Source organism: Dermacentor variabilis, chromosome 2 (assembly GCF_050947875.1).
Source record: "Dermacentor variabilis isolate Ectoservices chromosome 2, ASM5094787v1, whole genome shotgun sequence".
NCBI classification, from domain to species: Eukaryota; Metazoa; Arthropoda; class Arachnida; order Ixodida; family Ixodidae; genus Dermacentor; species Dermacentor variabilis.
This window is the reverse complement of record NC_134569.1, coordinates 161,981,924-162,054,012: the sequence shown is the minus strand read 5'-3', so window position 1 is coordinate 162,054,012 and position 72,089 is coordinate 161,981,924. Positions and strand designations below refer to the sequence as shown.

At 45.1% G+C, this 72,089-nt stretch overlaps 1 protein-coding gene and 1 pseudogene across 2 annotated transcripts; both read right to left on the bottom strand.

Moving 5' to 3' along the window:
• Positions 1-2,411: 2,411 nt before the first annotated feature.
• LOC142572896 (uncharacterized) lies at positions 2,412-6,524 on the bottom strand. Of its 2 annotated transcripts, XM_075682338.1 has the most exons (5): positions 6,416-6,505; positions 6,119-6,177; positions 5,042-5,054; positions 4,893-4,933; positions 2,412-2,771 (listed from the first exon to the last, which is right to left on the bottom strand). In XM_075682338.1, the coding sequence occupies exons 2-5, from the start codon at positions 6,165-6,167 to the stop codon at positions 2,521-2,523; spliced, it is 354 nt and encodes a 117-aa protein (XP_075538453.1). In that variant the 5' UTR covers positions 6,168-6,177; positions 6,416-6,505; the 3' UTR covers positions 2,412-2,520. The 2 variants fall into 2 exon arrangements, with proteins under 2 accessions (XP_075538453.1, XP_075538452.1); XM_075682337.1 differs by lacking the exon at positions 5,042-5,054 and having other exon boundaries at positions 6,416-6,524.
• Positions 6,525-39,435: 32,911 nt separating this feature from the next.
• Positions 39,436-40,600, bottom strand: LOC142570517 (uncharacterized; annotated as a pseudogene).
• Between the last annotated feature and the right edge of the window lie 31,489 nt (positions 40,601-72,089).

Here is a 72,089-nt window from a genome sequence, read left to right as displayed (position 1 = left end):
ATGGTTTGTTTTGCTGACGCAAGCCTGTTTTTGCCGATAAAACAGGCTTGCGTCAGCAAATCTAACGTATCTGTGACGACAAAAGAAATAAAAATTTTTCCATAATAAGGTACCATTGCTTATGCGCTTTAGGAATTGATCATGTAGCGCGTGTCTTTTTGCGTATATATTTGTGTCCTCCTCAGAATAAAGCGAGTTGATGTCTAGCGTTCGGTGTGTCTTTTTTTATGTTTCTGTCCGTGTCCTTTCTTACGCGCTAGTGCATTGTGCCCTTATACGATTTATTCACTTTGTTTGAAAGATGGTCGATCGTGAATGTGCTCACTATCTGATATCGCGCATGCTTATGTGAACATGTATTGTTTTTTATGATCTGACTGTACAGATAGTGACTATTGTGATAACCACGCCCTGAGCAAAACCTTGGTTGTCGCGGTTACAACATGCTCCAAATATGCTTACTTTCCATCAGGCTACGCTCCTTGAGTTAATTAAAGTTCTATGCCTGCACAATTATTTCTTTCTCTAATGTTGTGTTGTTCGTTGCCTTGTTTTGTTTTTATGCCCATACATTTCTGTGTCGCTGCAGTTTGTTTTTGACGATGTGCTCAGCCGACCAACCCTTTGGCGCATACATTCCCGCGATCTCATCAGTTAATAAACTACAAGAGCTTCTGGTGACCTCTTCGCGTACGTGCGTGCGCTCATGTGCAAAGAGCAGATTGACTACGCTTTCGGCGCAGCGGGGCGTCAATCCGTGACTCAACCAATTTTTCAGCAGATTTCTAACTTTCGTGCTTTCCACAAGGTGCACCCAGATTGTCTCGCTTGCACTCCATAAGTAGTTTTTAAAGCCATGCTTTTCTTGCCTCTTCGCTCATGCTGGATGTCGGTGGATTCCTGGCCAAGTAAAAAAGCCTGCTCTGAATACAGATTAATGGTAAACTGAACTGATCGCGAAGACGTCGAAATGGAAAAAAAATATAGGCACTGAGTTGACATGTCGTGTCTTACAAAAGTGCCGGACGAGAGGTTTTTGCTCATTTATAAGACGGGCCAATCTAGGATGAAACGCAGTTGTAGGTGCGGGAGGGCATATCTTGTTAGTGCTGTCATGTTACTGTCGCTCAGGTGTAATCTATTGACCTTAGAGCTTCCTTGCATGTTTCATTTTTCTGAGCTTTGCGTCGGTGTCTCTGCAAGTAGACGCAGCGAAGGGTCATTCACAGCATAGAACTTACTACAATAACTGCTAGAAATAACCCTGGCACCGTGAGCGTTGAGCCACCAAGGTTACTAAATAAATTTGTCTGATCTTCGTCCTTGTGCCTTCAGATGTTCTCCTGGCTTCGTTTATTACGCTTTCATCTGCCTACATTGGCCTAAATGTAAACGTAGTCTATACTTTAAGTGCAGAAGGAAATGAAACTTTGGGAATGCGCATAATCGCTGCTGGTTGGTGTGCAGTGGTTGGGCTTGTCCATGCGTCGAGGACCAAATAAATTCGAAATCGGCTGTCCGTGCTCGAGGGCGCGTGATCGAAGCCTGTCGTCGGAGAATTTTATTAGTGCTTATTTAGTTATGTATAACCCAGTACTTTGCTGAAAACGACCAGTGTGCAAAGTGACCGAGCAGTTTTAAGGTCAGAAGTTCGAAGTTTAGGCAAAACTCATGTACTAGCCATCATTCGCACGTTGGCTGAACCACCCTACTTCCAGCTCCCGTAGGCACCAGCGCCGCAATTACCTGCAGTAATAATGTGAAACTCTGTGCTTCACAGAGCTGTCACCCTAGAGTCCGAGAAACGTGGACAGGGACACTTGCGCCGACAAGAGCAGTGCGACGTTCTTCTACTGGGCTCGAATCCCGAACTATTCCGAGTTTGAAACTGTTGTAACGATAGGGTGCTTGGAATGCTTAACTTTTGGTTTGTAGCTTAAGGGACCTTACGGCTTCACCAAATTGGTATGCTAGTAGGCGGCACGGGAGCCTTCTATACATTAGTAGATTACTCTAGGCGCACGGTAAAAAATGCATGTACATGTTTGCTCCCATATCACTGCAACATTGAAAAAAGAGTCTCGTTGAGCTCAAAGAACACGACACAAAGCGTATAAACATGTTCACAAATTTATGAGGAACTAAATGATCAAGCCATGTCTATAGACATATATATGAATAGTTAGCAAAAGCTTTCTGCACACTTTGGGCTAATAATCTACAGTTTATAAACCGAAAATATCATTACGCTTTGCTCTCTCTATATCTCTCTCATACTGCATAGATCAATCTGTATATCGCGAATAACCCGAATACTTCGCAGTACTCGCGTTAGTTTTTTTATCCTGCTTCTAGCGCACCATTATTGTTCTGTACTAACTACTGTTCTTATAAATCATTTTGACTTTCGATGCAGGGAACAACTGGACCGTTTAATCCACAAACGAACATAGAACAGGTTGACAATGTCAGAGAAGCGCCGTGATAAAATTCTGTCTCAACATTTGAAGAAACTATTTATTAGCCCTTCCTGCGCTTCCACCTGTCGATGCCGTGGGCAACAGCGCCCCCGATAACTCCACGCACCACCACTCCCACCCAATACTCGGAGGACTCCTTGTCTAGCGCCGCTTCCCCAGCAGCGAGAGCTTCAAGTGCTTCGGCAACTTCCCGCTGGGCTTCGGCGCTGCTTTCAGACAATTTGCCTTGCATCACGCGTCCGAGAGCTTCGAGTTTCTTGCCCGCTTTCGCAGCGACATCTACATTGTTTTCTGCGAAGAAAAATAGGTTGGAAAATTATCACCACATCTTTGATAAAGACAACTCACATTCTTCCTCGTATTTCTGGCAAGCCTAAGTGTGTAGCATTAGAATTACCGTGAGGTGCACGTTCTTAATACATTAAATTGCTTCATTAGTTTCCTTTGCCTAATGATGTTCACATATACTACAGATATATAGTACAGACTTTTGTTGCTGGAATGCAAAATTTTGTAGATAAGATATTCATTCTCTAAACATAAATTTCCCTATCAACAAAACAAATGTACGCGACTGTGAACAATTATGCTTGCCTTAGGCTAGTTTATTGCCATGATAGTTCACGTTCTAATGAAATGCGTGCCTAATACATATATTTAAATAATGACACTTCGTAGAATGCCATATTACACGGAGAACGCAAGGCGCTGTTACCAAGTTCCTAGTAGTAATTAACAAATAACACTGTGAATGATTTCTTGGGATACGCATTTATTAGTGATTTTCATAGAGTACCTGCTAATGAATCGGCAAGGGCACCGGCGCTTGCACAGTGAGCTATGTTTTAAATATTGACCCCGCTTCCACTAGTGTGAAAAAGGGTGCAAGCGAAGATTGGGATCCGCGGCTCTTCGTTGTCGTATACCCCCTCGATTTCGCGCTCCCTCACGGTGAGGTCGGCACGTTGACGACGAGCCCTTTCTCGAGCGAGTTCCCGGCAGCGTCCATCAAACGGCGCTTGTTGTTCGGCCGAACGCGCGACGCCCGACCCGCTTCGGTTGCCTTTCCTTCAACGCAGCTTGCTCTACGGCAGAACGAACAAAACGCAGCCTCCCCCTCTGACTGCGTTGCCTGGGCTGGCGGGAAGCGGTGAGCGCGAGGCGAGCGAACAAGCGATCACACCCTTTTCCTCTTCCAGAGTGAGGGGACGCCTGTGATTGGCTGGCGCCTTGCGCTGCTTCTACTTCTTTATGCATGTCGAACCCTGCTTTGAAGGTAGCGTATGATGAGTGGATAATGGTTGAATCGGTTAGGTTAGACCTGTCCCAACCCACAGCTCGGTGGTTTGAATTAGCAGCCCAACAAGCAATTTTCATTTTCTCGCGACTTGGGTTTTTTTGTATGGCAACACCGATACCGACACGAGTGACGCAATAGAAGCTTCGCTTGAATATTATATAGTCACGTCTGCCATTAACCGGGGGCCAACCTTCGCATATATATCCAAGATGAAAATTTCCTTGCGTCTGTATGGGGAACACTTTACGCTTAAGAACAATTCAGACAATGTCGTCTTGCCTCTGTCCCTCGTCTCTTTTTGTGCGCTAAAAACCTCAGTTATGGAATACCAACACGCCCTAACCTATGCTTTTTCAAGAACAATTAATTTTGTATGTAAATGCGAGCCCAGGCCTTTGTAGCAGCGGATTCTCAAGAATAATGATATGTCGCAATTTTTTTTGTAATTTAGGTAAACAAGCACCTATGACAAGTCTTCGGACATGGACCATGAAGCCTAAAGTTTTAGAAGAAAGCGGCCATGAAATGAATAATTTTATCTAAAGTTATCAGAATAAGAACGCATATCGGTGCATAGCGTCTTGCTATCATAAGGTTCAATATAGACAACTAAACTGATACAGCTTGTTAGATTCGTCTGTGCCTTAGCAGTCAGTGCTAGATCTCGATTTGAAGAAGTTAGCAGAATTAAAATGTAGAAGTGAAGTTGCCGTATCTATTATACGCTATTACCTACCTTATATTTCTTCTAGGCTGTTAAAATTGTCTCATCTCTGAAGTAAAACAAATATGTGCCAATGCACACACCATAGGATAAAAAAAAACTTCAATACTTGTATATTTAGCGCTGCCGTAATTTCGTATTCGACATTTCTTTTCCTCCCTAAGGGCGGAAAATACTGTTCGCCAAATAATGATTAGCTTGCATTCAAGGAGCACACGCTCGTATTTCTTCAAGTAATATTTCCTGCTCCACAGTATTGAAATGCTTGTACTTTATAATGGTGGCCTTTAGTGCTCCCGTTACGAAATAATAAACTACACCTAATATAAATACATGTGCTGATAGGCGCTTCGGATAAATATTAATAACTGCGTCGCTTTGCACTTGCCTTCAGCCGGCGGTGACACCTTGAATTCACCAGCTGGAACACTGCGTTAAAAACAAATGGTAAAATGTACTGCATAGGTCCCTGTACGGCTATGACATAAGTAATGGTATTATGGAATGCAAACTAGTTGACATATAAACCATACTCACACTGTAGCAGCATCTTCAGGGAACATGAAAGAGAGATAAAATGATAAATTTGATGGCATGCATTCCTGCTATTTATCAATTCAAATATTTTAGCTCCAAGAATTATTGGCCAACCATTATATTCATTCCATACTGAACTCGACAAGCAAGTACAATTGTTGTGTGGTTTTTCTTTGCTCAAGAAGATTAAGACAATATGTAACTAAGCATGAATAAAAAGCCTGGTGCAATCAGCATGCTACATTGTAAATGCTTATGAGCCGATTACAAATGGCAACCTCCCTCTCGAATATATAGCGTATGTCTTCTTTTTACTTGAGTGGTACCGAATTTTCCGAGGCTGCTTTTGCAACTGCATTACTGAGGATTATAGCATGCTTCTTCCGTCATACTGCCTTATGAGGGAACAAACATTACACTTAACATGGCACATGTCACATCATTCTGTATGTGATACCTAATACGCAATGGTCCCGCTTACGTAGCCACGAATAGCCCCATAGGCTAGTGATGGCTACGTTCAACGTCTCGACTTCGTCGGCATTTCAGCGTGTAAGGTACGAATGATGAAATTAGTGCAATGGCTCTCCACTTTCTTAAAAAGCCTCAAGGTTGAATTATTTTATGACAATCGTATTTTTATTCTTGGATATACTGTAGCCTTTCTCTAATTTATTGGCTTTGTACCCATTGCAGCTGCGTTTTAAACATCAATATGGCACCTCTGACCTTACATTCAGTGACTTCCTCTGAGAGGTTATTAATGGTGCTTGCTCTAAGCAAACAAGGTGCCCTCCAGTTCTTCCTCGCTTTTGTGAAACAGCTTCTTCCAAAGCAAGCTTACATATATTTCGTCGCAACTTTTTCCATTACGCCTCAAGCATTAGTCTAAAAAAAACTAATTTTACAATCTAGCACTTTCAACATGTAGTAAGCTTTTATAATACTCGAATTATAACTTAGAAAGTTTGACATGAGAGCCTTAATATAGTTATGCATACAATATAGAGTCATGTCTTATAACCCCTATCTACCGTTGTCTGAATTCAAGTAGACAAGGTGAATGTTTTTACTCACAGGCTACTGTTGTAAGGCCCAGGAACGTAAGCCACAGAGCAGCTTTCATGATCACTTATCTGGAAAGTTATAACATAATAAGGGTGAGCAACTACAGCACGGCCGGACCTTGATGGCTATATGTCACGATTTTATAACATTTATATATAAGTTTCAGGACGTAAATTCTGCAGCAGACCACAACGAATCCACGTTTGGCAGGCGGGTAATGGCAATATACGCGGAAGTACGGGTATTGACCGTAAATAATTGAAGAAAACTAAGACGAAGGGCCAATTCTTATAACTATATGCTTACCTTAGTGTAGGCGATGGCCGTACGTCTTACGGGCGTGCTTTCCTTTCGCTGACTTGAACAGGACAAGGGGCAGTCATTTATATTGGCTGCCATTCAGACTCTTCTCCATAGTGTGGGAAATCCGGGAAAACCCAGTACAATCCGCTGGTATTTCAAAGGCTCTTTATCTCTATGGTGTTTAACCACGCCACACTTGGAATTCCCCTTTGCTGCAGTGTTTACCCACGGCAGAACTCTTGCACGTGTGCCGAGCCAATGTACGAATACAATAGTACCACACATGATAACACCGGATAAACAGTGGTCGCCAATACAGGTCTCCTTGGCCAACCCGTTATCTTAAGGCAACAATGGCACGGGGGTCGGAGCACGCTAGCTGCCCCACTTCAAACCGAGCCTCAGCTCCTTGTATGCAGCATGTGTAGTATCAATGCACATCACATTCACCCACCCCCCGTTGTTCGGCTTCACATTCGCACTGGCCAAAATGAAAACCCTTAGATAGGCGTGTTTCACTGTATGGTTTGTTTATTAGAATTTGATTGGAATATTCAATGATATGGCTTCCAAATAATTAAAAGGTATCTAAGATCACCTAACAAACGTTAAGAATACCCTCACAATATGTCTTGCAGAGTCACCAGAAGCCGCGTGCATGATTCACTTGCCCCATGATAAATTTCGCAAAATATGCGGCGTCAGTTCTTGTTGCCACGGCAGTTCTATGCATAGCTCATAAATGTGTTTTCGTTCACGCCCCCTTTGTGTGCCAAAAGGGACAGAGGAACTTTCCCTCACGGCAGTAAAAATACATGCTCAGCAGCTATGCTTTACGCTGGTGTCAGAAGAGGACTCATCCGCTACAGTCCAAGCTGACCAATTGTGATTTCAAGTGAGTGTGCAAAGTTCTCTTGCCCTGGCTGGGCTTTCCGAAGCTCACCTTTACGTGTTCTTGAAAGCATTGATTAGCTCATTTTTCGGCAGTAATACTGCCCTACCGAATTAATGAGCTTATATGCCGACCTCTGTTTGGACGTTTTATCCATCAATTTCACTCTAGAGTAAAATCAACAGCAAGGAACCCTTAGCAAACGAGGTCCCAAAGTAAATGCAATCAGATAGAAGGCGGAGGGTATCAGGAACTTCCCGTATATTTCTCAAACAAGTTACCTAAACAAAATGCAGAAGATGGCAAACCCGAAGTTAAACGGGACAGCGACTACGCGCATTTGATACAAGATATAGACATGCATTTAGTAGTGCAAAATGTTTTAGTACGTACTATTTAGGGAATTAGGAAATGAAGAAAAATCGCCAAGTGATTGCATGAAGATAGGGAAATTTGGCCATTTAGTTTTATTTGGGCAAGATTAAAAATAAATCATCGACTGATACGTCTCAAACAACAATCGATTAAGACGCACGCAGTACTGGAGACTAAGGGAATAATTATCACCAGCTGGGGCTCTTCAACGTGCGCCTAATGCACAAAACACGAGTGGTTAAATTTGCGTTCTGTCCCCATTGCAATGCAGCCGCCACCACCAGGATCGAACCAACGACCTCGCTCTCAGCAGCGCAATTACATAGCCATTGAGCTGTTATGACTTGTTGGCTTGACTTCTAAGAATTCTTATATTCTTTTACTCAAAATAGAATGCTCGACGAACTGCAAATAAGACAGAATGTTCGCAAATATCTACAAGAACTCCAGGCGAGGTTTCTAGCAAATTTGACGCGAGGCTACGGAAATTGTACGGAATTAAGGCACCATCATGTGAGACACGTGTTGATTTCACTTTCTGTTCTTCGGAATTTTTTACACCTATACAGCCGACGACGATTGGGAGCTTGGGGTAGTTTGTTTCACATCAGATTTTAATAAAGCCGTGTTTAAACAAAACATGTAAGACACATAAGGAACCGGCGTTGGCCCTTAACTTTACTTTAATTAGGTGTAAGCGCGTACAGATATACAGAAATATAAGAAGCCAAACTGTCGAGTTATATTTATGAAGGCGAAACAGAAGACTAAAAAAAATGTGTTCTCGTATAGAAAGATCATTCTACATGAGATAGATGGTCTGCTTACGCGTCTGTCTCCCATAGCAATAAAAAATTCTGCCTTGTATAATCAGCCACATGACTCCTGCCACGTAATATCTGTGCGGTAATTCTGTACTTTGATGTGTTTAGCATATGCAATTTCGGCAGAGAAAAAACACTTTTTCACAGCTCCGTGCCTACCATACAGACGTGTTTGGCCTCCGATTAAGGCAGAACAAGGTTTGGTATACGAAATACCAGTGAGAAGACGGAGGTTTCGCGTAAACAATAATATCAGCGCAGAAAGCACATCAATTGCTCTTTTGTAATATTCGGCGAGTGTCCGCGCATTCGGCTGTACGAATTGCGTTGAAATTTTGGGGAAATCAGCACAGCATTTCTGGGGCCATGAAAAGGATGTCAGCGCCCAACGCGCTATAAAACTTTTATCTAATAGCGAAAAAACTTGTGGCCCATGACAGTGCCACACATCTTGTTTTCGGTGCTTTATTTGCAATTACTTGTTGCTTCCTCTCGTTAGTTTCGTCGTGTAGAAGAGACAACTGCGGATAACATGCTACTTTTAGCGCACTTGCTTACTTCAGAAAGTTGTCCTGCGTTTTGCACAGACCTTTTTTATTTACTGCGTTTTTCGGCAAGCTTAGCTAAGACACAGGAAACAAGTTGGGGACTATTGCTGGTGAATGTGTTAGCTGAGGTGAATTTTCCACCAGCACTCATTCACCGTGACAGCAGTAGGCTCTCGCAGCCGACACGGTTATATTAAATAAAAGAAACAACTCAAGAAAAGGCAAATTAATTTATTTCGAAATATTGTACAGCGTACAAAATAGTATTCTTTTAGGATGCATGCATAATCATCCCTCGCTTGATAGAGTATTGCCTGATCTAGAGACGGCCATCCCTTTCACAGTTAGTGTTAGGCATAACACTAAATGCAGCGTTCACTCTGTTGTACACCGAGTACCTGCAAGAGGCAACCACACTGAAGTATGACTAGCAAATAAATGCTTATTTAGGGTACAGTAAATATATAAAGAAGCCAGCAGGAACACGAAGAGAGACATGAAATATTAAGCCGTTAAAGATCTAACCAATAAAACTTGTTACCTGCTTAGCTAACATGAATTTCTGTCAATTTTCCAAACTTTTAGTCGTTCTAAAAAGCGATCGCCCCTTTAGGTCCCCAAAATCACCACACATAGCTGCACCAAACAAAATACCTGGAAAAAGGTCGTATTTATAGGAAAGCCATTGGAATAATTTGAGCGAGATTTTCTTAGTAAGCAAAAATTTTATTTGGACATACCATACGAAGCAGAACTGTGATTTATGATCTTACATTTTTTTTACATTGCCAAATGCAGATGTTGGTATATTTTAAAAACATTAACGAAGGAAGCTTAAAATGTATTACTCGGCACCAAAAAGAGATATCGCCGCTCTGTGAATTGCATTCCCCATCACAAACAAAGCCGAAAAATTTGCTATATTCAATCTTTTGCTTACGTGAGATAGCAATGATTACGCGAGCTGTGCAAATTTCCTTCTCACGAATTAGTCATATGCTCAAAAGCGGCGTATAATACGTAAGCTTTGTCCAAGTTAAGTGTACAATTATGTGTAATTTCCACAATGACAATATTGTTTTATTTGTTGAGCTACAATTTCCAAGCATAATACATGAATTTTCATTTCAAACTGGGATTCTTCAGAAGGTTATGAAAACGTATTCACGGCTTTAATAAGAAATCTGCCTAATGAGTTCACTAAACTCTAACTTTTTAATTATTGTAAAGAATATTTTTATGTATTTATTGTCCCATGGGCTCCGCGGTTGAGTATTTCTTGAGGAGGTTTAGTAATGGTTAAACATATTAAAGATGAGGAGAAATGAGTGCGTTAATGACATAAAATTTGCCTGTACCAAATGAAATGTTATTCCATTGTAAGCGGTATAAATCACGATTTTCGCTTATACATAGTTAGGCTGCAGAAAATCAACAGCTTTGGAATGTGCATGCACTGCTTACAAACGCGTGTGACTCATAAACAAAATCGGTCTAGAAAATCGTACTAATTTTTATGGGGATTATACTCATACAATTCATGAAGATTAGGTAAAACGATGCTTACTTTATTTCAGAAAGTCATTGACTCGACAGTGTTTCAACTGCAGTCTGGAAGATCATTTGATATAAAATAACTTGTGGCAGGGTGTTCAATTAATCGCCTTTGTTTTACAAACGCGGCGTCGACAACTATGGCGATTCTGAAGATGTTTCTAGGTCTGGTACTGACGCTAGAGGATTAAGGAAGGCGGATGGCTGCTATCAATTATTTAGTGCTGCAAACAAAGTAGTGCGCTAATTCGGCGTGTTTCTAAAAACGGGTGATTGTTCCTTCTAGATGTCAGTGATGCCAGATTGTATGCTGTAGTCTCCGATGATGAAACCTGATGGTGAAACGTTCTGAATTGTTTCAGGGTTTTGGATCCGATTAGTCTGGTTCGCTGACCAAAGACGATCGGCATACTCAAGTTCAGGGCGGCCGAATGTTAGACATGCAAGCGTGTGGGTATACGTAGAAGTGCCGTGAAGCTAACATATGGGATAGCCGAACGTACGAGATGCTTTTCCTGTAATGGCATTGTTGTTGTTCGACCACGGGACAGTGGGCGTGTGATGAACACATGGATACTGATACGAGGATGTGATCGAAAGATAATGGTAGGAGAGCGCAGCTAAGTGAAGAATCGAGGCGCTTACGGCTACAGTTTATTAGCTTGAATATCTTCTGTGTTTAGCGGCATTTGCCAAATGAAACATCAATGCGACATACGGTCAAGGCCTCATTGAAGAGCGATATGGTGAGAGTGTGATCGCACCTTACGTAAACCACACAAAGGCCTGTATACAACCGTAGGCTCGATGAAATTCCAGAAGTGAAGTTGTTTATGAATATAAAGAATAAAAGTGCGCCTTCAACACTCCCTTCAACACTCCAACGACAGTGAGATTAGCTTAGTAGTTCTCAACTGGGAACTGTTTAAGGAGGGATAGAAAGTTTGAAAGTCATGAAATTGTTAGGCAGTGAAGCATAGAACAGGAGAGTTTTGCAATTAGTTGACCGCGCGTGACACCATCGAAGGCCTTCGAAAAATCGATAAATACAGAATAATCTGTGTGTATATATTGATCCGTACTTTTCTGAAGGTCAATGAAGCATTTTAATAGTAAATTCCAATCATCTTTTTTTCACAAGAAAACCCCTCTTAAAGCCATGCTGTATAGGAGATAAATATAATACAATGATGAGTGCGTTTAAAGTAAATTATGCGTTCAAGAAGTTTGCCAGGGACGTTCGATGGCGATGTAGGACGGCATTTATTAACAATGTTTTTGTAACCGGATTTCAACACAGGAATGACCTTACCTTGTTTCGAATTGTATAGGGTCTCACGTGACAATAATGACTGTTGTTGAATGTGGCCTAGTTTTAAGTAAGTATAAATGACAGTGTACATTATAAACTTAGAGAATAGCTTAAGATTCTGCTTCTGTCAGTGAGGCCACATTGGAATGATGTTCCTGTCCAAACATAGTACAAAGTGATTGGTAACAAGGTATGCGCACTCCTTTCAGTTAGGCAGTACGCCCGAACCATGAAACTATGAAATAGGAGCAGAGGCGTCCTTTGGGCAGATAATTTTCCAAAATGTTAGGGGTATATTTAGTACATGATTGCACGTTATGTGAAAACATTTTCTTTTTCGCCTTTCGAACGGCACTACAAGTGCTTATTTAACAAAATTGTGGTTTTGCCATAATGTCAGCCTCCTGATATGTTCAGAAGCTGTAGAAAGGAACTCCATTTAGTTTTTGAGGTTTTTGTTTCTTTAAGAAATCGGTGCAGTGGTTGTCGCGAAAAGCGATTTTTCCGTTCCGTGTATTTGGACAAAAGCCTCGGAGCAAAAGCTTCTCTCTAAGGCACAACTCCATCCTTTTTTGTTTGCCTTAGTCTCTTCTCTCTGCTTGTTCCTGTTGTTTCAATCCGATTGCTAAGAAAAGCATCGTGAGAAACCCTTCATCCCGGCGCATCGCTAGATGAAGCTCAAGGCTGCATGCCGGTGGACGACAGCTGAATTTCTCGATAGCAGATCACAATTTTCGTGCTGCAATACCCCGATGCTCCTGGGTCTTCATGTTGCCGTTCGGCGAAGACTATACCTCTCGGGTCTCCAAACCACCTCGAATAGAGAATCTTCCTATAGTCCACATGGTGCATTCCTGTGGTGGGAGGAGAAGGCTGGCAACAATAACAAGGCTGTCTACCATAAAGAAAAGCGGCGGTCATCAGTCAGCAAGCCGCTTGGAGACTCCCGTATCAAACCTTAAGTAACGTAGGTTGTCTCACAGCTATTTTGGTGGCACTCGGCAACTCAGGACTGCAGGGATTACAGTGCAGGACGAACCAGCAAGTGAGAGATGCAAGCGCAAAAGTAAAGTGTTCCAGTTTCCCCCTATCCGTGCGGGCTCACCTACAATTTAACTAAAATTGCAGCAGGAGCACGTGCCAAGGCTACGTATAGCTTCTATGCCTCAGAAAGTTTTTTGTATTGAAGGAACGTTGTCGGTCTTCCAAACCGCAGAAATTCGCGCGCAAAAGTCGACGCCATGAAAGACGATGAAGCACATTCGCGGCATGCTCTTCTTGTGGTCCGCCATTAAAGAGACAGCGCCTATTTTGCCAGCCTCCTTCTTCAACTACGTTACATATTTCTGGCGGAGGTTCTAGGTACAAGCTACCGCTCCCAGATGAAACCCTGTTTGCAAGCCCAGTACGAAGTTCGGTCGAGGTGACTGCTGTTCGTGTACGCACAAGACGTTGATTTCAATGACTACCATCTGAGCACGAGCCTCTACCCAACCGTGCCAGATAGATGAGTACATCAGTTCCATCTTCCTTAAGTGCACCGTCTGCACCAGCCCCGAAGCCCTAAATTCTAAATTCTTCCATGGGGACACCTTCGAGGATGCTAAAACCTGGTTCCATCAGTTTGAGGGTGTCGCCAAATTCGAGGACTGGACTCCCGAGGGCTAGCTACGCAACGCCTACTTTGCTCTCTAGTACTATGCACGGACTCGGTTTAAGAACCATGAGGCTGCCTTATCATCATGAGACCAATTCCGATGACAGATAATCAGGTAATCAGCACATATACAAGCCTCGATCGCAAGGAGCGAGCCTTATGCGCAATTCAGGCGAGGGCACAGCAGCCACACAAGAGCATTTCAGTGGTTGTGGAAGACATGTGCCGACTTTTGCGACACGTGGATCCCTCCAAGTTACATGATAAGTCAAGGAATTTGATGCGTGGTGTCAAGCAAGATCTATTTGGTGGCCTTCTACGAAATCAACCAAACACCGTTGCAGTTTCTCTTGGACGCCAAATAAATGTAAAGGGCCCTGCAGTATCCAGCGAACAAGGCGGTGTAACCAAGACTTGTCGACCCTATCGCGTGACGCTCTAGCTGTACCCTTTCCGACACCTTGCGGGAGCTTATTGAGCTATTTATTCGAGAAAAGCCTTGAATGCTTCAGGTGACTCCGGCGTCGGTTCCGCAGTTTTATCTGGCTGAGCTATAGTTCGTGAGCATATCAGGCCAGCTGTCCAAGTCCCAGAGCCAAGTGAGACACCACAGCATGAGTTACGGTACCCACCACCTTGCCTGTCGTACGCTGAAGCTGCTCGAGGTTCGTTGTCCCAGATTTTTTAAGGCGTGAGCATCGTCCCGGACTTTCATGGTGGGCGCGCCATTGAGCAAACGACTTGCAACATGAGGTCTCGCAGCTAGTCATTCATGACTGAAGCAGCACTCCCCGCAAGAGTGACCTCTGGCGCACTGCAGACCGGAGGCCCTTATGTAATCATTGCGGTGAAGCCAATCACCTCTACGTGGCATGTCTTCACCGCCGAGCGGCTGCGCCTTGCACGCCCAATGGTGAACGGTCCCTGGAGATCGAACGTATTCTTGTGGAGGCCAGGACCTCGTTTGCTCCATGATTTCGTTAATCTCGGCCTCCATCACTAGCCCGAAACAGGTCTTCAAGCCCCCTTATCAAGCTGACCGTGACCAGGCATCGCTCACACAGCCCTGGAAAACTGATTCCAGTTACACGAGGAGGTGAGGTCAGCGAGTTTGCGAACGTAGAAGATTCTCCGCTATGATGAATGTGAAATGACAAAGTTCAGACGCAGAGAAATCAGTGCAGTTCGGTTTCCGCATCTTATGACTTACCAGAAACCATACATGACTACGAAGTCACCGCCCTAATGTGCACGTGTGCGGACACGTCCGTTATGAGGCACAATCTCGCGCGTATACTGTAGAAAGTTTTGACACAATGGGCTGCAACTCAGAATCGTGCTGCAGGAGTGCACCTCATAGCTCAAGCGAGTCGGTGCACGGCCTGAGTCAAAATTCGGAGCTTCACGTACGTCGGCGCCTTCGTCACTCTTCATGAATGTTCAAACTACCTATATTCGGCATTGATTTGCTGATACATGGCATTGATCGACCTGCAAGAGCCTAGAGTCAGCCACTCTACTACGCATGCCATAACGAAGAGCAATGACAAGAAGCTTCATTGACAACTAGCTTCATTGTCAGAGATTATCACGGCGACTCTAGCGGGACTAGCATTAAAGGGAAGCTGAAACACTTTTCGAAAAAAATGAGTTCTCTGCGGCATTCTACAGTTTTGAGTCCCCTGAACACGAATATCTGGTTCAAAAAGGGCGGAAACAAACGCAAGCGGCTGTTTTTCCAAGAAAACGCGCACCAGCGCCCCAGGGCATCGCGCGAACGCCGCTGTTGCCCGTGATTGGTCGGGGCCGCTGTGACGTCGTTGGCGGTTGTCGCCGGTCGGCGCCGGTCGGCGCCGCCGCATGTCTCCGTTTCAGAGCGTAGCACCATTCGTTTCTCTCTAGTAGCACGCGGTTCTGCTGTTCTGGCTTCATAGCTGAGTTGCAAGATGGAACGTTCTCGCTGTCTCCGACAGCTTGTATTGTCCCCGTACATGTTTGAACCCACAGCCGATACGGAAAACGATGGCGGCAACAGAGTCAACGACGATATTGAGTGTGCCAACAGCGAGAGCGATGTGTGCACCTTCTCGCGCGCTGGAAATCTTAGCTGGTACATATGTTTCTTTTTTTTCATGTAGCTACACGTTGCAATGACGGGAGAAAAAATGCGCTAAAGTGTCACTGGGAACATGCTGCTGGAAGAGTGCCGAAGCACTAACTTTTCATTAGATTTACAAGGGTGCAATTCCGCGATGTCAAGCACCTTGCCGCTGCTTGTCTAAAGTCCCGTGGTTTTTTCAGCGTTGATACACGATCGCGAACATAAGTGCCGCGTTTCAAAGCGCGCACATGCAGTGCTGTGAGCTACAGTCATGGAAGTTGCTTATCGTACACATCCAGAGATGACCAGAGGTATTATATGTGCAATATTCATACTATGGTTCGACGACTTTGCGAGTGTGGCTCGATCAAGAATCGGTATGCGTGCTCCATGCTAGTGTTGACATAAAGATATTAGGCAGTTTTAGCACCGCCGTGTGGTAAACACGATAACTGAACCGTACGTCGAATGTCACTATAGGCAAGCCTACACTCCATTTGATACCTCAGGTGCATCGCTGTGGAACCTACGCTCGAAGTCCGGTCACCAAAATTTGTTACTGCGCGCGTTTCCGTCTATGCTTCGCAGCGTGCCAGCGGCGTTTGCTCGCGCGAGTATGCACGTGAAGCTGCCACGACGGGCTGCAATTAAAAAATACCGAAAAGAAAATTTCTTTAAAAGAACGTGTTAGCAGCCGTATAAGTACACGGATGGTTTCTATGGGTAAATTCTTTTTTTATTTTCATTCCGAACTGAGCTTATATATGGAAAGCTTTCTGAAAAATCGGGTCAAGAAACACCGAACTTTTTCTAAGTGCGAACGCAGCCACTGCAAGAAGTATCTGAAGCCTCCACAGCGTTGCACCTGATGTATGAAACGGAGTATAGCAACGCTAGCAACAACGCGTTTTCGCGCATTTGTCGTAAGGCTATCCGGCTACGCTAAAACTGTGTTACCAGACGTTAATGGCTGCAAATGTTTGTATTTCTCCAGTGCATCAATGTGGGCCTAATCACGCTTTCATTAAACTAGGTGCACCTGCGTGTGGTGCGTTTTGATGGAAGATGAAGAGAACTGCTTGCGCTGCCAGGAGGTGCAAGAGATTAGGAAAAAACAGAAGCGCACGCAGTGCGTAACAAGTTGAAGACAATTCAGGACTGTGTGCCTCAGCAGGGCAGTACTGGAAGTGGCACTTGCCCAGAAAGGAGTCGAACCGGCTGGACAAGGCAAGAAGTTTACACACAGGTGTGAAAATGATATAGCCAATGGAAAAAGAGTGATGCGGAACAACGCGGAACAACGCCGGGCTTCAGTCGCGCCGATTTAATTGGAATACCGATTGCCCGCATTTTTGTCAAGCTCCGATGATAGTCACTGTCGCGGAAATGGTCCGAGCACAGCACAGTTGATTTCGTCGGCACGAACTTATCTCTCCTCACCGCACGTACCCACTGCGCTGCAAGCTTCTTTTCCTTCGGAAATTTGTGAAACACCACATCGTCTCACCCGCCTGTGTTCGCGCAGCCGAATGCTGCACAGAACGAGGGCATGTTGGCCGCCCTTGGCTGTAGGCACTCACGCAGCACAGAAGGAAAGAACAGTTTACGAAAATCGCAAAACAAACGTGAGCGGCGGCGGCAGATCTCTCGTAGCGTCGTTCAGTAAAGCGCAGGACGGAAAGAGGCATGCCAGCACGTCAGCACGCCGGTCCGCAGCTCGGTTGGCTCGGTCTCCGCCCATGACGTCCTCTCGCCGGTTCTCTCCTCTGCCAACGTCCTCACCCGGCGCTCCGGGAAGCGATGGGGGCGTGTCCGCGCGGGTGATTTAGAAAGCGATTTCCGCCCGTTATATTAACAAAATGAAAAAAAAAATTTCGGAACCGTAAATTATTAGGTCTGTTCTTCCCAATCCCAGCAATTCATAGAAATTGAAAACCGTTTCAGCTTCCCTTTAAGTCATCTTTATCTCTCTCATCTTTTGAATCACGAAGAACCATATGATTGCTTTGTCTATTTCACAAGATAATCCATAGCACGCGCCCGCCCACTCTGCCGTTCACTCGTCCATCTCGTACATCTCGGCGTTTGCATAATCATCTCAGTTTCCAGCGTATCTTTGGCCGAACAACTGCTTTCAATTCTTCCGCGTTGCCGCGTGCCATTCAACATTGGAATAAAATACCAAACGACAGAGCTGACATTCTTGACCCAGTATCCTTCAAAGCATGCTTATGCATAATATTTCCATAATTCGTCACAACTAAACCATACTGCGCACCTAAGTAAATACTTGTAGCGAAGTTTTATAGGTTTTTCTTTTTGTTTTGTTTGCATGTTTCTTTTGAATTGCTTTAACACTATTACAGACTTGTTCTTTCACCTTCACCTGCTACCATTTGTATGATTTCTCGATACTCCTTTTTGTTACTTCACACAGTCGTTTGTTTCATTTATCGCGTTATTTATATGGTTAGATATTTGTTCTTTCATGTTTACTCGCTAACAATGTATAATTTCTTTTTACTCCTTTCTTTTTTGCTAATTCCCTGTATCCTCCCCTCATGTAATAGTCCTTCGGGAGCCTGTGAGGTAAATGAATAAATAAACTGTCACATCGCGATTCACGTATGCCGACGATCACATCACGTTGCCACCCAAGGGCAGCGTGCTAGCCCTTGTCAAATGCGAAATGGAGCACTACGCCGATGACGTTGCTTAGTCAAACATTGCCTTGCTTTTTCAAGGCAACACTTGCATAGTGAGATGGCTTCTTCATGTGCGAAAGAAATGTTCAGTTGTTTGGCTGACAAACTTTGGCCACCGCGACTATCGGCATTGACCGCGAGGAATGAAAATCACCTTTCTTCGCGAAATCATTGTTGTCACCTACATTGTCGCCTTGGAAATCACATCGTTTGAGTAATCTGAGTTTCCCAACCTAAAAGAACTTATTCATGTTAACACCACGTGGCAACCCCATCAGAAAGACCATCTAATGATTCTGGTGAATGAACGTCGTCCGAAGTACGACATACATCCACATTATTACGAACGCGTAAGCATTAGTTAGCCAGCATCCTTACAGTGTCTTCAGTGTAAAGGAAAGCAATGAAGCAGCAGGTGAGAGATATGCGCCAAGATGGCATCATACAGCTGTCTAAAAGTTCGTGCCCCTCCCCCCCCCCCATAGTGTTAGTAAGAACGATGGACAACTTCTACAATGTTGTGTACATTACCGAAAATTGACCTGTCTCACGAAACGCGATGTTTGAGTATTGTCACGCAGCGTCTACGGATTGAATCGCCAACAACATGCCAAGTTTTTTCTTTGCACCTGAAATGCGGCCGTAGGCAATTCGAAGTTGATGAACAGAATTCTGAAAAAAAAACAGCGTTTGTGGCTCCTGACAGGCTTTATGAGTTAAAAATTTCCCCCTTCGGTCTATGTTTCACACCTTCCACGTTTCAGGGATGATGGATGCCGACATTGCTGAACTCAATTGGCAAACCTTTCTCGTATATTTGGACGACGTCGTCGCGCTCTCGAGCACATTTGACGAACATGTCGCACGAATCAAGAGCATCCTCGCAGCGGTTAATACAGCCGACTTCATCTTTTCAAGCCTGAAAAGTGTGACTTCGGGTTCCAATAGCTCAAATTTTTTGGTAATGTAGTTTTTCATGAAGGAGTCCGAACACACCCCGACAAGTTAGCAGCCATCGCCGAGTTTTCACCACCCACAGACAAGAAGGCTGTCTAGTGCTTCCTTGGTTTGTGCTCATATCATGCGCGTTTCATAGAGGGATTCTAAAGGATTACTCAGGATCTTATACAGCTTACATGCGGCAATGGGCTTTTCATTTGTTCGGGCATGAAACAACAGTCGATCAATGATTTGCACCAGCTTTTGCAAGCTGCCACAAGACTTGCTCATTTCGACGAATACGTTGACACAGAAATGCATACTGACGCCAACAATGCGGACCTCGGCGCATTTCTTGCAGAGTGAAAAATGGTGTGGAACGCGTCATTGCCTATGCAGGCCGCAGTTTCACCAAGACTGCGAAAAACTACTCAACCACTTAAAAAAATAATGCCTACCGGTTGCTTAGACAATTAGCAAATTCCTACCCTACTTGCATTGCAGACCACTTAAGGCTGTCAGAGATGACCACACATTGTGCTGGTTTGCCAACATCAAGGATCCTTCAAGTAGACTAGCCCGTCGGAGCATGCACTTACAAGAGTATGACATTACCGTTATCTACAAATCTGGAAGAAAGCACAACGACGCTGACTGTTTGCCACGCACACTACTTCCTGCGACTTCATCTGACCCTTACAATGACTTGCCATTTGTCGGCGTTGTCGATGCCATAAAGATGGCTGAACACCTGTGCGCTGACCTTCAGTTGCGGCGTTGATCGAGCACCTTCAAGGATTTGAAACTGTTTTACCTCGCTAGCTTGGTACTTTCTGCAAAAAACTTCCATTACAGGAAAAAGTATGAAAAGCGGTGCAGATATACACCTCCTTGGCGTGCCATTGCCGCTGCGCCAATAAAATTTCACAAGCCTACCATGATGAGCCATGTGCTTGTGATCTGTAGTTTGCTAAACCGGTAAAACAGAAGCTTTACCACAGTGGTTTTCTTCTGAGCAATGGCGCATGAAGACGTACCGCGATTGTCAGCGCTGCAAGAAAGCGCCGGCTAAACCGGCAAGTTTTCTCTACACTGTGTACCCTCCTCAAGCGCTGTTCCAAAAATAGCAATGAATCTACTTGGTTAATTCGCAGTGACCTGTTAGCGCAACAGATGCATAGTCGTCGCTACGGACCACTTAAACCGGTGAGCCGTAACCGAGGCTATTCTGCAAGAAAACTCTTATGAAGTGGGCAAATTCTTTGTCCGCAACATCGTCCTACGACATGGCACACCCTCTGTACTCATCATTGATCGCGGTCTAGCATTCATAGCCGAACTTGTGTAGTACGCTTTGCAGCATACGCACAGCTCTTGCCTCAATAGCGCTGCGTATACCATCCTCAAACAAATGGAGCATAAGACCTGTGACGAGATTTTGCTAGATGTGGCATTCGCCTATAACAGCGCTGGGCAGGAGAGCAGACAGCTTACCCCGATCGAACTTGCGTACGTGCGCCACGACACGTCACCACTTCAAGGCATGCTACATGTGGACGGTAATAGCCCGACCAGCTAACACGTAGAAGAGTTCATACAAAAAGTTGGCAGTGGCTTAGCTCGGCTATGCCAGGATAGACGTAGCGAAAGCTAATGCATAGCATGGTTAGTCTTGGTTAATCTTGATTGCAAGTCTGGGCTAGTCTGGTTGTTTAGCTATGTTACGGCCAGTCGTTCGCCGCGCTGTTCGTCTGTTTTTTGGGCGATTCGTTTCCTCTTCATCTCATTCCGATGTCGATGCCAGGCATCCTACTGCTTATCATAATTGTCGCCTCCATACTGCCGCCTCAACTGTGGTAGCGGCGCACGCGAGCTCTCATTTTCCATCCTCCGACATGTTATCAGGCGTGGGCTGGCGAAGCGAGCGGAGGTGAGCGCAACGACGAGGAACGCGGTGTAGGAACGCGGTGGGACGAGGTATGCGGTGTGACGCCATGTGCCTCCTCGGAGCACGACCACGGTGAAATCTCAAGTTCGCGGCCCGTAAAGCTTTCGCTTTGAAAGCCGAAGAAGCACGCCAGCTTCCTCGGCATCATGCCCGGAGCTAACAGCGTACCAGCACCATTCGATACAATGAGGGTCGGCGTGACGTCTACATTGTATTAGAATCCTGGAGACTTATTACAAGCCTGGACCCCCATCCGTCACCGGTGTTTCTCGGAAAAGTGGCTACGCCGCTATTTCGGTCCCTATGAGGTTACACACCGCCTTATTGAGGTAACCTATGAAGTCGTCCCCTATAGTTATGACCCCGGTTCGCTCTGTCCTGGTTCTCACGCCGAAGTTTTTCATGGGCGCAAGAAGCGGTACTATGCGCGTACGTGAACGTCAAGATTGCAAATCAGGAGCTCCATTTTTTCGCCGCCAACTCCGCTGAAAAAACATTTTGACGCGACCGAGATGGTCGCTTTTCGCATGGAGGGCAATCGACACAATTATGTGGGGCTTCCCCACTGCAGGAAGCCGCGCTCAAAGGTCGACGCCATGAAAGACTTCGTTTACTGCGCGCTATCCTTATGGTCCACTATTAAAGAGACAGCGTCTACTTTGCCGGTCTCCGTGTTCAACCTACGTTCATGTATGTGTTGCCTGGTAAGCGAGGCTCCCGAGAAAAAAAAAGCTGACACATATCATTTTCAATGATTGTAAACGCTAGCGATAGCTTGCATTTGAGGCCCATGTTTGTGCAAGCCCTTTAGTTACGGTAAACCTTATGGGCATATTAGGAGGTGGCGCTAACCGGACACTTTTGTCGCGTTTTAACACGTACTTAAAACAGGTCACATTTTGTCATAATTAAAAAGCCAGGGAGAACGACCGCCTAATTTGGTCGATTTCAGTCGTCTATTTTTCTTAGCACGTTCTACGCAAACGCAAACTCAAATTTTATAGTGCCAGCTACATCGTTTGTAAAACAGGCCAATCGTCAGGACACCAAATTAAAGCAATCAAGATTGAATACAATGGCAATACGAGCGTCAGCACTCACAATCTCAAGTTCTTTAAAAGACAAAGAAAATTGATATGGTCTAAAGGAACGTCGTTGTTGTTTGTGGGCATAATAATACGGTATATCCTCTTTATTGTGCAAGCACATGCCTGGGCATATAACTCCTATAGCAGTAAAACATAACGTTTACTGCATTACTACCCCATGTAAAAATTAACTTCAGGAGAAAGAGCGCCAAATAATGGGCATTGAGATAAGTAAAGACAACTGCTCTGTTTTCCCTTTTCTCTCCTGCCGCTATATTGCACTGCGTCCACTCAAGCCGTGAATCAACACGCACAAATGCGTATGCTTCCTCAAATAAAAATTAAGCCATTCATTCCTAGCTAGGGAATAAGGGGAAGCAACAGCTTTGCCTTCCGACGTGCTTGGGTCATAAATGGCACCATCGCCCATACATATGCAAATGGGTTCACTATTTCTTTTGCGATTTGATACTGCACCATGTTGTGCAGACAAATGTCATATCCATTTTAAGGGCAACCTATCCCGATGCCATTTTACGCTGATCTTTTCCCGTTGCAATATATTCTGGTAAAGTACTATATGTATATTATTTATCACATACTGCGGACCGAATTCGGTCCCAGCAGGAGAGGCAGAATACAAGAATGAAAAAAAAATATTCTACCTTGAAAAGAAAAGCACGCGTATTTACAAAAGACACTAAAAAATTACGGTGCATGTTTATTAAAAAATGAACGAGATATTGCACGCATAGAAAAAGCCATAAAGGAGAAGGAACCCACAATGTCAACAGCATAGCATATCACAGACATTGCATTCTGACGGTCCTAAGCACTGATCAGGGGCAAGGAGGAGAGAAGCACGTGGCAGTGCATTCCAACCTGTGATTGCATTGGAGAAAATTGAATACTTATGAACATTTGTACGAGCAAAAATATGTTCAACAAAGTGTTGATGCCTATGACGAGATTTTTCAAACGATTGTTTACTTATGCATTTTGGTAAATTTGTATTTTTGGGGGAAATTTGCATTTGAATTTTTTGTGCAAGTAGTGGCCGCCGCTTCATGTAGACCGGCTCATAAAATATAATTGAGCTATCTGCCACAGGCAACTTTTACTAATTTTGAAAGTGTTCGCTGAAACACCATATATATATATATATATATATATATATATATATATATATATATATAATGAACGAGGAGAAAGGGGGTAAACAGAGGGGCCCGATTTTTATTAACCATATCATAAGCAGGCAACAAACAATTACACTAAGGACAACATAGGGAAAATTACTTGTACTTCCTAATTGAAATAAAGAAATAATAATGTACTGGAAATGAAAGTGCATGAAAAAAACTTGCCACAGGGGGGATTGGAATGCATCATGTAACCGCGCAAACGACAACGAATGAGGAAATAAACCCACAGGGCAGGCGCGGAACTTCAACTGAGATTTACTCTGGGACAGCCCACATTTATACATGTCCAAAATCAAGAAAGGGGCTGACAGATGGAATAGCACACTGTGGTATAAAGTTTGTTAATAGGGATAAGGTGCCTCAGAAAGAACGTTCCGATAGGGGGACCTATCTTCGTGAAAGGCGGCCTCGTCATCCTCGGCATGTTAGTCTTAAAGGGCTAGTGCAGTGACGTCACGTGCGGGTGTTGTCGCTGGCGGCTGGTTTTAAAGGGAGAGATTTCAGAGGTAATGAGCGCTGTCGTCCGACGTCTGTGAGTTTCGTTCACAAGACGAGGGTACAAGAGCGGGAGAGTGGGTAAGCGGGGAGAAAAGAAAAGAAAGAAAAGAAGAGAAAAAAAGCGAGGGTGAGACCAAGACGAAAAAAAAAGAGAGGAACAACAAGAAAGAAAAAAAATTAAAGAAAGACGGGGATATCGGAGGGCGTTGGGAAGGCGAGAGGTTAAGGAACATAATCAGGGGTGTCGTTGGCGGCATGTTTTTGTGGGATTAGAAGAGCCGGTCAGGCGGTCAGTGGGCGAGTAACACAAAAGACAAAAAGAAAGAATACATCACAGACTCCCATCACGTCCCATGCGACAGATTCTGCATGGCAAGAATAGGGATAGCGTACCAGGTACCCTTCTCTTGTGGCAGCAGCTACATAGGGCAGGCGGGACGATGTCTAAACGTCAAACTGCAGGAGCACCGCGCAGGGGTAGACGGATTGGCGGCGACGGGGGGGGGGGGGGAACTGGCTGACCATTGTCGCCACTGTCGTGTTCCACGCCTAGGTTCCGCGACACTAAAGTCTTCAAGATGTTCACGTCGCAATTGAGCCACGAAATCCCTCTCCCTGTTGAATACACAGGTGGCGAACGATCCCACGTCTTCGAATTACGCGTGATATGCTCTACCAATTCAGCTGCCGCGGCACCATTTCCCCAGCCACTGCCTTGGCTATTTATGATTTACTACTAGACTATCCCTGGAAGTGTTAGCCAGCGTCACGTGACCACTCACAAATCTTCGCGGCGGATGTGGAACATCGTTCTACCGCAAAAGGCGTCACGAGTACGGGATCCTTTAGGTGAAGGCCACTGGTCAATAAACCCACACATGCTGCCTGAAGGCATGAATGTTGCCGGACTCGAAACCTTCGCTAAGTAATGAACGAGAAGAAAGGGTATTAACCGGGGGGCCCGATCTTTATTAACCATATCATAAGAGGACAAAAAAGAATGGCACCAAGGACAACATAGGGGAAATTATACTTACCAATTAAAATAAAGATACGATAAATTAATGGAAATGAAAGTGGATCAAAAAGCAAAGACCACCAAAAAACAGCAACCACCACTCACATACCAAGGGGTGTGAGTGGTGATTACGTACGTGATTTAAACTACAGCCATCAAGGTTACCTTTCCGTCAAAGTATACCTTAAAGGAAGTGGTGCTTAGTATTGTTTTGCTGGTGACTGTCGTGTATAACATTCAAATCATCAATTTTGGATATATTTTGCAATGACTACTTTTTGCCTTTTACCTAACATATTATTGCCAAAAATCACATGTATACGTTTACCGTAAATTTCATTGCCTGTCTGACATGCAGAAATATTTAGACCGGAATATTTGAAGAAGTGAAAGAACTTTTACAAAAGAGCATTTTACAAAAGCAGCATTAGCAAAATTTTTTTTCTAAGAGATAAACAAGTACTTTAGAACCTTTGAGCCAAAGGCGCCATTTCAGACGAAATTTCGCTAACACAAATTTAGCAGGCAATGCGCTTTCATGACCGACAAACATGCCCTCCCTTTCACTGAAAGGAAGATGGTGAACGAGTTGGAAGGAAATAACTTTATAGATTGCGATACATAGATTACGCTTGCTCAGAAAGCAGTTATGCTTAGAATGCTTATGGCATCACAGTACCATAACTGAAGTTATACAAAACGGACAGTGGCAGCTTGTATATCTGGTTGACACAAGTTACGGCCACACATTTTGCTTCCTGGCGAACGTAATGAGTAAACTTTCAATTTTAGTGACTGAGATAAGCGCTTAACGTTGTTAACAAACAGACGTCGCTACCGCCCCGTTTTGCTTGAAGACACGCAAAGGCCACAGAATAGCTGCGACGCACAACGGCTTTCAGAGAAATTACCAAATGCTTCGGCGAATAATATCCCAGAAGATAACGACGAGAGCTGAGGCAGTTAGCGCCGTTTCCCATAGATGGCGGCAGCCTCTGCAGGTGAGAGATTGTGCTATCGTTTTGTATTAGGAGCCTCAGGGACAAAACACTGATCGTCAAACCTGCAGCTCTGAGGCTGCTTCATGGCGATAGGGCTGCGTCTGATCAAAGGTTCTATGTACATTGCCGCTGTAACAGACCTCCCGACAGTTTTTACTGTGATGGAAAAAAAAAAGCTCGAAAATGAGTTTTCTGTGCCTGTTCGTTTCTAATTTCTATTGCTGCGTCGTTGACTTCATCAAATCATTGCCCTTATCACGCAGTCACCGTACCTTTACAATCTTCCGCACGTGGAGAAGAAAAGCGAAGCTCGGCCCACTACCATTGATACAGACTAAAGTCATGCGTCGGTAGAACCGTGGCAGAGCATAACACGTTAAACACTGGCCTGCCATACTACATTTGCAATTTTCCCCTTTTCCTTGAGTTTCTGTAGGCAAGACAGAGTCAAGGTTAATAATAATATTTGGGGTTTTACGTGCCAAAACCACTTTCTGATTATGAGGCACGCCGTAGTGGAGGACTCCGGAAATTTTGACCACCTGGGGTTCTTTAACGTGCACCTAAATCTAAGCACACGGGTGTTTTCGCATTTCACCCCCATCGAAATGCGGCCGCCGTGGCCGGGATTCGATCCCGCGACCTCGTGCTCAGCAGCCCAACACCATAGCCACTGAGCAACCACGGCGGGTCAGAGTCAAGGTTGTGGGACCTGTCAATATAGAGGTTGTCCCACATAATTTCAGCCAAAGCTTTAAAAATGAAAGGAACTCCGGACGCGAGTTGAACCGATCGCATAATGTTGGCACTGGCCTGGAGTTACTCAGGCAATTTTTTTAATTTTTCCCTTAACAAGCGGATTTGTTATGTTTCATTATTCAGCTTTCTAAGTATTGGCTACTAACCCCAAGTGTGATACACATAGTTGTGGAGCACTTTGAGAAACCTCAATATAAATTGTTTCCAACACGATATATCTCACGTGGTCCTTTTTACCGCGTTACAAAGAAAGCCCGCGAAATAGTAAAAAAAAAATACCACGTGACGGGGCGCTTGCGCAATGTTATTCCGCTGCTCTTAAGCGTGCGATGGATGAATAAGATCGGCTGCAGCGAGGCTGGCCCGTGACAGGGCGTTATGCCTGGTGTAGGTATCTGGGCATGCGGCTCTTATTGCATGACGGTGCAAATGCATGCTGCTGGTCAATCGTTACGGAAGCTATCAAGCGTCTAAGGCCGTGAAAAAGAAAAGACAAAAGTAGCATTTTGATTCTGCTTGAAAGAAGGAAAGGGCGAAGCGCCTGAGAACTATGGAAGGCGATGACGGCTGCTACAGTTTTGCCTTTGTGCACAAATGGCCTCGTAGTATTTTTAGAATTGAACGATGGTGCCACAACTCTAGAGCTTAGGGCTCGAATAACAGTAGATAGATCACACGGGGACAAAACTACCTAATGGTAAAAAAACCTTGGCTATATTCAATGAAGATTACGCATGTCTTCTTCAGACGATGACTCTTTTCGCACTGGCCCCGTCTGCTCTCCTTCTCACACTTACTGCCTACCAGATGTTCTTTTTTAATCTCCCACCCCGCACGTGCGTATCGCTTCGTGGTCGCAGTATCGGGTGGGCGCGTCTGGCTTCACACTGGTGCACCGTGACCAGTGCGTCAGCATCTGAGAGAGTGCGCCCGCAGGCTATTCTAATTTACCGGACGTAGGTCATACCTTATGTACCTCGTTTGAACCAATCCCAGCGGACTGCAATATATCGAGTGCTCCTCAGGCACCCGTATCCCTGCGTGTTTTCCACAAGAACGCTATGTGGCTGTGACCAAAGTTGAGCAGCAGATATGGTTTATTCCAATGAGGAAAGAGCGGATATGGTTTTGACTCTCGGTTCGTCAAGTGGACGTAGAAGGCACGCAGTTGAGCTATTTCAATGCTGGCATCCAGGGGCTGTATTCTATAACGATTCGCTATGGAACCGGTTTGGTCTGGCTGTTATGTCAAAGTAACGTCACTCGGAGAAAGAGTGGAATGCGCGGTCTGAGGGAGACCAATGAACGAGGGGCGTTCTGTCGCAATGTCACGTCGTCCTTTTTATTTGTACTTTGGGGACGATTTAGTAATTGATGGATGTTTCTAGTACGGTAAAAAAGTTTGTACACAACACTTGCACATTTAATTTCGAGTAATAAGTGTGCTTCCGACGCAGACAGCTGGTGGTGGAATCTTATCTGTGTTGCTTTAGTTTTTTTGTCACTAGGTGGTGCGCCATGCCTTAAGAAATCAAAGCGCTTCTCTATATCGAGGCCGCAGCTCTAATAGGATTTCGTTTAGCTGCGGCTGAGCTTCTTATCGTGGACAATTGCGACGAGAGTTCCGTCCACACATCCCACAAATTCGAGAATCTTGCCGCGCTCAAGGAAACGTTCTCGACTGCGGCTTTCTCCAGTGGCGTGGAGGAAAATTTCACACCTCTTTTTCGTTTCCCTCAACCTTAATGAGCCTATCGACGGCGGTAATAATGCGACTGACTAACGGTTGCGACGACCCAATAGCTTCTACATTGTAGACGCACCGCTGAAAACAAACCGTAGTGAAGAAAACGTAGCGCGCACAGCACTTACGTCGCAGGGTCAACGCTACTAAAGCTTGTGGTCCGCGATATTTTAGCTCGTCGCCAATACATCGCATTCTGTTTTTGGGGCACTAAAATGCCTTCGGAACTCGCCTTCCCTCATGCCGTATGCGTTGCATCGTTTCTTCTAGTCATGTCGTTGCCTTTGGCCAACGCTCGCCAGCAACATAATCACAGAAACCAATATCAGCATTCATCTCGTCGCGCCGGCCAGCTCGAGGCTGCACACTTGAAATAGTTTACACACTATCGGTTGCATTTTGTCCCCAAACAATAATCGTCATCTTTCTTGCCCGCATTTTCCTTCCTTAACGCTGCGAGCCCCGTACTTCTTTGTCACGAACACCTTGCGCGTTATCAGCTTCACACAGCATTCTCTAGAGGAAAGTAGTGACGGCCGAATTTTCAAGAGAAGAAACGCAAGCAAGGCAGACGGATGATTATTGTATTGGGACAAGATAAGCCCCAAATGGTGTAAACTTTTTTTGGAGTGTAGCAGACAGCCACGATTGCACTAGCAACCCTCAAGTTCATGCTCGCCGCCGCGCGCAACCCTCGAGCGAACCATTTCTGCTTGGTTCCTTTCGTAGCAGACGACGAGTTCCTTTCCAGATGATTCACATCCTGTGTTGCGACAACAAAATTTGTTGTAACGCCCACCAGCGATGACAACGAAGCGGCGACCAATGGCGTTCGTGAGAGCAAACTGGTTACCCCCCCAAAGCGAACCGTTACAGAATACAAACCCAGGTACGCGTCCCAGCTCAATCAGTCTTTTACGAAGACACGACATAAATCTTCATTCCTGGGCGAGGACGTGGAGATAGATATTCTGTCAAAGTTTTCTTCAGACCCACATGCAAGTGTTAATAGTGTGAGTGCTGAAGCTGGAGTGTCAAAGTCTTCAATGTGGAGAGTACTAAAGAAGAGGCAACTTCATCCATACCATGTGCTGCTGGACCAGATGTTGCAGCCCCGCGACTTCCAAATTCGAAAGAACTTTGAAAACTGGATCATAATCAAGACGCAAAAGGACCCAGGCTTTGTTAACAAAATACTATGCACCGATGAAGCTACCTTCTCACTTAGTACCCAAGTGAACATCCACAATGCTCTCTATTGGAGTGACTAAAACCCTCCCTGTGTTTTGAAGACACAACACCAATATCAGCGGTCGGTTAATGTGTGGTGAGGAACTTACGGTGGCAGTCTCATTGGCCGAGTGTTTTTTGATAACACGCTTACAGGCGAAAGATACGTCAACGACATCCTTTATTAGGCGGTTGAGGATTTTCTTTGCGAAGTTCCATTGGCTATGATCAAGGATATTTGGTATCAATATGATGGTGCTCCCGCGAACGGCAGCAGTAAAGCTTGCAAATGGCTACATGAAGTATTCCCGCAGCAGTGGGTTGTGCGGCATGGGCACATTGTTTGGCCGGCATGGTCGCCAGATTTGACTGCCCTCGATTTCTTCCTCCGGGGCTACGTCAAGAATCAAGTATACTGAACACCACCCCAACATCAGAGAACCTAAAAGAAAGAATTAAGACAAGTCTGCAATTCCATCCCTGATACCATGATCAAGAACGCGTCGGAAAATGTGCGTATGAGATGCCAAATGTGCATTGCAGGAGATGGTGACCTCTTCGAACAAGCATTATAATCAAAAGGCTCTTTTTAGATTGAAAGTCACTTGAAAATCATTCTGGCCCTAACGCCGCTTCCCCACCCAACCCCATTACACTCCATAGGCAGGCTGCCAGCTCTTTCCCCTTTCAAGCATAAAAAAAGCTATGTTCTTGTTCTCTTTTGTCTCGTCAGATGCTTTATTGCTTAGGCACCACTCGTCCAGCAACACGCATTTGCGCCGTCATGCAATAAAAGGCGGACGCCGATATACCTACTCCAGGCATGACGGCCTGTCGCAGGCCGGTCTCGTGTCAGCCGACCTTGTTCATCCACCAAAGGCTTGAGAGCAGTACAATGGCAGTGTGCAATCGCCCCGTCACGTGGTATTTCTTTCATATTTCGTGGGCTTTCGTTCACTTGAATTGGTGACTACAGACTTGATACGAAACCTGATAGTGGCTTCATGCATGACATTTGTGCATGTTTTTCATCAGAGCGTTGAACTTAAGTTAGGGGGCTTTACGTGCCAAAACCACTCTCTGATTATGAGGCACGCCGTAGTGGGGGACTGCGGAAATTTCGACCACCTGGGGTCCTTTAACATGCAACTAAATCTAAGTACGTGGGTGTTTTCGCATTTCGCCCCCATCGAAATGCTACCGCCCTGGCCGGGATTCCATCCCACGACCTCGTGCTCAGCAGCCTAACACCATAGCCACTAAGTCACCACGGCGGGTGAGTGTTGAACTTACTTTCCCCTTTGCGCATCCCTCTTGCTATGTCGTCATCATCCCTCATTACACATTTATGTCCCCGTTCCTCCTCCCCCTGTGCAGAGTAGCAGGCTAGAGCGCCTTAGCTCAGGCCGAGCTCTCTTCCTTCTTTCAAATAAGTTATCTCTCTCTCACTCTCTCGTGGGCTTTGGAACGCGGAAGAAAGGACCATATGAGATATATAATCTTGTACACTTTTTGTTGAGAGGTTTCTCAAGGTGCACTAGAGCTTCGCGTATCACACTTTGGGTGTGCAGCCAATATTTAAAAGTTGAATAATTAAACGTAACTAATCCATTAGTTAAGGGGAAAATAAGAAAAATAGCCTGAGTAAGTCTACGCCTGTGCCAACATTATGCATTTGGTAGAGCAATGAAGGGGGCTAGTTGGCGAACGTTCATGGTTATATTGCGCTCAGTTTTACAGAGACGATATTAAGTGAAGCGTCCGTCCACGTCCCGTCCTTCACTTAATATCGCCTGTGTGAAACTGACCGCAATATAACCATGAACATTATGCATTTGGTTTAACTCGCGCCCGGAGTGCCCTTCATTTCTAAAAATTTGGCTCAAGTTATGTGGGAGAACCTGTATATGGAAGGGCACAGCAAGAAGTACTGCGAAAGATGAAAACGACGTAAGGGAACAGGATAGGCCCTATATACCTGCCATGTATTTTAGGCAATGTTTATGTACCTTTTTCTCCATAACTGGAGAAGTTACAATTCTTATACTAACATTGTGGTCAGAAGCTCTTCCGCGTTTGACTGTAGCAGATTCATCACTTAATAGTGCAATGCATATTTTTGTTATTTTATTACTGCTGGTACCCAATTATCACTCAGTACTATAGGCATTAAATTTCGTGTTGAAAAAAAGTATTTCACTATACAAGAATAATTCTGCTACGGTATATGCCACAATCTCTGTTTTAAATATTGCCTGACAATTATGTTCGTAGCACATGCGGTTGCTGAGTTAAAGAAACAAAAGCATTAAAAATAGTTTTGAGATAATTGCGTGTTACGTGGAAAAAGCGCTTTATTACAAAAGTGCAATGAAAGAACCGCAAATTGACGAGCCGTTTCTATAGGCACCAGTTAGATACTCATTACTACAATCACTTTTCCTTTTTCTGGTTAGACGTCTTTCCTTCCGAGCCGCTTTCATCGCCTGCTGTGCAGACCTATCAGCGAAGTACCGTCGGCGTTGGTCAATGTCGCGTAGCCCCTGCACTGTGTAGCACCCTGGTGAAATTCCAAATGAGTTCAACACATTGACTGCGGCTTTACGGCCATCATTAAATGCAAGCACCGCGTCAAGCGTGGATATCTTTAGTGTTCGATTTCCAAGGAAAGCATTTTTGGAGAAGGTTCCCAAACGACATTGTTGAAAGACTCTTTGGGCTTTTGCATTTTCTCAAGGAGGCATTTAGCGAGTAGCTCGAGCTTAGCTAGCTGCTGATAAATGGGCGTCACAGCCTCCAGATCTGCTACGCGAAGGCGTTCCTTATGCGCATTCGGTTCACCATTCAGCTGGGTTTTGTGGAATTTGCACCAGGTGTCGGCGTCTTTCGGGCAAAGACGTGGGATGGATTGATATCCGTTGATGCTATGTGAATATGTGTGGCCCAGACACCCTTTGGCATGTCCTCTAAACGGCCCGTTTTTCTTCTAATGACCAAACAATAGTAGTTCAAAAGCTTTTCGAGAAGGGCATCGCTCAGACGTCCCCAGCCAGATATGCATTTCCCGTCAGAAAGCTTTGATGCCTTTGCCTTCTTTCTTCAATTTCCCCAATCTTGAGCCCATTCTTTCCTGAACATGTCCAATGCACTCCAGCTTGCAAATTGTGACCTGTCCATACGGTTTTGATGCTTGCACTGCAAGGAATGGCTTGCTGTCACCGTCACCTAAGTACTTGACATGTCGAACAGCACGGTGCTCCTCACGTCTTCGAAATATACACAAAGCTCCCGCTGCATCCATACCACCACTAGTCCCCTCGTAGTTCTTATAACATTCATGTCCATGCCTCTCAAGCGAGGACATGCCATTGGTGGTATACTTAGAGCAATACTTGGTCATCTCGTGCACATAAACCACTTTTCCATTATGAACACTTGTTGGCGAGACTAGGCCATTATTGTAGGGGCGCCCTCGGTTTCGCCAGCTTCCATATAAAGCAACTACAAGATCTTTATCATCATCATTGAAATCAGTAGCTTCTTCAGCGATATGTTTCTTTTATTCTTCAGGTGCCGCATTGACGTGGATAAGCAGTTCTTCATAATATCGCGAAAATATCGTTGGTGGCGTGCGCAGTTTAGCATAGAGCACGGTGTCCTGCCAGCAGCTGCTCCATTTCGAATGCATCGCAATGCATAGGTAATACTAACGTTTGCTTCGTAGCAACCGGACGTTGTATTTTTCGATGTGGCAAATCGATGGGAAAAGGAGCACTTCGTCCAATCGAGGGAGTAAGTGCAGACGACGCCTGAGCGCATTGTATTGTTTTCTATCAGTTGCATGTTTCCTCCACACAGTGTACCACACACCTTTCGGCGACAGCTGCACTCAAAAGGTCAATGTCAAGCAACGCATAGCCGCAGTAAGTAAAAGTCACCTTTTCATCGTCCATGCACGCTGGCGAATGTGGGAGCTTTGAAGAGAGACTGTACTGGTGGTGAACGATTGGCTGGCTGTGGTGCTTCTCTGGGGCGGTTGGTTTACCTTACCACTCGACGCATGCTGACTGCCGCGGAAATGACGCTTCATGAATACCGCCTTCGAATTCGGCATCGCATGAGGTTCTAAGCTGGGGGCTCCAAGTGAAAAGGAGTCGACTTTGTCTTGCCATATGACGCCGATCGACAACACGTCAAAACAACGCTCTCCAAGCGCTTTTGCCTGTGGCTAGAGATTGATTTGGCGGAAAATTTATTGGTTGCCAGACGAAGGATTTTATTCCTGATAAATCTGTAAAAAGAAATTGGCTCCGCTGTTTCGGATCATTTTCAGCTGTCCACGGATACATTCGGCAGAAGGCTAGATGGGCCACCGTATGGGTATCGGAATATGTCATTTTTTTGGCGGAAATAAGTCACGCTGAGACAAATAAATGATTGATCCTTCTTTTTCAAAAAAAGGCCGCGGATTTGAAATTGCGCGAAATACAAAATATGATTTTTTAACCTGCCCTGTTCTCATAAATTATTTCCCGACCGAGTTAGTAACTGAAGTCCGGTAATTTTATTTCTTTGAATGCTTGAGCTAGCGCTGCAAGGGGAAGGGGGCATGGGCTTTTTCCGTAAGTTTTGACCTCTATTCTGAGAATACCAAGCCATAGGTACGTAAATCTTTGTTGATATACGACACATAAATATTGCGGCAATCGGACGAATAATGTATCGTGATTTTTTTTATTGAAAGAAAAACTGCAGCTTGTCAATGTCTTCATTGGTCTTGTGGGGCTCTTGTACGGGAAGCTTGCAACCATATCACCTACATTTTGCCAAGGCAGCTGAGGGATGCGCATGCATACCTTCACGACTTCACAGACTCCGCTACAATTTTACAGGATGTCACGGCTCCAAACGTAGTATCAGAGCTGAGTCCCACCTCTCAGGTTACAGAGAAGAGATTTAAGTAAGGCATTGAATACGTTTACGGCGTCCCAATTAGATCGTACTCAGGAGAGAACTTGAACCACCTATAAACAAGAATTTCGTAAATATATAGAAGCAAGTTAAAAATGGCATACGACCTCACCTTGGGCAGATGAACCTATCTTTCACGAGGCATTTCTACTGTTGTATCCCTAAATGCGCTGTGCATTGTGCTATAACCAAATAATGAAGCGATCGATCATGACAAAAATTTAGAGAGAGAGATAAAACTTTGTTACGTCCTTGATGGGGTTCAGGGGTGGCGGGGGTCGGGAGACTAACCCCCAAACCCCCCTTCCTCAGACGGCGGCCAGTCCTTGCTTTCTGGCGGCGTCTTCGGCCATCCGGACGGCCCAGAGCTGCTCCTCTGGGTCCAAGCTGAGCAGCAATGTCTCCCATTGCTCGGCCGTAGTTATGCATGTGTTAGTGTGGGAGGTGTTGGTGGGTGAGGCTTTGGGGCATTGCCAGATAATATGATCGAGGTCAGCGCGGGCCTCGCACGCTTTGCAGAGTGGAGAGTATGCATCGGGGTACATGCGGTTGTAAAGCACGGGGTTCGGAAAGGTTCGTGTCTGAAGGAGTCGCCAAGTGGTAGATTGACACTTATTCAGTGTTTTGTGTGCTGGGGGGTAGCGTAACCGCTCCCTGCGGTAGTGCAGGAGAATTTCTCTCAACGTGACCATTCGGTCCCGCGCGTGACCGCGATGCAGAAGAGAGGGCTGGTCGGGATCGGAAGACGCAGAAGAAGGATGATGCGCCCGGTGTGCGAGAGCTCGGGCGGCATCGTGGGCGGCTTCGTTACCAGCCACACCCGAGTGACCAGGGGCCCAGATGATCTGCACGCGGCGTTGCCTTGAGCGAGGAGTGCCAGAGAGAATCTTCTGTGCTTCGGGTGCTATCAGTCCTCTTGTGTAGTTACGAATGGCCGTTTTTGAATTGCTTATGATGCAGTGTGCATTGGTAGCCGCGTAAGCCAAGGCGATGGCCGTTTCTTCTCCTACTTCGGGTTGCGTGGTGAATATTGATGCGGCCGCGGCGAGGCGGTACTGCGAACCCGCGACTGTGACGACCGCCATGGCATTTTGGTTGGGGTATTCTGCTGCGTCGACGTAGGTTACGTCAGCGGCTTGGTCGTAGCGCTTTTGTAGTCGTTTAGCTTGTTCTGCACGTCGCTCCGGATTGTGTTCAGGGTGCATATTGCGAGGTATGGGTGGGATAACTAGTTGAGCACGAATGTTTGGAGGGATCGGTACTTTTGGTCCGAATTGGGTGGTGTAGGTTACGCCTAGGGTGCCTAGAATGTGCCTGCCCGTGGTGGAATTGGCGAGTCGTTCGTATTGGCTAATACGCTGCGTTTCAATAAGCTCGTCTATGGTGTTATGGATGCCGAAGGCGTCCAGTTTCTCGTTAGAGGTGGTGATGGGAAGATGTAGGACTTTTTTATAGGCCCTCTTGATCATGGTGTTGAGTTTGAGCTTGTTAGTTGCATTGAGGCTAAGGTACGGGGCGACATAGGTGATCCTGCTCAGGGCGTAGGCGGTTACCAGGCGTATAAGGTTGCTTTCTTTCATGCCGTGATGTCGATTTCCGATGCGTGCAATCAGGCGAGTGGTTTGGTGTACATGATTATCTAATTGCTTGAGTATCTCCGTGTTTCTGCCGTTATGTTGGATGCGTAAGCCAAGGATACGAATGCTAGGTACAGTAGGTATGCGTTGCTGGTGCACGTGGAGTTCTATCTCGGGCGGGTGAGGGTCTGGGCGTCGACATCCCCAAGTAGGCTTGTACAGAAGGAACTCCGATTTCTGTGGGGAGCACGCCAGGCCGCGCGGTTCTAGGTATGCAACGACCTCGTTGATGGCTTGCTGCAGCGTGTTTTGGATGTCCCCGTCGCTGCCCCCGGTGACCCACAGGGTGATATCGTCTGCGTAGAGGCTATGCTTGTGGTTGGGGATGCTAGCTAATGCAGGCGGTAGTCCGAGCAAGGCCACGTTGAACAGAAAAGGGGATAGAACCGATCCTTGCGGCGTGCCTTTGCTGCCGAAGTGAATAATTGGCGACTGCAACCCTCCGATGGTAATGGTGGCCGTGCGACCTGTAAGAAAATTCTTCACGTAGTTATATGCTCGATGACCAACCTGAAGTTGTGCCAGTTGGTTCAGTATGGCCTCATGCGTGACGTTATCGAATGCCTTGGTTAGGTCTAGTCCCAAGATGGCTTTGGTGTCCAGCCTGGAGCTTTTGTCGCCATCGATAATTTGGTGCTTGAGCTGAATCATGATATCTTGCGGAGAAAGTTTCGGGCGGAAGCCAATCATGGTATTGGGGAAGAGGTCGTTGTCGTTCATATGTCTGTGTAAGCGTGTGAGGATGACGTGTTCGAGGACCTTTCCGACACATGAAGTGAGGGAGATAGGGCGGAGGTGTTCGAGTAGGAGGCGCTTCCCGGGTTTGGGAATCATAATAATTTTGGCTTCTTTCCATTGTGAGGGGAGGTTTCCAGTTTCCCAGTATGCGTTAAAATAAGCTGTGAGGGCTAGTATAGAATCCTCATCTAGGTTGCGAAGCATTTTATTAGTAATGCCATCAGGTCCCGGGGCCGAGTTAGGGCGGAGTGCGAGGATGGCTTCCCGCACTTCTTCTGCTAGTATGGGCGCGTCCAGGTGGTTGTTAGCGGTGCCTGTGTATGCTGGAGCGGGTGTAGTAGGTTGAGGTCCTATGTATCGGTCTATCAGCTCTTGAAGAACTTGTGCGTCCGTGCCCGGATGGGTGTGAATAATTTTTTGCAAGTTGTGCTGTTGTGTGTTCTTGCTGTTGGCCGCATCGAGGAGGTAACGGAGGATATTCCATGTTTTGTGCAGGTTTGGTTGCCGCTCCATGCTGTCGCATGTGCTGTGCCAATCTTGACGAGTAAGTTGTCGTGCGTAGTCTTCGATGTGAAGGGTGAGAGTACTAATACGTTTCCTGAGCGTTCGGTTGAGCTTGTTGTGTTTGTATCTGCGTTGCAGACTGGCGAGGGCTTCCCACATATGCAGTAACTTGCTATCTGCCTCCTGCAGATTAGCTTCCTCAGGCACCAATTTAGTGGCTTCGCTCGCGTCTTGCAGCAAGGATGCGACCCAATCTTCGAAAGGGGGTTGGGTACCCGAGAAAGAGGTGAGGGCTCTGGCCTGCCGGAAAGCGTCCCAGTTCATTATGCGGAGTTGACGGCCCTTAGGCTTTCGCGGGCCCACTCTAACTTTTGTTTGGATTAAATAGTGATCGCTGCCCAAGTTGTCTTGTGTGTTGATCCAGTCTGCTTGTGGAATTCGTTTTGCGAATGTTAAGTCCGGTGTAGTGTCTCTGCTAACGCTGTTTCCCATACGGGTGGGAAAAGTTGGATCCGTGACAAGAGTAAGACCTCGATTCTGTCCGTCAAGCCATAGTTGTCTTCCCTTTCGGCGGTCCATTGGGTATCCCCATGCCACCGCAGGGGCGTTTCGGTCCCCTAGGATGAGCAGGGGGGCTCCCGTAGCTACTTGATCTGCTTTCGTGAAAAGTCGTAGAAACCTATGTTGTTGTTTGGGGCTGCTGTACACATTGAGGATGAAGAGACTCTGCTGCTTGCGCCTTGCAGATGGGATGATCTCCAGGAAAATGTGGGCTGCTGTATCAATGCCTGTGTGATGCTGTATAACCGGAATGTTTCGCTTAACTAGTGTGGTTACTTGGGGCCTGCGGTTGTCATAGCAAACTGCGGTGTATGCCGCGTATCCCGACAGCTTAGCCGCTACTCCGGTCTCTTGTAATGCGATAACTTTCGGGGGAAGCATGTGGTGCGAGAGAGGTGATATATTGCTCTAAGTGTGCTCGTTTTCGCCGGAAGCCCCGGCAGTTCCACTGCCAAATGCAGTAGGTAGCACGTTCTGGGTTACTCGCAGCCATCTTTGTCGGGACGCGAGTACGGCTTCTTTAGGGGACCTGCTCTGGGACGGAGTAGGGTGTTTTCCAATTCTGTCAAACGGGTGTTGTGATTTTGAGCCAGAGTCACGACCATGTCTTGAAACACTTTGCGCGTGTCGTCCATGTTTTCCTGTCGCTGTTGTTGTCTTGCCGCAAAGGCTTGCTCAATTCTGGGCAGTAGTAGCGTTTCTAGTTTCGCAGTAAGGAGGTTGTCCATTGCGCGTTCGAGATCATTTGCAATGGAGGCGTCGAGCAACGTGGCAAGCTTACAGTCTATTGCTTCGTTGAGGTTGCGTTCTATCCGCTGTTGCAGCTCAGTGAGAGCCTCACAGTTGGCATTTCCTTCTGAAGTGTAGGCTGGTGGTGCCGCTGTTGCGATTGGTTCGAGAGCTTTGCGCTTGTGCGGGGTTGGTTGTTGGGTGGTTTGCGGGCAATCTATTGCAGGGACAGGAAGGTTGTCTGCATTTGATGGTAAGTGTTTGGCTTGTGTGTCTGCAAGTTGTGATTTGAGCTTAGCGTTTTCTGTCTTGAGGTCTTGTATCTCAGCACGTAAGGATCGGAGCTCATGCATGAAGCTGTGCATGGTACCGTCACTAACTGTGTTCACTGGGGTTGCTATAGGTTGTGAGGTGTGACCTGTGTGGGAGACAATGCTGGCCCAGCTTACCTTGGGGGGTGTGTCTTGCACTTTAACTGTTGTCGTTCAAAGGCTTGCGTTTCCTAGCTGCTGCGGGGGTGTTGAATCCGGTCCGCTGCGGGAGTGACTGCGTCCTTGTGACTGACTGCGACCTCGGGAGCGGCTGCGTCCACAAGACCGACTGCGTCCGCGTGAGTTGCTGTGTTCGGGAGCCTGCGGTTGTGATGTCGGCTTCGGTGTTGGCAGAGCTGAGTCTCCATTTGCTGAAGTCGATGACCCCGTCTCCTGGTCCGCTCCTTGCTGTCCCAGTCGTAGGCGTTGCCCTCGTCGTTGGAGTAAGAGGTGTGGTGTCTGGAAGCGGCGATGGCAGGGCTTATCACCAGTCGGCTGGCCTTTGCCGCAGAGCGCGCAGCAAGGGTGACAGGGGTGATCAGCCGGTGGATTTACTGTGTCACAGCTCTTGCATTTCTTCTGGGTTGGAGTGGGGCATACATCGGCCCTGTGGCCGACGGTCCCGCAGATGTCGCAGACCTCGATGCGCTTCTTATGTAGATAGCATTTCTATTCTGCTCCGCGGTAGTAGACATGGTACGGTACTTGCTTTCCGTCGAATACGATGAGCACTGAATTAGTACTGCCCATTCGCCGGGCCTGCAGAATCGTAGGGTTCTTCTTGTAAACGAGACTCTTGGTAATGTCTTCTTCTGTGTCATATGCAGGGATGTTATGTATGACTCCTTTGGCTGTGTCCTCCGGCGGTGTGACGTATGCTGTGGCTGCGTAGCGGACTGCTCCGATGGGGAGGCTGCGGATGCGGCAGTATTTTTCGGCGTTAGACATGATTGGCGTGCTAACTACAATGACGTTATTATCAGGTGCATGAGCGGTAAATGTCGTCCTCTGCTTCTTTGGTTGTAATGCCCGTGATCTGTAGTATTGAGTCGCGTATCTGGGCGTCTCCTAGTTTGGACACGTTGAAACCGTCTCTTGGGCATATGACGATCTTGATATCGTTCATCGGAAGTCGTGGTTGTCGTGGTGCGCGTGGGCGTAGTGCGGACTGCTGGGTACTCTTGGTGCGTGCGCTTGCTGTTGCACGGAGGGAGCCATGTATGGGTAGGGATGATGCCTGCGTAGTCTGTCGTTGCTTACGGTGGCTGACAAGCCACCCTACCTCAACGGTAACTTCTTCGGGGGCTATTTCCGTGCCCTCAACCTCTACTACCTCCATAATGAGGGGAGGAGCTGCGCTTACTTGATCTCACGGGGATGCGAGTCGTTGGGCGAAGTCCTCGGGAGCCGGGACTGCGGCAGCGACGCCGCGCACCTTCGTAGCTGCGGCGCACCTGTTTCTCGGCCAGACAGAGCAGCTGAAGATCTTGTTAGGGTTAGCAATCTTGTGGTCGTAGAAACTCTTGTCCTGGGTCCCTGGCGTCGGGACTGGTCTTGATCGGTAGCTGACCACTTCAGGAAACTGGTTCCGACGTTAGTTTGAGTCCAGCGGTGATTGTTTGGCCACAAGAGTTTGAAATATACGGAGCCCATACGAGGCGCATGCACTCCGTCAGCGTCGTCGTCGTCGTCCCCACAAAAATTTAGAGTGGATGGAACCCTTAACAAGTATTCACTTGATGTAAGCAAAATACTTTCAGAGTACTGGTGGACAAAAGCAGGGAAGATAGGGATATGGCACCGGATTCGTTACAGGCCCAGGTAACTACTGGCCTCTCCTGGCCCCAGAAAAGTTTGAGCGTGGCTGGAGTTTTAAGAGGAACCTCGAAACTTCAACACCGTCATTATAATGTTCTAGAAAACTTTCCCTACGGAACCATGAGAGAGGCCTTACTGAATCACTGTGCGTCTTCAAAGAGACTTGGCTTGCTGAATTTAGGTTCAAGAAGAATCCTTTTTGTGTTTGTCGAAATATGTTTGTCAGAATAGTGGGCACAAAAATTTAGAGTGCTACAATTTTTCAGTGCTACACTTAAGGCAATAGTTTCACTACATCGCTACACGTATTGGCCAATCCATGTTAAAAGCTAAGAAATTCTCAGAATTGTCTAACAATGCGTAAGCATTGTTTGGCTCTGCTGTGTCTTCGTTTTTGCTTAGTTTTGATTAATTGCTTTTTCTAGCTTTCTGCGCGTGGATCAATGACCTTTCCAGTGGCAAGGAGTGCTTGTGCTTTAGTAGGCAATTCTCTGATTTCCTCGCCACTTCCTTCCCCTTCAACGCAATCGTACCGCTTGAGCCGGAATTCTGCGCATGAGCGTCCTCGACGGGGCAGTGTGGACGATAGAGAAGACCAGCTGCCGTAATATGGCGTCATGTTTTGCGTGACTGGAGAGTACATCGCCGCGACGTCATGCTCCTGTCGTTGTCGCTCCCACAAGCCTATGTTATGCGCGTCCCATGTCCCTGCAAACTCTCGCCGCCGTTCTAGCTGCTCCTCGGTAAGGCCTAATGAACGTGCCTCAACGTGCTCGGTAGCACGCGAGGTGTTCATAACTCGGAAGACGCTCAGCCGCGTTCAGTTGCACAGTGGATCACTGCAAAACCTCAATTTGGCCCAACCGCACATTTCCGTTGTGTCAGCCCCAAATATCAAACAGGCCCACCTCGAAACCGAAGTTGGCCCATGCCTCAGTGTAAGTTGGCCTACCGCCTAATTTCTCTTGGATCACCAGCTACAAACTTCTAGTTAACCCAAGCCTAAATTTAAGTTGGCCCACATACAAATTTCAAGTTGGCCCATCCCCAAGTTGTAGTTGGCCTATTCCAAATTTCTACTCAGCCCATCTCCTAATTTCAATTTCGCCCACCTCCAGATTTCAACTTTGCCTATACCGAAATTTATAGCAGTGTTATTTGCCCACCATTATAACGACGACTGAGGAACGATAGACACGAGCACTTGTGTCTGTCGTTCCTCAGTCATCATGCCAAGTGGTGCGCAAGTAACACTGATCAGGAATTGTAACCAACTAGCGCAAACCACTACCATTCCGAAATTGAAGTTGGCCCACCCCAAATGCCGTTACGTTGTGCGCTGCGCACGACCTCAAGTCCTCCACGCCCGTTGACGAACGTAGGGACTTAGTTTCTTTGTTATTTTGTTGTTTATTCTTTCTTATGCGTGGTTTTGTTTTAGCTTACGTGTTTGTAGCGTCAGGAGAATAGTTTTTAAGAGGGGTTATTGACACGTCTACTTGTTTATCTTTATTGCGCGACCGTCTTTAGCCGTCTAACAAAACTTATCACTCAGCGCAGGACGCGTTTGCATGTATTAGAAGTGTCTCGAATGCTATCGATGGTCCTATCCGCTGTTGTCACTGAAGCCTTGCGTAATCTGACTGCATGTATGCACGACGCGAACTGCAAAGTACTTTTTGGAAGACGCATGGGTACCAGTAATTACTCTGGAACTTTCGATGACGCATGTACAAAAGCCGACTATCATGACCCGCTCATCGGATTTTCGATGATCGCAGACTGTATTCGCCGCTACCGATTTGCTTTGAGTGGAACTTGCTTTTATGGGCACAGGTTACCCCAATAAAAAAGTTAGTTAGCTTTTGCACAGTTTCACTACTGTGTTTTTCGCCGTCACTACTACGCGACCAACGACCTATGGACATCCATTGCATGTGAGCTGATGATACAGCGCGATATAGTCCCATCAACTGCAGGCACCAACTGCGTAGCATCGTCCACGTCAAAATCAAACAAGGGCGCATGCAGTGCGAAAGTTTCGGGGGTCTACAATGCATGCCTAAAGTACAAAGTTTTTTTACGTTCCATGCACATCGAATACTTTGTGGAATGTACGTCTAAAGTACTGTTTTTTGAGGCCTTCCATGGACATCCAAAATTTTGGCTGATGTACGTAATGAACTAAACGGATGTTTAACGGAAATCCAAAACGTTGATGCCATCGTACGTCGCTGAGGTGCTTGTGCATGTAAAGGATGTAGGTAGGACACCCCATATTTGCTGGATGTTTCGACCAATCAGGTACATTCATTGGATGTTTGTGGCTACCTGGGATATTGGGAGAGCCGAGGGTACATAGTACCTGAAGTTTAGTCCGGAACGCTTGGTTAGGGCAGCGGGACCTCGTTTTCTATCCTTCGGTGCCACGCCTCACATATTTGCACGCCATTCGCAACCGAGCGGTTTTCAACGTGGTCCACCAGCACATGAATCATTAAACCCGTACGAGGACAGGGGAGGACCTTCGTATTAGTGGTCCGCCAGCTATTCAAGTATTTAGCCGCCTCTATGCCACCTTTCTTTTACCCCGGTTCAGGGTTTCTGCTCCTCTCTCTAAAATCAACATCCAAAATTCTTCGACGTTGAGGACACTTCCTACAGCGAGATCTTAACGCCGTACTATGCATGTTTTCATTGCGAGTTATTTAAGCTGGCACGGACAAGCTCTCTCGTGCGGGACGTTCACATCGGGGCAAAGTTTGCTGCAAATGCCTTGCTAATCTGGGGATAGTGAGAGCCAACGCGTACGTTAAGAGTGGGCCATGCGTGGGTGCGATTCCCAACAGCCGCCACAGACAGACCTCCCTGACGACGCGCGCTAAACTGGCGCCATCTCGTTGCCATTGTCGCCGCACTACGCTTTTCTTCTGACACTTTCACCCTACCTTCCTCCTCCGCTTTCCGCCTCATGGTTCCGCTGCACCCTCCTCTTCTGCTTTCTTCCTCACTTCTTTAAACACCCGCTACACCCCGCGTTAGCTCTTTCGATGTTGTCGTCGTTCGCTCGGTTACGCCGACGCCGAAGCTCACCGCAGGAACGGGCACCTAAGAGCTGCGCTCTAAAAACGCAACATGGAAGACTATTGACCATAAACTCCTAGCGATCGTACGTTCCGCGAAAGGAAATGCGTACACAGCGTATCACAGCTGAACCCCAGAAAGTGGGCGCAATGAAATGCTACAAAGCAGCAAGCACCTGCAAACTAATGCGGCAGGGTGAAAGACGTATGCTGCGCGCCCCGTCCAAAGATCGTACATTCCTACGACTATCGTATTATGCAATGGTGTAGTAATTATGGGCTGTACGTTATCGAAAGTTGTCACTGCAGCACGTCAGGCTCGCTGACAATCATCCCTGGCAATTCTCCTCTGCTCGGCGACAAACGCGTCGGCTACATTTATATTCTCAAAACGGATTGCCCGATGGTAAAAACTGTCACGGCGCTTGCTCTGAACAACGGCTACGGCGTAAACGCGTTCTATGTCGATGCGACGCCTGGCCAGCGCGCGTCTGGAGCTTGAGGCATACACAAACCTCTTAGCTTTCGCCGTCTAAGCAACCGCACGTTAGATGCCCGAGGCGCGGCGCCGATTGCCACTTTTCATGAGGGCAGTTTTGTTTCCTAATGGACTCAGGCACGTGTCCCCGGCCCATTCGCGTTGTCATGCCCCCCCCCCCCTCCCGCGTTTGCTTGGTGCCAGCCAGCTTGCAGGTACATCTTGTTACCAGCAATTGCTTTAGTCCCGCTTCACCCCACCTGAAAGCGCGCCGCCAAAAGAGCTTCGGGACCGAATGGCCCGGACGACCAAGGACGCAACTATGGCACATACTGATCTTTCTGAGCTCTCTTGCGGGCGCGTAAAATCGGCTAGTGTCTTGAGCGACGCGCCTGTCTCATGTCGGCACTTTGGTCAATATAGGCACCCACCGCTGACAACGAGCTTTCCCAAGGTATTCCGCTCCTCTAGCTAAGATCTCAGTAACATGCCGCCAGCCACCTTTTTACCCTTTCTTTATTGCTGCTCCGTTTGACGAGACCAAAAGGAAGGGAAACGCCGATCTCAAGCTTCTAAAGCTAAAATTTACGAAAATAAAAGGCGCTTTTGCTGGAGCACGCTTACATTGCTGCTGGCTCGGCCTGCATGGAAAGCGTCTGTAATCTGTTAACTTCATGGAAACGTTGTGGGGCACCGTGTGTAATAAAAATCCCCAATGACCAAGAAAGAGCTCACTTAAAGGTCGCACTATTGCCCCCATTATTTGCAGGCAGTAATCAGGATAAGAAAAGATGAAAAGTCGTCACAAACCTTGGGGCTTACGGGGTAGATTTGGTTTTACGATATACCACTGAGGGTATCGCTTTGCGTTCGAAGCCAGCAGTATCACTTCATTTCTAAGATGTGAAGGTATGTACTAAGGGCTTCTCCCAACGTGAGGTATTTCATTTAGCGAGCAGAGACAATTTTCTAGAAAAAAATCCCTATTCTCCCATTGCGATCGAAACCGGCGCACAAGCTTCTTGTTTCATTAAAGTACTTCATAAATAACGCTCGAAGTGCTTCAGAAAAAAATAATCTATAAATGCGCAAATTAAATATGTTTTGTTGTTTAAGCAGTGCCGTAAGTGCCTTTACTGTCGCGAGTTTGGCCCCCATAAGCAAATGAGAAAGCCTTCAATAAGGTCTCCTTGACATGAACCACGCAGAAGCTTCTTCAGGGAGGCATCTTCAGAAACCGTTTTGATCGAACTACATTTAGTTAAACCGAGCAACAGCACTGCGATGCCACAAAACGCTCTGAATAGTTTAGCAGCATTCATACAGCAGCAGTGACATTCTGTCAACGTATAGGCGCAAATAAAATCACAGTCTTTTACGTCCAAGAGTAACCGGCCAGCTCTGCGATCCGGTGGTATTTGAGGTAGCGAAGCAGACGAACGAGGAAGGCGCCTTGATGTGAAGAAAAATTTGGAGGACGCTTAAGCTTCGCCTTTAAGAGTGGACCGCGATAGCATTCAAAGATCCATGACTGCTTGTCTCGCTTCCCGGCAACTGGAGCGTATGTAACTATTGTGTTTAACAGGAAACGCTGACCGCCAACGCTATGCCCGAAGGCGGGCTTGCGGTAGAAACGCTGCCTCGTGCGTGGGCCGCGACGCGGCGGAGGCGAGCGCCAGCTGGAGGTATTGCAAGGAACCGGGTGCGCCACTCCACGGCCCCCGAGACACCCACGCGCCGGCGTGCGCAAATGGCGAATGCTGCAGTCGGCCTGTGAATTGTGGAAACGCTGAAAGACGGGTTCCTTTGAGTCTGCCTAACATAATCAGAATAAGAATCAGTTTATTCATGACGAACAAGAATTATGTTTTCTCGTATAGTCAAATTACAATCCGAGAGCGATCATTTCATTAGGTTGTGTGTATGTCATATTTTACAATTTTTCCACGTATTCTAGAGAAATTCAATTGGTTCAGTAACTTTCTTGCGTCACTTGGCTGGCCTACGTATAGGTGGTTCGAAAATAGTTTTCCCGAAACGACCTCACGGACTCTTCAACGACACGGGCTCCTTGCGACACGGGCTCCTTAACGCTACCGTGTTAAAATGGCGCCGGAAAGTACGAAGGAGCGCGCTCAGCGCGCAGCAAAGTACCCCCGCCTAGAGGAATGTATAGGTAACGCGGAATGAAGTGGAGGACGAAGGTAGGCAGATGCGCGCTGGGTTACGTCTTCTAGCAGTTGCTACTGGTTTTCCTTGCGATGCGCACTTAGTAAGTTCGTCTTGTGGTAAAGTCGCCCGCACGCGCAGTACGCTGTATGTGCGAGTGAAAGTGTGCGACGGTGAGCCATTCACGACGGCTCAATTTCGCGTGCGCAAGGAGAGAAAGCGCACTGTATTCCGTAGCGCGCATTACACTATTGCACCGGGGGATGGGATGCAGCGGGGGCGCCGTGCTTCCGGCGTGCACGGTCGTGCGCGCATTATCTTGAAAGCGATCTGCTTTACGGGCACAGACTAGGTGGGCCTACGGCACGTAGCTTTGCGTGCGCTGTGTTCTCACCACTGAGTTTGCGTTGAAGCGATACAGGCACGAATGTCACTTCAGTCCCTGATGCTGCCGTGATTCCACATGCCAGAATTTTGACACCGAGTTTCCGGGGTCAACGCTTGCAAGGGGGCGTTCTACTCCGGCGGATGCTGCGTGTGGCGCGGCCCCGAGAGCCCACTTTTGAACACGATGTTGCGCTGTCGACAGTGCAGGAGTCAGGAGCACCGAGGGCAGATAGCGTCGTGTGCGCTACAGCGCCCGTACGCTTGCGCGTCACACGCGTTCACGAAGTGAAACGTCACTGTAAGTTTTTTTATTTGCCTTTTCTGTAATATTTGTTTGTGTTCCAATTGTAATTGTATTGCAATTTGTATTGGAGTTTTATTTGTATTCCAATTGTTCTAGAATTATAGAGCACAAGTTTCTCTTTTTCCGTCATTAAAAGTGTGAGTTCTCCCGTTAATACGTGCGCGTGCACGTAGACACACGTGTCAAGTTATCTCGCCGTAAGCACAAGCGGGGTGACGACCATACCTCCGCAGTCCTTAGCTCGTAAAAGACCAAGCAGCAACACTTCCGACATTGCGAGTATAAGGAGACTTTCATGCCTCCAGGCGCTTTCTTTTCTTCTTTGTTTTTATTTCTTACTTTTTGTGTGTTGTGGTTCGCGCTCCTTAATTCTCAGCTACAGAGACAAGGGTGCCTTTTTTTTCGAAAAATATTTCGCTTATCACACGCACTGCGACAAACAATGTCATGCGACACTTTTTTAGTAGGTGGCTATCCGGCTGACTATCACATTGATTATTCAAGAGAAATGTAAAGTAGCCACAATTGCCAAGCCATGCCGGCTCTTACCCATGCACTAAAGGTGTCGGTGTTTCAGATAACGAAACACTCTCAGCATTCTTAATACTCACAAATAGCTTATCTTGCGATACCACGTGGATTTCAGATAAAATCAAATTAAATTTTAATTACGAGTTTGCAGGCCGCTTTATCGAGCACATCGTTATTTACCGCATTTACGATAAGTAAAACAAACATAGCTAAAGTGTTGTAAACCATAAGAAAATGTGATAAAGGTTGTTTGGCTAACTGACATCGCATATTATTGCTCCGAATCTTTTTTGAAGGTTGTGAAAAATTTATTTTGTAACGTTTTCCTAAAGTCATACGTCATTATTGCCTTATAAAAGAATTCCTAACCTAATTCTTGAAGGGTATATATACCTAGATTCTTCGAACGCATTCGATTGTTTGAATCACGACATGATTATAAAGAATCTAAAATTTCATGGTATCAATGAACACAATCTGTCTGCTTTACTCTTATTTGCAATTATTTCTTACGCGTTGCATATACGCAAATTTACTATTGAGACATGTTCTCTGATACATCGCTTAATTAGTGAGCAGTATTGATTTGGCATTTAAAGATAAAAATCACTAACAGCAGGCTTCAAAGTACACTATTATCCCCCTACTCTTTGCAAATAAGATAATGAATGCTATTTTTGTTTTGACTTACTCAGATTACCACAGCATGCATTTTTAAGACTTGTAATGTAATGGGTTGACAGAACATGCTTGTGCAGCACTTTTACACCTTTACACGTGTCTGAACATAGAACGCGCTGAAAATAAATTGGAAATAACAGTAAAGCCGCTAGGCATAGCCCCAAAATAGATCTCTCCGTGTTATTGAAACAACGCCAGTCGAATACACTGAACCTGAAATTGGCGAAAAATAATAGGACACGTCGATAGAATCTTCACGAAAAGAAGAGGGAAGAACCATCACGTACGATCCACCTTGCCTGAAGTTGCACATGGCGTCCGTCAGCTAATTCATCGTGGAACATTGGTCGCTCTTGTATTTCAACAGCCTCTTTATCACCCCTCATTCTGTTCTCACATGACTAATTATCAACTTCTTCGTAGGTACTACCACCTTAAGCAGCCTGGACCAAATTAATACCAATTCAAAACAAATATATGACAGCGATCATTCTGAAGAAATATAAAGTGTGGCCTAAACGAGAAGAAAAGGAATAACCAAGGGGCCCGATTTTTATTAGTCATATCATAAGAAGACAACAAACACTGACACCAAGGACAACATAGGGGAAAGCACTTTTGCTTAATGAACAAAAATAAAGGAACGATCAATAATGGAAATTAATGTGGATGACAGAACAACTTGGCGCAGGTGAGAACCGAAACCACAACCTTCGCATTTTGCGTGGGAGGCTCTACCAATCGACCTTCTGCAGTGCTGTTTCCCCATCCACTTTCTTGGATATTTATGTGTCCTAGTAGAACCCTGGGAGTAGGGTATCTCAATGCCAGCGCCGCCGTTCAGGGTGGTGCCATCCTTTGATCACCCCCACGCCGCCTCTTTCTCGCTGCGACACCATTTTGAATCACGGCGGGCGGTCAGAGTGGTCGCAGTTGATCGGTGCTAACAGCTGAGCTTGCGTTGTTCGAGGCACTCGCTGGTGGTTCAACTTGTTTGACAGTGTTCGACTGCATGATTGAAAAGCTTGTCAAGTCCATCATGACGAGCTGTTGTGTGCCAATGTGCTCCGGGTCAACACGTAAAGGCCTGCGTTGTTTTCGCTTCCCCCGGGACTCGGAGCGAAGAAAGAAATGGGAAGCTCAAGTAAAGCGGGATCGGTGGAACGCAACTGATAGCTCATATGTCTGCGAGGTGAGTTGGAAAACAGTGAAGTCGCGTCGATCTGTATTTTGCGATTAAAGCAAACTCGTGTGCGCCGCTGCTGCATAGGCAGCGTATAGGTACGCGCATACGCATGGCCGCGAGCCTGTTTTTCGTGTTGAACTTAGCTTTTCTACGCGAGCAGTGCCCTGATTATAGAGTCGGACGAGGGTGATTTTTGTTCGCGGAATATTTACCACTAGCAAAAAATCGTAATGTCGCACACCTGTTTTATATTTTCACAGGAAGCACTGGTGTCTCTTTTGCAAAGTTCGCGTCGCTGTTGTTTAGACAGCATAGTTACTTTTACGTTGAGCCAAAATAGACGAACCAAAAGTTAGGTGCTCGTTATTTGCTACTGAAGACACACACTGCTTCGTCTGGTGAGTGCGGTTGTTGTGCTAGTTCCACTCGAAGCCCCGCGGTTTTCTTTGAGATCTCAGTAGATAAGTGCGGCTCTCATGTCAAAGTGCATAGAGGATTTTTTTTTATTGGTGCACAATTGCATCGTGCTATTCGAAAGCGACGTAGCCAATGTTATAATCGCGGGCATATTTGCACTACGCTGTTTGTAAGCAGACCTTATCGCTGCATTTTCATTACCGATCGTGGTTACTATTCTGTGGTGGAGCTAAATACCTAAGCAGGATGTGCTCATGTAAACGTGCAGCTAACGCACATTATGGGTCAAATTTTTCCCTGAGCTTTCAGGCTAGGCGTCCGTCGTAGCCTGCGCGTTGTTTGGAAACGTACAAGGTTCGGTAATGCAGCAACATTTTTTATGAACATTTTCTGTTAAGCACCTTAAATAACTGGTTATATTTAACAAGTATTTTTCTATCAGTCCAAGAAAACGTGAATGATCACGTTTTGGCGTTTTATTTATTTTCTTTATTTCCACATTGAAGAGGACCAGTTTGAGAGAAATCGACAGGATGGACGCCGCCTGTTAAAGTCTACCGCTATGCCCACGGTGTTCGACTTTAGAGGTCAGTAATAATTGTAGTGGAGCGTATTATTTCCGCGATTTGCAGTTATTTGAATAAGCATTGCGACAGGTCTTTTTTATTGTTATTATTAATACAGCTAAACCTCAGCGAAGGAAACTCCCTATGAGATGGACTGCCGAATGTGGACCTGCTGGCGAGGAAGGCACCAACTCCTCCTCAACAGTTGCTACAGACGTTGCCCAAGAAGACTCCGCAGAACTGAGTCGAGACAGTACCTCTTCTTTCGAGGAAAATGCAGTCGAGCGTGAGAGCAATGAAGATATTTCCTAGCTCTCTGCATGTGAGCTACGAAAGGCTCTGCAAGATGCGAAAAAGAAAAACACTGATTTGCATGAAAACTTGTCGACATCAAAAAGTTGAAGACTGCTGCCAGGAAAACAAAACGGTTAGAAAAAGATCTCTCAGTGCTGACCAAAAATCTGGAATTCTTGAACGACGGCTGGAAGGCTGCCTTTAAGAGAAAAAGCCGGAAAGGTAGTGCATGGAGTGCAGAAACCATAAAGAAAGCGCTGCAACGCAAATTGGCTTGTGGCTCTGCAGGCTACGACTTACTTTTAGAACAGGGCTATCCTCTTCCCTCACGAAGAACACTTTGCAGACGACTGCAGCGGCTGTCATTTAAGCCCGGCGTTTTGATTGATATATTAAATATGATGAAAGTGAAAGTGGCCGCAATGTCAAACATTGCAAAAGACTGCGTCATATTTCTCGATGAAATGGAGATTCGCAAGGGTGTCGAGCTAGACTGCAGTGGTGACGGCTTCCTTGGCAAGATGACGCTCCCTGAAACCGACCGAGCAGCAAACAATGTACTCGTCTTTATGGTTGGGGGCCTGAATACCCGCTGGAAGCAGGTGGTTGCTTATCACTACACAGGTGCTTTTGTCAATGGCGAGAAGCTGAGAGACTTTGTCTTCCATTTAATCAACCTTTGTGCAGACATTTCTTTGCGTGTGCTCTGCGTGACATGCGACATGGGGAGCACCAACCGTGCGATGTGGCGGAGCTTAAACCTGTCAAGTTCCCGCTACTCTGTCATTAGATGCACTGTTCCCCACCCATGTGACAATTCTATGTCATTGTTTTGCGTCACCTCTTATGTCACCTCTTGCGAAAAAATTTTATGAAAATTAGTGAAGAAATAGTGGCAAAGTAGAATTTACGCAGCAGTGATGTGTCGATTGAGTGCATAGAAGCAGTCCTAAAAATGGACTCGGAACAAGTGAAGCTGGCACCTAACCTGAGTACCGTGCACATTTCCAACGCCCACTTCACAAAGATGAATGTAGGGGGTAGCTGTTCAGTTATTCCGGGAAGCACCTGCAGCTATAAGGTACTTTGTAGAGCGTATGAAGCTGCCGCCCGAGGCTGAAACAACAGCCTGGTTTTGTGAAGTAATTTTCAAATGGTACACAATCATGACTGCATGGCACCCTGTTGTTACTCTGAGCTTATCAGATGAAAGCAAATATGAAGAGGCTATTGCAACGCTGAAACTCACTGTTGAAGTCATTGAGAGCTTACGCATTGGCATCAAAAAGGTCTGGAAGCCATGCCAGGCAGGGGTGCTAATGTCCACTGCTGTAGTGCTTCTACTGCATGAATTTCTGCTAAAGAAATGTGGCTACGCATTCTTCTTGACACGACGATTGGCCCAAGATTGCCTGGAAAACTTGTTTTCGGTCATCCGGATAATTTCTACCGTGCCCAGTGTATATGATGTCAAAAATTCGCTCAGAATTTGTCAGTTAGCCAGTTCCTCAAGGTACCTAAGAACTCTGGTTATGAAGCTGACGACAGCAACTACTTAGTGGATTTCTTCTCTGCAGAGATTCAAGAAGTGCAGAAGGAATTTCAAGAACCCTCGTACGATGATGAATGCACAGTGGGCGAGCCATTGTCTCTTGTAGAAAATGACACCATTGCTCACTTGGCAGGGTATTTGGTGAAGTCTTTTATATCTACTAACAAACCATGCTCCACCTGTACTGAGACCCTGATTGCTGATGAGCCTTCCGATGAGCATGCTCTTGTGCAGCTCAAGGAGTACAATCAAGGTTCTAGAAATTTGGTGTATCTAAGCCATTCGGCACTGCGCTTTGTTTCTTCCTGTGAATGTGTCTTTAACAAATTTTCACAGGAAAATAATATTTGTCGTATGGGTCACCCAATTAATACATTGACGAGCCTTATTGAGCGATCAGTTTCTCTGCCACCTAGTGAATGCGCTGACCACCCAAGCGTTATGAGAAAACTGATGTCCCGTTTTGTTGTCATGCGACTGTGTATCTACCGCCACTGGCTGAACGAGCCTGTTGATTCAGACGACGGTTATGGCAGCAAGAGTGTGGCTGGCGTCAACTTGCCGTAGAGTCCCTTGCTTTAAATCTTACACCACTCCGTAAATAGCTGCTTCTTTACCGCTGACTTGCTGGCTTATTTTGTAGTTTGCATCTTTCTTCATGCTTTGTTTTCATGTTTGTTGCAAAGGTAACACCATAGTGCACGTAGCATCTTTTTGCCCCTCTCTCTTGCTCGCTTATTTGGAGATTTGCATCTTTTTTCATGCTTTGCTTTTATGCTTTCCTTTTAAGGTTGAACCCTACTGTACATACCCCATTTATCTGTCCCTCTGTCCTGCTTACTTGTATTGTAGTGTGCGTGTCTTCATGGTCGACTGCACTTGACATTAAACGAATAATTTGCGGTGTTTTTTGTTTTGTTGCCTTTGCTGTCTGTAAAGGGTGAGATTGACAGGCTAGGTTAAACATTTTTCTGCAGCACTAATGAAGCTCCACCTTTAGGGAGCAGGTATTTTCAACAGCCTGGCCCATCACCACCCAATTTTGCAGGCAAAATAGGAATTGCATGCGCAGGCATCGTCAAAATTGTAGCTTTTTACTAAACCTTTTCTGGTCAAGTCTTCTTCACAAAGTATAAATTTTCATAGTCTGTGACTTTTTTTTCGGATTTAAAACTGTTAGAAAGAATTACTGCTGTTATTTAATGACCTCAAATTCACCCTTTTTGTGTAGGTGTACAAGCATGGTTTATAAATCAGTACAGATGTCCATGAATGAAATAAATACAATGAAAAATATATGGAGAAATGCGCTTCACAAACGGAGGAATCGTAGCAGAACAACCGGTGTGCATGTCCAGAGCGCAAACGAAGTCTGCATATGAGCGCATGCAAGAACGCTCGGTGATTGTGCGCCTGTCATAAAAATGAAAGAAGTGGAAAACTTGCAGTATTGGTTTACCCTACCGCCAATGAGGTGCAATCAGTTTTCGTGGTCATCGTGAAAGAAAACGCAGGCGCAGTGGCAACATTGGTATACGCGGCATCGTTTGTATGTACCAGCGCCAAGCTGTAAACAGATGTAATTGCACACCTGGGGGCAATAAACAGGCGAGGAACACGCAGTTACACTTTGAAAGATTAAAAAGCAGACAAGTTGTCTTTGCGAGCAAAACAGACGGAAACAGCTCGCGCGACAGAAGCGAAACGAACCGCCGCGCGCGAGCGGCTGATGTCGCGCAGCTGTTATTGGTAGATCAATTAGCAGAGCATCGCACGCGAAATTCGAAGGTTGTGGGTTCAGTTACCACCTGCGGGAAGTTGTTTTTTCATCCACGTTAATTTTCATTAATTTATTGTTTCTCTATTGTCATTTATTAAGCACAAGTAATTTCCCCTATGTTGTCCTTTGTGTCAGTGTTTGGTGGCTTCTTATAATATGCAAGTATGGCCTAAGCTTTTCACATATATATATATATATATATATATATATATATATATATATACTTATTGTCGTGTATACTTATATTGTCGTGCGTCAAGTAACTGACGTCACGTACGAAATCGCTCCTCTTGAGCTAACCGTGGCTCTGCACCGCTCTGACGTAGTCCGCGTGGCGCGTCTTAAGTTGTATCACTCGCCCGCCTCCTAACCAGCACCGAACCGGTGCTTCAGCCACCGGGGGTCATGTGACACGCTGACGAAGAAGATGTTTGAATCATCGTCGGAAGAAGACGATGTTACGGGCTTCGCGCGCTGGCTATCATCTTGTCAGCTGATATAATGATTGCAAATATTCGGTAAATACACGTCTGACTGTTTTTAACCCCGTAACAATATATATATATATATATATATATATATATATATATATATATATATATATATTGTTACGGGGTTAAAAACAGTGCATACTGTTTTTAACCCGTAACCCGTAGATGCATACCTGAAAGGCCCTGCAATCCAGTTGAAGTCTAGGGTCTTCGATGCCAGAGAACCATGATTCGAATGTGAGGAACACCGTAGCGCGCGGCTTTGGATCTATTTTTACCGCGTGGTATTCGTCATCGTGCTTCCAATTCACGATATACGAGCGCCTTTAAAACCATTTCGTCTTACCGGAATCGAAGCCCTCACCTCGAGCTCCGCAGGCCACAGTTACTGGGCTACACAAAGAGGAGTCGCTACATGTCGAATTGCGCATGCTACGCGTGTGCAAATTTGCTTCTAAACGTGAAACACGGTGGCGTCAGCAGGCATGTGGCCGAGGACACTGGACAGAAAGTAAGCGGAACCTTATCGCGTTGTTCCCGGGTGCAAAGAAGTACTTTGACAAAAAATTGTTTCAGGTCAGAATGAGTTCGGTTTGGTGTGTTTTGTTTGCAGCATAGACTGATTTCAGGATGTGTCTACTGTGTTAGTGCTGCAGGTTTACGTTGAGCGAGGTGACCTATTTTTTATAGACATGTTCGCTTCCTAGTGAAAACATGTATAGCTTGGTTGGTACTCTATACCGGCGGTTCAAAATTATGCTTTCTGGTTTTGTTAATGTTACGCACGTTAAGGCCCGCGGAGACTACCTACGCAAGTAAGTTATGTGGCCAGGGGGACACAAAGTTAGTTGATAATTATCAATCACTCTAAGTAGGCCAACTAGCTAAAATGGAGTAATTAACTTTTTGTTGACTGCAGTAAGTGGGTATATTGGTATTTAATAGTTAGAGGCAGTCGTGTTTCTACAAAGTAGCAGTTGGAAGAATGGCGTACCCATACATGGGACAAGTATGGGTGCGCCTTTTGCACCAACCTAGGCGAACATATTTGTGGGGATTCTAGAAACAGATTGCCTATCGCACTGCACAAACAAACTCCACAGATACCTACGATTCATAGTCGACATATTGGTAATATCGGAACATGGTCAAGACAGTCCAGATAAATATACATCATTTGTAAATTCTTTTCACACAACAATGAAATTCACATGAGAATGTTCAACGGAGCGCATAAACTTTATAGACACAACAATATACATTGACAATGGGGCACCGAAGACAACGGTGTATAGGAAACCTTCCGGTGAACGGCAGTACCTAGAATGTACGAGCCAACATCCCTGACATTGCAAACGAGGCGCCTCTCATACGACAACGTCGCATTCGCGCTGAAAACCAAGGTAACATAGATAGACTCGAACACCTTGTAGAAACCCTATCAAGCAGGAACCGCCCAAACAGTACCATTCAAAAAGCCTTCAACGATGCAACCTAACTTGATCGAGCCTAGGTCCTCAAGCCCCGCCCTGGGATCACAAGAACAACAACGCCTCTTCTTACTACTAAATTCTCAAATGCAATCCCAAACGTGAACAACATCCTCAGTAAATACTACAAAATTCTCACCAAAAACCAGAAAGTTTTTAATGTTTTTGCACGCTCGACCAGAGTAGCCTAGAGACGCGACCCTAATTTTAAGGATATTCTTCTACCTTCCAAACTAAGAACAAAGACGAACTTGGGAACCGGTCCCTGTGGCCGCCCTAAGTGCTCTACAAGCGAACATATTCAATATACTACTATAGTAAAAAGTAACGCGTTAAATTACTCACACATGGTAACTTCGAATTTCCCCTGCACATCAAGCAGCGTAGTCTACTGTCTAGAATGCGCCGCTTGTAGCAAAGAATACAATGGCGAGACTGGACAACAAATGCATACAAGACTCAACGGTCACCGCGTAGATACAAAAGACCATTTACCTAAAGCAGTAGTTAGCCATATCAGTGAACATGGGCATATATTCGACAAATCAAGAGCCTATAGCTACACATTTCCCTTCATTTCGCGAGAAAAGGCATACGGAATCATAACTCATATACAAGTTTAAATGCCTACACCCAAATAGACGTAATTTGGCACGTCGCAACATAGAATCTGTAAATCTGTGACTTAGATCTGAAACTCTCATAACATCAACCAAGGCACAAAACACATTGTATCACCAACTAATCTTCATTCCTTAACCTTACCTACTCCTCCATTTCCAATTTTTCCCTTCCTACTACTCAATTTATTATACTGTCTCACGTGTTTACGCATATATCAACTGTATGACCCTTCTTGCCATACACACCTACCCTTGCCCGCTTTTACTCATGTCACCCTCCAATTTGTTATTTCGGTTTCAATTCCCCCTGCTTTTTATTTTTGTTTAAACTCCCTCACCAACACGTTCCAAAGTCCTAGACGCCAGGATATGTTTTTCGGCACCTCAGCGACACAGGGTGCCGCCAGTTCTGTGTACCGATGTGACGACGCCTAAGTTTAGCTACTAGGGCTAACGTCCCTGGAAAGACAAAGCAGCTGCCTTTCAGCTAGCCCGTGAATTGCACCCCGGATGCGTTGTCGCTATCTTAGCCCCTTCAAAATTACACGACGCATTGCTGCTACGCTACGAAAGTCCTTCTTTCAACTGATTTCTTTTTGGACCTTTTTTTTGTTACTCGCGCACTGCCTGGCTGACGGGCTCTTGTAAGGCCACGAAAGCATGGCACCAACGACACCCCTGAATGCTCCCTTACCTCACGCTTCCCCAACACCGCCACTTCTTTTTCTTTTCTTGTTCTTTTGATTCCTCCTTGTCTCCCCGCCTTCCCACTCTCCCGCTCTTGTCCCTTCATCTTAGAAACCACGCTTACAGACGTCAGGTGACGGCGCTTCTTTTCATTGCAGTCTCTCCCTTTACAACCAACCGCTACCGACAACAACCGCACGCTACGTCACTCTGCTAACTCGTTAAAACTAACATGCCGAGGACGACGCGGCCAGCTTTGACGAAGATAAGTTCTCCTTTTGAAACGTTGCCCAGCCTTTCTGAAGCACCTTATCCCTGTTTATATCCTCTATACGACTGATTACTTATTAATTTTTCTAAAAGCAATGTGGCTTTGTTCTTGAGAAACTTATGCACTTGGCTTCAGCAAATGTTTCTTCTTGGAACGACATCTCAAAGGACACAACGATAGAAACTTGAATGCCTGGCTGAATGAGGTTGCAGTGAATCTAATATGGTTGAGGGAGCTTATTTTGCTAATAACTTCGCTCACTTGGGCTCGTTGATACAAGGAATATTCAGAAAAAAAATTAACAGCGAGAAGATGTGATGCACAGGGCAACAAAACGAAGCAGATAAGAGCTTCGTGGGGTCTATTTTTCACCTTCTTTTGCATCATCGAAACAAAACAAAAATTGTTTCCTGCAGAAGCTTCCTTGCAGAATAAGTGCCCACTAGCCGTGCTGGTGACGGTTATCGTGCGGCACAATGGAATGAGTGCGTCTGCACTGCGCAATCAGGTAGCTGCATTGTGATCGAACTCCAAAACCATCCAAGCGCGTGATGCTTATCATGCACTTCTCAGAAGTGTGTCAATAATTCTGCAAGCTGGGCCTAGTATTCTTTGATGTGACAATAAGTTAAGTCCTCTCGGACCACGGACCCAGTAGGATACTATTTTCTTTTCATTATTTCTTTGTATCTATGTCTGCCTTTATTAACAGCATAACCTTTGATAGACTATAGAGAATAAATTTAGATTGCGTGCCTCCTAAATTGATTGCCGACGTTTATCAATGCCAATGTGTTCTACATCAATTCAGCGGTTATAATTTTGGTTTGCTTTGGCGGTAACAGAGACATAAAGCAGGCGATGGCGCACACTGATGTTTCGTTGCCTAGGTCACCTTACGTGAAACGGACATTACTTGCCCAACTAATCGAAACTGGCAACTAGCTCGTTAAGGAAGGTGCACCAAGTGCATTAATTTTATATTACACTCTTAAAAAAAAGGTAGTCGCAAGCGACTCTTTTCGGGGTGTATCTGCTCGTCGCACATATGATGACCTTTTGGGTGGTAACCCGTACTCTCTTGAAAATACAGTGCAGGCGACTCCCTCACAGTACCGGTGACTCTCTCCCGCAAAACCTACTGAGGTGTATGTATTACTCCCAAAGCAGGAGTTGATGCGAGTACCTCAGTGGTCCATGCAAGTACCCCTTGGTAGTCAGCGATACCCCTTTGGAATGGCAACAATGACCCTTCCTAGGGTAGTCATCTGAAGACTCACAATGGTGGTGTACATGACTACCATGGCAAGAGTTAGTTAAACTACCTTTTGAGTGGTAACACGTACTCTCTTGGAGACACAGTGTGGTCGACTCCCTCAGTACCGGTGACTCTCCCGCAAGAACTACTGAGGTGTATGTATTACCCCCAAAGCAGGAGTTGATGTGACTACCTCAGTGGTCCATGCAAGTACCCCTTGGTAGTCAGTGGTACCCTTTGGAATGGCAACAATGACCCTTCCTAGGGTAGTCATTTGAAGACTCACAATGGTGGTGTACATGATTACCATCACAAGAGTTGGTGAAACTACCTCCTGGTACTTAACCAGATCCCTTGTAGCAACTGCTGTGACCTCTGCCTGGGTAGTGAATAGACTATCTCTACACTAAGATGGAAGCTCACAACATAATAGATTTTAGTTTGCATGTGCAACAAATGCGTAGTTATTCAGCCACCATTATATGTTATGATAAACTGCAATACTATAAACAACTAAAAACAACACTGAGCACATAACACTACATTGAGTGAAACACCAAGAGCAAATATTTCGCTACTATCACTGTATTAACCTCAAATGCATCAATGGACTATACCTGGCAAAAACAGAAGACAACAGTCTGATTTGCTAAATTGGAATCAATGGCCAACCTTGAGAAACATTATGCTTCAGTTTACAAAGCATACTAAACAGCTGCAATATGTCCAAACTTATGAGGTAATTTAGCATTTCAGGCATTTGAAAAAGGATTTAATCCTTTGCCATGACAAAGGACTCATTTATTTCAATATGCCATGGAGGCATACATGGAGAGAGGAATTAAATTTCAATATTGATATTAAGCGACAAATTTACAATCTCACCAAATCAAAGCAATCATACAGCATTGATGCTAATGGAAGAAAAGAAATATGCCTAAAGGCCAGATAAATGCAAAACCGGACATTATAAATAGCGCCAGTTCAATATCCTCGTGGTGCCGGCATAGTAAGTACATCCCATAATGTTTCAAAAGTGCAACTTCTTGGCCGTCATTTCATCCAATTTGTCAAAAAAGACTATTGTCTCACCTCCTAAATGTTTCCATTAGCACTGCCTCCATGTTTGCGTCAAATGCTTCCTGCTACGGTTAAGATCTGAAAGAACAGCACAACTGTTAAAACTTTGTAAACATTTTATTCAATAAGAACATGAACACATTACAGTAACCTTTAGCAAGAGCACATATAGTAATCACAAGGAACACTTATTTCTTATAAGCAGAGAATCCAGTTTACAGCAGGAAGAGAGGAGCCAGAGAAATGCTATAATACATCCGTAGATGTTCTCTTTGAACGAACCATAAATGGCCTTGCCATCAGGGCATATCACAAGCCCACACACGTGGATACACAATAGGCAGAACATATTTAAATAAGTATAAGAATATATGTATAAGTTCATTTTCCAGATTCAACTGGAGGGTAGGTTTTTGGCAAAAAGCTGCCTGCACAGCTTGACTGTCCAGAAAACCCCTACAAGCAGTAGCACAAGAGTGGTGCAGGGAATCTTCAACAGACACACATAGAATAGTCACATTCAATAAAGAGAAAGATTCACTATTTATGCATACAGAGTCTATTAATCTTTGCACAAAATTTGAACAGTAAAATCGAAACGCTGAAATGGTCACGCATATGTTCAGAAATTATAAAAGTAATAACCAAGCAAACATGCAGCATCTACTAGCAAAGACATAAAATCGCATTTCAACAAAATATTTCCGCAGCTCAGCTTTGGTATACCCTTTTGTATGTTTATACGTGTTTATAACATGGGGCAGGTTATAAGACAACATTTGAAATTTATAATTAGTGCAAAAACATGGTATATTCCATGTATTAATAGGTCTTATGTGTATGTTAGCACGACACATGTCCAAAGATGCCAGAGTAGAATGAAAATTGGCAGTGGATGCCATTGAGAAATAAATTTTTTTTAACAACTTAAAGTTATACAAGTGATTGATGCGGACAGTGTTATGTGCTTCAAAAGCACACTTGGAGGTAGTTGTATTGTCAACATTAGCGATTATTCGAACAATTTTCTTTTGCAATACAAGAACATTATTTATGTTTGTTTTGGTCATTGTGGCCCATATTAAACTGCACATGTACATTGTACATGGCTTCAGTTTGCTGTAAGTAATTTGAGACAACAGCTGTCTTCCAATAATGGGGCTCACTGCTGTGAACTTATAGCATAATGCCCTCCAATGTCACATTTTCACATGAAATCTACAGAATGTTTCTATTATACATGAATGAAATGCAAGCTGTGATTCTATAGGGGAATGGCACTGAGCTAATGCCTACTAAACAATCTGCGTAAGTGTGAATGACAGCATCATTAACAAGACTACCCTGCTGCTTTGCAAGGAGTCACTCCATCTCAGTAACATCAAAAGCGGGTTGCGCTCATCACGGAGATGAGACAAAGTTCCAAATAAGGGCCAGAATTATGTAGTATTGTTTATTGATCAAATAATGCTCACTATGTTCTGTCAAGTTAAAAATGCCACAGAAAACAGCTAATTATAATGGCCGCCGACAACTCAGTGCTGTGACATACCACGTCTAGCGACTGCTTCATAACACATTATCCTTATGTAATACTCTAATGGCACTTTCCTTTTGCAGCAAGCAGTTAAAGTATTAAAGTACTGCAATGCACTTGCAGAGCAGTTATTTCCCCATAGTGGGATCAAGACCACATAATAAAAAGTACACCACAGGTACAGCATAGAAGTGTATTCTGCAGTACTGTGTAAGTGCTAAAACTTCCATCTTGGTACTGCTGAGTGATTTTCATGCTGCCTAGTTCCTGTTTCGTGGTCTCACAAAGATTATGGAATGATCAACACATTGTGACTAGAGTCGCTAAAGTTATACATTCACATTCATTGGAACCACTTTATTTGTTTAACCCTTTAATGAGCACGCATATAAATACAAAACAAATTATTTTATACCTAAATGTGCAAAAGACATTGAGAATAAGCATAATCAACGAAAATAAAGGATATTTTTTAGAAACTCCTTTAGTAGTATGGGGGAAGAAGTGGGCTTCTCCCCAAGCGACATATGGCTGCATTTGGAATCTGTACAGTGAGCTCTTTGCATTGTGTGTCTGAGGTCACTACAGCAGATCTTGCACTGGTCTGTCTCCTCTGACCGTGCTTTCCAAAGAAAATGAGTCCCATGTCCTTTTTTTCCCATCCTGTGTTCCTGCTCTAAACCGAGAAATGACACTTGCTGCCATTCAGTGTTGGCTCAATACATTTAACAAGAAACGTCTTACTCAATGCCAAAAATCAGCAAGAAAAATTTATATTTTTTGGTATGCTGTATGCAGAACTCATCAATGAAGGGTTAAAACAACTGAAGTGTCAGAGCAGCATAGCCACACACTTTTCACTACATCTTAGTATGTATATCAATATACATTACAGTACGAATGCTGTATTAGTAGTCTATAAATGCATCTACCACTACATCTTGAACTAATGTTTCACTCTAGGTTCAAGGTGGCGATGCGATATGATATTTTGCTTCTTTGATCACCTACAAAATCTATGACAGCATTGCAGATATAGTTGCTATAGCTGGATTGCATGTTTGCATTTGTTAAAGAAAAAATGTAAATGAAATGAACAAGTACATCGAGAGAAGCAACTTAATGTTTCAACTAAGCCACATAACAAAGAAGGAGAGTCAGTTTATCTAGTGAAATATGCATGCAAACTTGCAGCTGATCACCCATCTTCAAAATCCAGATTTTGAGCATGTGTCACAATTTCGCTTGCCTTTCTTGCTTTCACTTCTGCATCGACTTCAGGGCATCCTGGTGGCATTCACTTTCGCATGTTTTTGTACTTGTTTCTTGGGCACATATACCATGAGAACTGGAATGAAATGAAAGAAATTGACTTTACATACCTAATCAACAGTTCAATGACTTCCAGTTTTCAGGTTTTTAAAGAAACTGCAAACACAGCACAGTTAAACATGGAGTTGCCCTAACCTTAGCTTGCTTTTTGCACTGTTTCCTTCATGTTCCAAAATGTACCAAGTGAGCTATTTTAGCACACCTTCCAACACAATATCTGAGAATTACTTTCAGTATTGGTGTTGGTCAAAACTTTAATGCATGAAAACGGCTACAGGTACAAAAATGTATTATTTAACCAAATACATATTTAGCTGAGCATGCAATTAATTTTACAAGAGGTGGCCATATGCATGCCAGATGCAGAGGTGCTGTTGATATCTTCATATTCAGTTAAGCTGCAAAGCTTTAAAACCACCACATCTCTACTCAATCACAAGCACACAGACCTGAACAGCTGCAAGCAAGGATGGCCATAAACTTTACAAAGTAGTAAGAAAGGCTTTGGCAGCATGCTTAATGTAAAAAAAAATTATGGGGTTTTATGCGCCAAAACCACGATCTGATTAAGGGGCATGACGTAGTGGGGCACTCCGGAAATTCGGGTCACCTGGAGTTCTTTAACGTACACCTAAATCTAAGTACATGGGTGTTTTTGCATTATGCCCCCATTGAAATGCGGCTGCCTTGGCCAGGATATGCTTAACATCTAAAAGTGCAAAAGAAATAATAAAAAGTTATCAGAAAATGCTATTACATGGCCAAGGTGCAATGTGTCCCTCAGAGCTGGGTACTTGTTTACGAGGCTCCTTGCAGCAACATTGCACAATTTATTTGGGTACCTGATGTTTAAAAGCATGCATCAACCTTCGACATCAAACAATACACAAAAAAACAATATGCAACATTTCCATGAAATAATATCAAACAGTTGAACTGTGAGTCATCAGATAGGAGAATTTAAGTAAACTGCACCATGAAAGCATTAGGTACGTGACAAGACCGAGGTTGGAGAATTGATCAGATGGATTTGACACAGGACAGGGGTAACATTTAATCCTTTTGTCCTGCAATAGCCAAGATAAACGGATAATCATGACCAGAGTTCACAAACTCCTAAAATACTTTCACCAAACAAGATCTTATAAAAGGTTTTAATTAATATTTCAAATTAGCTTATTACTGAAACATGCACACAAGGGAAAATTAGCCATGAATACAAACTTGAAGGAGCATCTCCTATAAGAATTTACAAGGGCAGCTTATTAAGCTAGTTGTTGATCCATTATCGTGAGTGTACAGTGCAAAGGTTAAACGAGGACATAGACACAAGCACTGACTACCAATGGAGGTTTTATTGCTGAATACACACAATAGTGATACAGCTATCTGAAAAATAACTACTAAAAAGAACAAAGCAGACCCTCAAGAGGCACACGAAGAAATGTAGAGTTGCGTAAAAAATGCTGGCCGTAGGTTTGACTTCCCAGAAACTTGAGCTCTCTTTCAGATAAGGCAATGGATGGCTTGTTGATGCATGCACTCGGCTCCCATGCCAATTGTGCTACTTCAAGTATGATATGGGTAAGACCATCCCTGTGCTTGTGAATAACTGACATTCTTTCAAACCAAGGAGTGCAGCCACGCATGCTAGTATGATGTGCCAAAAAAACTTTCTCTGCCATTGCGCACATTATATGCATGTTTGCACAACCTCTCATGAAGGCATCTGGCAGTCTGCCCCATATGACAAGTGCCGCATGAAAGAGAAATTTCGTACACAACATTTTATGTGGATTCAACATGCCAAATCTTGCGCTTGACCTTGCAGATGCCTTTCTGACTGCCCTATCAGAAAAAGAGCTAAAGTTATTCTGGAAGTCACGTGAACGGCCTGTATTTGTGATGCAATCATATTTTTTTTGTAGCTCGATTTCCAGCATAGATCATTTTTTGGCCACTCGTCTGCTTTTCTTGTTCTATCTTCAGAAGTTAATGTTTTTCAGATAGCTCTTTCACTTGCTTGTGTAAATTCGGCACATTGAATAATAACCTCTCTGTTGACAGTCGGCACTTCTGTCTATGTGCCGTTTACCTTTGTGGTGTACACTACCTATAAGAACTGTAACCAGCAGCTAAAGAAGCTTTATTCAATGCGCCATTCTAGCGCCCTCGCCCACTCATTAACCCAAGACTCATGGCAAGGAAACCACGGAGGATATTGCTCCATTGACGCATGACATAAATTATGACTGAGTGTTAACCTTCCTGTAGCTTTCATGACTGTTTTTTGTGAAGGAAAAGGAATGGAAGTAGAAGAAATGCTGCTGGTGGTAACCGAACTCGCAAATTTGACATGACGCATGCAGCACTGTACGAATTCATCTAGCCACAACTGTCTTTCCATCCAATTCAGTTGGTATTTGTATACCCGCATAAAATGTAGCGCTGCTAGTGTCAGGGTTCATGTTGTTCGCCAGAATAAAGAAAATGGGCTCAGGGCTGCAATGTCGACATTGCCATTGAATATTTAAATTTCGAGGTTATGAGTGAACTGTAATTCAGAACTAGTCAACGATGTATCAGTGATAAAAAAATTTCGAACCAACAATGCCATATACACTGCTAAACACTTAAAAAGGCACTGCACAATTTGGACATTGTTCACTGCCCCAATGCAAAGCTTTAGGAAAACAATTTTTTTCCCCTCGGTTATCGAGCGTTTTCAAGGGGAACTACGGAGCAACTAAGTTATAATCATGAATTAGACAACAAAAACTTGTTTTGATTATAGACACCTTCCACTTGCCTTAGTGACATAACCGCATGAGAATGGAGCGTAATACGCTAATTAACATTGTGCTTACCATTCATATTGCAATACAAGGTTGGGAAAAATGCACGACTGAACATAATTGAGACATTACTGTGGAATGAATTCTCATTAAGTACATTCTATCCCAACTTTATTTACATCTGCCATAGGTTGGCAAACTGATGCATGAGTCGACTCACTCAGACTGATCTCGAAAGTGAGTCTCAGTGAGTCCGACTGAGTTGAATTTCTGTAGGTCTTAGCCCGAATGAACCCGGCTGAATAGAATTTTGGTGAGTGTGAGTTCTCATTATTTTGCTGACCAATGCATCCAGGTAATTGTTGTGACTTACATTGTCTGAGATGACGAATTGTAGGCAATCCATTCAATTTTCTTTTGAAGATTGTCAGGCATGCCTCCTGCTGTAATATTTCAGAGGTGTGCAGCAACGTCAATGGGCATCGGAGGCAGTGTCTACGTTGACTTCCTTGTACTCTTTCCATTCCTTGTACTCTCCTTTGACTGCATTCTCCGCATGTCGAACTGCACTACCAGACAGCCTTAAAAAGAGAAGTATTCATTGAAATCAACAACAAAATCCAGTGCTAGAAAAACATAAGATGTGGTATCACAGACTATCACTCCACATGCTCAAATTTACCTACTATATATTTAGTGACGAGCTAAGAATACAGGAAGGGCTCTTGATAAATATGGGCACATTTGCCATAGCAAATGGAGCCCATTGCTTTTCAAGGATAATGATGTACGAACAGCAAAAATCACTGACTGAGACAACTGACTCGTTACAGCATGAATGGGCTGTTAAAACGAAATTTAAAGAGGAATTTTATCACCCCCTATACAGATACCTCCTTACTAACACACCATGATCCCTCTCCCCCTTTTTGCATTGGTACCATGCACAAGGAAGGCGCATTATTGGTCCCTTCACAGACATTGGTACCATGAGCAAGAAGCTCCCCCACCAAGCTGAAATAAGCAACCATAGTGACGCACCTGCAAACATTCCTTCTGAGGAAAACTTATTGCTAGCTAAATCGTCTACACAGGTATTGCTTTGTGAAGGACAAATACTGGGCCATAAAGTGCCAAGACCAGACTAGCATTGTCTTGGGACCAGAAACAGAGAACAAAAGCAGGTCATATGAAGGCCAAGGATGATTTGATAGAACAAAAATATACTAGAACATTCTGGTTCTCAAATACACAAACTAGACCGCTTGTGTTTATTCAAACATTATTAACTCCCTATCACATTTCTGGTGGCTAATGAATTAATATTTCAATGAACGCATTTTTTCTGATAACTTCTTGGTGCCTTTGCTTATAAGCTATAAGATATGGCTCACACGTGCAGTAATTGCAGTGCATAGGCAAATGTGCATTAATCTTATTCCTGGCAGACAGCTCATGTTCCCTTGCCAAATCGTTGGTGCAACAGCCTGTCTGGCTGATATGCACCTTGCCGCAATTAAGTGGAATTTCGTACACCATACCGACCGCGCAAGTCACATATGGCCTTGTATGATTTTTACCACAAAGGGTTCTGTGGGTCTGAGATGCGTTGGCACAGGCTAGTAAGCTTCCATGGAGCCAAGAAAATAATAGGTACTTTGTACCTGCTGGCCACTTTCTTTAAATCGTGGGCCACTTCATGCATGTATGGAACAACATGCAGCCTTTTCTCCACTAGTGGCTTGGCAAAGGGCATCCAAGCGTTTTTTGGCTGTGACGCTCGCCTCCTTAAATCATGGGTTTGCGGAACTGCAATATTTCTATCTCAGCTATTAATGAGCCAATTTGAAAATTTTTGCAGTAGAATGCTCCCAAGAGGGCACCTAACAACTTCCAGCGTATAATTAAATTAGCTATGTGGCCTGGTGAGGGGCTCTTTAAAGTACTGCTAATAGCAATATTATAGCTTTCCAGCATACGACAGGTTTTAATGTTATACAGAGTTAATGCATGAGTACAGATTAAATAAGATCGGGTGCATACGGCTTTTTTGGTGCCTATGATGCTTCGGCATGGCTTGGAGAGACAACCAAGTTAATCAATGCTCCATCACACACCGTCGTGCTTTCACCCATGTCGACGTAGCACTGGAACCGGTCGTTGGAAGATCTGAAAGCACACCCAGATGGTTTATCAATAGTTTTGCACATTAGAAGTGAAGCTGTGGGCACTGAACAGGCACTGATTAATTAAACAGCCTTTTTTTATGGTTGCTGTACTGTCCCAAACAGGTTTGTTATTTAGAGCCATCACAGCACAGCACTAATCCTGCTGCCCATAGGTGAGCTAAGTACAGGACGCATTAAGCTAACAAGGCTAAGCTTATTTATGCAATGTCAGCAACCACCAGTGTATAAGAACAGATGATTTCACAAAGATAGAACCATATTGCTGATTGCCCAAGGTTTTCATAGTCCTATTGCTGAAAATGCCAGCAATTTTTTTCCTCAGTTGGTTCAATTTAACTTCATTGCTGTGTGAATGTTGCAGCGCACAAATGACGACAAAGATTGAACAGGCAAACAACAAGTCCGTTTTCGTCGCCTTGCCTGTTTTATTAGTTAAACGCTGAAGAAATTTGCAGAATATGGCATACTGCGACCAGTTATGCTAACTAAAGCACCATTACATTGACTGAAGCTGTTACTACTCCCTCTCCTACCAGATAGGGAAGCGATTGCACACCTTACCCCAATATCAGTAGTAAACCAACTGCAGAAGTTTTCAGAAGATGGAAGTCCTGAAAGGGCTAGTTTCCTTGCGGCTTCTCGACACGGCAATAATTACAGTTGAGCAACGTTGTGTTCGTACGGGCAAGTATGCGCTACACTTCTCAATTTAAGGTCAAGTGCATTGGCTGCGACGAAACAAATATATTAGTAGTTGGCAGCACAGTGAAGTGACACAGAGCAATTTCCTAAGACTCGATCTGTCAGTTCAAAGCGCGGCAACCGAAGTTATTAATCGTGCTCGACATTTCCGCTACGCATACTGTTGCTACTTTGCCCATATTTATTTATTTATTTATTTATCATACCCTCAAGGTACGGTTGTACATTGCAGAGGGGAGGGGCAAAGTAAATACAGAGGCAAATCACAAAATAAGGAAGGAAGGCAAACAACATTGCAAAAAACATTGTATACAAAATAACATAAAATGAACCAAACAATGACCAAATCCTCTTTGCGCTCCATAACGCGCAGTACATTTACGCTCACCTGTATTAGAAGATCGTTGCCTGTCATCAGGTACACGAACCCTCCCGTCCGCAGGCTTTCGTGGAGGTCGGCGAGTTTCCGGGCGCCTGTGAGCTTCACGATTTTCTTTGATGGCTCCTGCGAAACGAGGCAAGCCGCTTCTTCCGCACCAGTCGGCGAGCGTTCAGTTGAAGCCGGATCGGACGACATACTGCCACCGTTGACAGATTTCACAGGCGCAACGCAAGCAAGAGGCAAACCGCTCCTTCCGCACCAGTTGGCGAGCGTTCAGTTGAAGGCGGATCGGACGCCATACTGCCACCGCTGTCGGATTTCACAGGCGCAACGCAAACAAGAGGCAAACCGCTCCTTCCGCATCAGTCGGCGAGAGTTCAGTTGAAGGCGGATCGGACGACATGCTGCCACCGCTGTCAGATTTCACAGGCACAACGCAAGCAAGAGAGGAATGCCACTCGCGTTTAGATACTCGTTCACCGCCGTAGATAGCAAGGTGCCGTCAGAGCCATAGCCGTGCTTCTCATAGTTGCGAATCCAAAGTCGAAGTAAATACGAAAGCCGTAAGTCATGTGCTGGATCCTGAATATTTCGCTGCGCGCGTTCGCAAAACAGTTTTCGCTCACCGCTACACTATCCTTGCTCAAATTTGGCAGAATGACCACATTTTGGTGCCTACTTCGTTTAGTATAACACTTCGCACAGTTAATTGCCTGATCTTTGTTTTAATGCAAACTTACCAGCGCTCATGAAAATGCGAGCTGCTGCCGCGACGGTGTACGCATAAACTTGTAGCGCCGCCTGTCGTCAGCTGCAGAAAGCAGCATATCAGGGAGCGCTGGCGCGTGTTGCCTGCTCCTGGAACAGGCGACCGTCCTCCGTTAGACGCTGCTTTTTAAAGCTGACGGCAGGCGGCGAAACTGGTTTATGCTTGCGCCGTTACGGCAGCTGTTTGCAGCCTCAAGGGCACAGGCAAATTTGCGTTTTTTTTCTTACAAGCAAGGCACTTAACTGTGCCAAGTGTAAAGTCGACGCCAAAATGCGATCGCTCTACAAAATTTGAGCAAGAACAGAGCAGCCGTTTGCACGTTTTTTGCACAGGGGTTTGCAGAACAGTGCACAAAGTTTGCACATTCCATTGTGGCCGCAATGATGGTACAAACAGACCACAACGTTTTTAGATTCTAAATCTAAAGCGTTGACAGACCACCACGCCCCACAGTAGCTTCGTACGAGGCAATACCCCTCTAAAGGACACTGCTTCACAGAAGTGGCGCCTTTTCGGACTGTTACCTCAGATTTTCGCTTCTAAAATTATAGAGGGAAACGAAGGCTGGGAGGTTTACCTCCTATTCAGGGAAGTTGTAGGCATGCTTTTGTATGATGAGCTTCCCTCAGAGTCTCTTGTTTATATGGAGGTGAAAATTATAGAATTTCTCCGTTCATTCGTTACCCGCTACCCAGAAGCCCGCATAATCCCTAAATTACATTACCTTGTGCACTACCCACGCATGATCTCTTTTCGGACCACTCAAACAAATCTGGCGTATGAGGTTCAAGGCATCAAAGATGAAAAACTTCAAAAACATATGTAAAACACTTGCAGAGCTTCACCAACTTTCTCAAAGCTATGAATTCCGTGAGATTGTCTTCAACCAACGCCACACCATGTCAGGCCTGAAACCTGTGCGAAGATCTGTTTTACATACGTGCATTGAGGAGCGCCGGCCTGCAGGTAACGTATGGCAGGCGAAGTCAGTCACTATGCCGCAAATGGCATACCATGTGGGAGATGTGCTTTTAATGACCAAGGGAGACGAAATTGACTTATAGGGTTTTACGTGCCAAAACAACTTTCCGATTATGAGGCACTTGTAGTGGAGGACTTTGGAAATTTCGACCACCTGGGGTTCTTTAATGTGCACCTAAATCTCAGTACGCGGGTGTTTTCGCATTTCGCCGCCATCGAAATGCGGCAGCCGTGGCCGGGATTCGATCCCGCGACCTCGTGCTCAGCAGCCCAATACCATAGCCGCTGAGCAACCACGACGGGTAAGGCAGACGACCCACAATTTGGACAGATTGCAGGTATTTTTGCGGCTCAGGATGAGGTTCTGTTCTTGTTAGACAAGATGGGACTTGTTGAATTCAGGAGACATCGATAAGCACATAAGGTATCTAAACGCAATGTAGTCTGTGCGGCGCAGCCAGAATATGCGGTATTACCAGAGTTCCTCGATCTTTATCTGGCAAGGAAAGTGGTACCCAGATGTGAATTAGTGGTTTCATTAAAAATTGTAATATTTGCTTAGCTTTATGTTATGAACTCTAAGTGGGTGTACTTCACAGTTTCTGTTCTGTTGACGTTGTGTGTATATACGTGTTGTATTTTTTCTTGTTTTTTTCCATTCTGTGCATGGGCAATCAATATTCATGCACTCCCCCCCCCTTAAGGTATCTTTATGTACAAAATACATATTAATGTACAGTGCGTTGCATAAATATACCAACCAGTGTTATTACTTTTGGAGTTTGGTGTTGTACCACCCTCCTTCAATTATTTCTTACTGAAAAATTAAAAAAACAATTTGCCTTTCTTGCTATCCTGATTATGCTGTAATACAGCACTGCATGAAACGCATTTTACTTTTTGCGGCTATAGAGTTGAACTCGGGTAGTTACATATCGTGCTCTTTCCTTTGGTATAGTCAATCAGTTATTTGATTGAGTGAACCAACGAATCCA

Excerpts from the sequence above, each read along its gene's own strand:
- LOC142572896 (XM_075682337.1), bottom strand. The coding sequence starts at position 6,508 with ATGGCAGCCAATATAAATGACTGCCCCTTGTCCTGTTCAAGTCAGCGA. Across the intron at positions 4,934-6,118 it reads GGGCCTTACAACAGTAGCCT|TGTTCCAGCTGGTGAATTCA; the intron begins GTGAGTAAAAAC and ends TTTTTAACGCAG. Across the intron at positions 2,772-4,892 it reads GGTGTCACCGCCGGCTGAAG|AAAACAATGTAGATGTCGCT; the intron begins GCAAGTGCAAAG and ends TTTTCTTCGCAG.